The 72089-nt window shown below is 39.1% G+C and overlaps 1 pseudogene; it reads left to right on the forward strand.

The window, feature by feature from the left end:
- The first annotated feature begins 4923 nt into the window (after positions 1-4923).
- LOC122690542 lies at positions 4924-59394 on the forward strand (annotated as a pseudogene).
- Positions 59395-72089: the final 12695 nt, after the last annotated feature.

The raw sequence follows: 72089 nt of genomic DNA on the forward strand, positions 1-72089 counted from the left end.
AATGCCACAAAAGGGAGTGCTAGGCTTTTTTTCCCCTATCAAATTTAAGATTTAAGATTTGAATGCTTAAAAGTGTGCATATAGAAAATAAGGGGGAAAAAAGCAAATAAGGGGGACATTTTTAGAAATAATCCTTGGGTAAAGATCTTTTTAAGCATGACCCACAGGCAGAAAACATAGACGAAATGATTGATAGCTTTAAATATATACAAGTTTATGACTTTGTATAAAAAGTACACATATGACATTACACTCATAAAAATAACAAGTACTTACTAAGAACCAAGTACTATTCGAAGAACTTTGTGTATCTTAATTCATTTGATCCTTACACTAGCCCTATGAGGTAGATACTATTATTTTCCCCATTTTTAGGTGAGCAAACATAGGCACAGAATGGTTACTAAGACACCAAACTCAGGTAGTACGTAGCAGAGCCAGTATTTAAATCAAGCAGTTCAACCTCTAACTCACTACATTCTACAGAAAACCTAGAAAACAGAGAAAAATAACTATAACAAAGGCTTAATATCACTGATACATTAAGAACTCTTGCAAACAAAAAAATAAACAGAAAAATATACCATTTTCAGTGGACAAGGGCTATGGACAAACAATTCACAAAAGGAAAATGTAAATGCCCCATAAAATAGGAAAAATGTTCATCCTCACTAGGAATTATAAGAGCTCTAACGAGATACCATTTCTCTCTTGGCCAGTTTAGCAAAAACAAAAAACAGATAATACCCATGGATATTATCTCCTTGCTGGTAGGAAGGTAAACTGATAAAATATTCTGGGAGGATAATTTAGACATATATATATACACCATTCAACCATTCAAACACACATATGGTTGAGCCAGCTATTTAACTCCTAGTAACTTTTGCAAAGAAATAATCAGACAAGTATATGAGATGTAGGCTAGAGAAATTTACTGTAGCTTTTTTATAATATTTACTTAAATACTGGAAAAACAGAAAACATTAAATATGCTGATTCCTCCACAAATAGAAGGGTATTTAGCTGTTAAAAACAATGATGCATATTTCCATTTCCTGACATGAAAAGAGTAGGTTTACAAAACTGTTTAAAGAATACAGTTTCATCTTTTAAAATCTGTGTATGTATAGATTATATACTCTCTCTGGGTCATGGAGGGGTTTTTTTAAATATCTTTACAATATTATACTTTACTTCTTAAATAACTCATGTATTTCATGTCTCACTTCTGTAATCATAAAAAAAAAGAGTCAATCACCTTCTCTGTATTAGTTTAGAGTACTGAAACTCTCCCCAGGCCCTAATATGACTCCCTTCAGAAAAACCTACCAGCAAGAAAACTATTCTATTCTCCATCTCAGAGAACAGCTATGTGACTGATTTTGTTAGAAACATGAAGAGAACATTTACTGTAACACACTAAGGGCTATTTGATACTCAGAACTACCCAAGGTCATTGCCTCATGGCCTCCAACACCATATTCCCCAACTCATTCAGCTTTTTAATCACCTGTCATCTGAGAGCTGAAAATAATGACAGAGATGACAAATCACAGCTCCCCAAAGCTTATCAGCCAATCCAACAAAGGGGTAAAAAATCGACTTAGATACTTTTGTATGGGTTTGAGGAAACAGGATGAGAGCTCAGGAAAACTCACTTTATAAGCTCAGGTAATTAACAGTCACTGAGTTGTGGGCCTTCTTAAGTAAAGATGTCACATGCTCGGAGTCAGGGACAGTCAGAAGCTGCAGAATGTCCTCACCTGCTGACTGATGAAAATGACTGACGCTGGGGTGCCAGCTGAAAAATCAATTATTCCCATCTACTAGGCAACTGCCCCCTACACAGTCAGCAACAGCAGGTGACAGGCAGGGGAGATTGCTAGTTTGTTGTTAACATGCATTATCCATTTCTCTGGCCTTGGTGCTTTACAACAGCAAAACCAATAGGCTGCTCCAAACTAAGAAAGGGAGAAAGTGGGCACCAACTCCATGCCAAGTGCCAGAACCATCCTAAAACTCAGCCACAGACAAATGACAAGTGAGAAGATTCCTTGTCCCACCATCTTTTTCCATATTCTGTGTCTTTCCTATTCCTCACAGTAATAAGAAAGAGAAACCAAAGTTTTGTGTATTCCTAATAATTAAGGCCATTTTTGTTAAAAGGGGGAAAGTAGGGATTCATTTTCAAAGGCTCCTCAGCTGTTTTTCAGCCTACTCACCACTTGCCTTATGTCCTGGTGGCCCCAGAAGTCCTCTTTCAGTATGTGGAGTTACCTTTCCAAAGGGCAGAACCGAATAAGTAAAGTTAAGAAGTTCAGAAAATTCATTTCAGTACTTGCCAAGCACTGTAAATAAAGAAAATATAGAGCCTCTTCTGTCAAATCATTTATGTTTAAACTGTATTTTGAGAAAACATTTGTCTGGTTCTAATGTCTGCTGCTGTTTATAAATAAAAGTTACAGAATTGTGGGGATGCAAAATGGTACAGCCATTTTAGAAAAGAGTTTGGCAGTTTCTTATAAGGTTAGATATACATTTACCATATGACCTAGTAATTTCACTCCTAGATGAAATGAAAATTTATGTTCTCATAAAAACCTGTTCATGACTGTTTATGATAGTTTTGTTCACAATATCCTAACTTGGAAACAATCAAAATTTTCCTCCACTGGGAGATGTGGAATGGGTAAACACACTGTGGTACATACATAGAATGGAACATTGGTCCATATAAAACAGGGACAATAATAAAATTACACTAATATATTAAGGAAGACACATAGAAGGATACATATACCTATTCAAGATAGAGTCAAGTGTAACTCCATCAGAATTTCAACAGTTTTTCATGTAGGTTGATGAGCTAGTCATAAAATTTTATGGAAAAATTAAATTCCAAGATTAGCCAAGAAATTCTGAAAAACACCAGCAGATTTGCTCTGCCAGTTACCTGGAATTATTATGAATAGAACAGAGTTGAGAAAGGGTCCCAATTTTTTAATTTTTAATTAATTTTTATTGGAGTATATTTACTTCACAAATCTAGGTAGAAAAAAGAACTCAAGGAATTCCTCTTCATTGGTAAACTACTCAGTCTCTCATCCTGATTACTGATACATTTTCCTGTCTCAACATTTGCTTATGCCACATTCTCTCCTTTTACTTCCATGCTAGAATTAAAATGCAATCTAGAGAAGCAACAGACAGGACTCTGAAGAGTACATCACTCTTTGCAGGACCCTAGTACCATGGACAGAAGCACTAGCCCTGCCTGTCCAAATAAAAATGCATTCATGTCTGCTCAATTGGCAAAACCTTTCCTCCAAAAGCTTCCTGAAAGAGATCAAACAGGCATAGATGCTGCACTGAGCACTAGACAGCAAAATCAGGAGACCTAGATAGAGATTGACAAAATCTGCCACTAATTCATGACATGATCTTAAATGAGTTACTTCACATCTGTCAAAGTCTCAGCAGGAAAAAAGTCAAATCAGGTAGCTCAAGAGACTTCCAAAGTGTTGGGAGGCTGAAGAGAATCAATAAGGAGTGTTGAAATACCCAGACATTAGCAATAATGGAAAGCTATTTCCTCCTTTAGTCCTGAAGATGTAAGAGGAGAAGGTGAGGGTGTTACAGGGACCCAGTGAGATAGGAAACTGTAAAGGAGGGGAAGAATGAGCCAAAGCCAAAAACCACATCACAAAACGTGGGAACATCAATTCTCTCCTCCCCTCCTCAATTTCCTTTTGGTATCTTCCATTAGCTAAACTCAACAGGCTAATTGGAAAGAGAGTATAAGTGATGGTGGCCAGCCTCTACAACTCAGGTCAGGGCATAGAGGGACCACGAATTGATCCTAGAAAGAGTGGAATGAAGAGAGCAAACTAAGCATTGCAAGGACCATGCTATTTACTAAAGGTATGTAGACTGACAACTTCGAAAATCCCCGATACGTAAGAGAGTCTAGCAATCTACCTAACTTTTGAAACCTCCCTCCATGTTCTCTAGAAACCAGACTTTCACAAAGAATAATTCTTATTTCCTCAAGAATGGCATTCTCTTCAGTCTTTGGGCTAAAACCTGTTTCTCATTCAGCTAAATTGAACTTTACCCAGTGGGAGACATTCAATATCCTTAGTCAGGCACGAGCACCTCAGTTGCCTATAAAAACTTTGACCAAAGTTTTTGGTCAAAGGAATAAGTATATGACTAAATTTTGATTTCTGATTTCTTCAGTTAAAGAGCTAAAGATTTTAGAGATTTGTTCTAAAAAGAAAAAAAGAGTACAGCCTTCAGGTAGGGCTTCCTTCTTCACTCTGCCATCTTAGTGCATAGAATTATGAATAAATATCTGAATATAATACAGACAAGAAGAAAAAATAGTCTGAGATTCTCCAGTTTTTAAAAACTTATCTTTCACTCTGTGTGTAACATATTTCTCTCCTGACTTCATAACTATGCAAGGGGTTATAGGTATGTATGTATATGCATTTACATACAGTTCCAGAACTGAAGCACAATTACATGGAAAACTGGGTCACTTGAAGATAAACACAGTTTAATTTCAGTTCTTAGGACACTGATTAGGACATATGACACCTGTTTTACTTTGATTTTTTTTTTCCACAATCCCCCAAAGGACAGACTTTATCCTTCGCTTAAACTCAGAAAATGTTTAATCTCTGTGTATGTTTCCAGCTGCAATGGGAGTAAAAACAACTCCGCCAACATGAGAAAGAGCTACAAAGTGGGAGCAAGCCAAGCATGGCTTTCAGCAGTTGTGCTTAAGTTGTGCTTATAAGTTCACCAGCTATATATTCGACATGGCACTGGTGTTGCCACCCAACAAGTCCTAAGTCCTGTAGCTGCCCCACTCAACTCTCAGTGGTAGCTGTGTCCAGGGTGCTTCTCGGGAGGATGCAGATGGCATCGAGGGCTTCCGAGGTGGTTCAGTGGTAAAGAATCTGGCTGCTGATGCAGGAGATGCAGGACATGCAGGTTTGATCCCTGGGTCAGGAAGACCCCCTGGAAAAGGGAATGGCTGCCCACTCCAGTATCACTGCCTGGAGATTCCCACGGACAGAGGCGCCTGGCAGGCGACAGTCCACAGGGTCACAAAGAGTTGGACTTGACTTAGCAACTAAACAGCAGCAGCAGCATGTGGCATTGAGGTTGCTTTTCTCTGTCAAAACCCTCCTGTTCTTCATCCGTCAGGCGTTGAGCTGTTAGACTGACGCTTCAGTGTGACAGTTCACTAAGCTGCTCATCTGGGGCTCCCAAACTGAAAGGAAGGGGCTAAGCCACACGTGGGTTGCTGACACCCTTACAATTTACGGTGTTCTTCCCATTTAAAGACTGCCAGAAGCTATTCCCTGGATATACCGTTGGATAGGTGGCTGAGTCTGAGCCACTTTTCTGAGCTGTTCCATGTAGCGACCACATAGCTAATTTGCCTTGTGGCCTGAATATACGGGCTCTCTGGCAGTATTCAAAGGGCTGTACTGAGCAGATCCTCAATATCACACAAGAATAGCTGCAGCTCTGACCCACCTCCAAGGCCTGAGGCAAAGTACAAAGTAAATAGACTCTTCTTGGAGCCTTTCCTTCCTTCTTCCTAAATCGCCTTTCCTTCTACCTCTGACCCCCATCATGCCCTCATAAAAAGCCATCCTTTTTCATCTGCTTCCCATTCTGCCCTCATAATGATCTATGACTCTCTAAAGCCCCAGTCTGTAGGACCCATCAGTGGCTATCTTTCCCCCAAAGAGTCTCTCAATCCAAAATCATTTCTCCCTCCCTAACACCTCACAAGAAGTGGATGATGGAGAAACTTAACATTCTCTAGAAATACCTTAATTTTGAGGGGAAAACTGTTAAGTCAAAATAATATAGCACTCAAAGAAAATAACTAGGAAATGTGCTTTTCCATTTTCAATTAACTTTGCCTCCCTAAACTGTCCAGAGGGAAGACAGTGGAGAAAGTGGGGAACTCTACCATTTTAAACTTCCTTTAGCAAAGGGAGAAGTAACTGCCTGTCTGACTCCCTCCAGGGAGAAGAAATGAATGAGAGCACGACTCTTCCTCCTTCTAGAAGCCATCAGCCACTTTAGGACAGCCTATGTCTACCTTACAAAAAAGGTTTTAATATGGTCATTAAATCTATTCTAACAATTTCTATTAAAATATCCTTTTTGAAAATGAGTTTATGAAATGTTTGACACAGACTCCTCACCTCCAAATTTATGCCACTAACTACATAATTTGAAATTACTCTTTTTTAACTAAATTTAATTACTCTAACTACTCTTTAGCTTTGGGGATATCATCTTGCTCTTGTAATTATCCTAGCTTTCAGTTTTACCCCATGTTATCTATCCTAATACTTTTTTGAAAATAAATGTACTGTAAGTAAATGTCAATAAAGATATAGTTGAAAGAACTCCACAGATGACGAATATAATTATTCTGATTCTTGAAACCAGCACTGAGTTAAATATTCATGTGGGGCTAAGATATTAATCTCTAAGCTATAAGAGGACCCAGGACTGAAAAAGTTAACATGTCACTTAGATGTTAGCAACTTACTCCATAGAATTGGCCTCATCAGCGATTACAATAACTCACACACATTCAACAGAATGACCTTTGCAAAGCTTATGGCTCAGACCAAACTGTCAACTCTCTTCCTTGAAAGATGGCTCCATCTAAAATGTCTCAACTTTCCAACTGACTCCACCCTATTCCTACTGACATACTAGGATGCAGGAATACCATCATAGATCATTTCTTATTGCATTGGGTGCTTTCTGAAAGAAGGAGCAAGACTGGCAAACAGCAACTGAAAAATCCATTAAATAAATCTATCAACAAAATGCAGAATAAGCTTGAAAAATAATGAGACCATTGCTGAATGAGGCAGATGGCTTGGCAACCCCAAAAGACTAACATCAAACAAACATTCATTTCAGTTTTTATCTAGCTTCACTAAATTAGTATGTGAATTCAAACATTTGTCTTTTGATATTTCTTTCCTGGTCATGGGAACTATGTGAGTGAGGACCACTAGCAAGAGAGGAGGAAATGCTAACCAAAGAAAATGGCACTTGTAAGTCATGCTGACACTAAGCCTTATAGGGGTATAATAAAATCTATTGGAGACCTTCCATCTATACCTCAAAGGCCTAAGGACATATCTGAGTTCTTCTCTCATATGTAATTATCCATAATTATTGCCCTAAGTTTTTCAAACTTTACCACCACATTCTTTGTGCACTGAAGTAGAATCCTTGCCATGCTATTGGTGAGTTGATCTTCAAAGATACTCACAAACAGGAGAAATAGACTTACTCTATGAAAGTTCAAAAAGGGGTGTTAATTGAGAGGAGAAAAATCTCTTGCTAATCACATATGTAAAATGAGAGATACAGCCATATTAAAAGATACAGCCCTCAAAAGTTTACTATTCAAGAATATCAGAACTTGGTCACCAGACCATACAAAGACTATACTAAAGATAGGTATGCACATCCCACAAGATTCACTTAGATTTTCTACTCAAAAAATGAAAACTTCAACACACTGAATATTTATAGGAGACCATAAAAGAAAATTAGCAGTTAAAAAAGGAAGCCACTACAAAGGAAAGGATTTGCCATTCACTCTGGAAAAGTCAATGCTAATCTCTCTTTTAAATGACTCATTATGAAAATAAAAGATGTTCAAAATGCATCAAAAGAATATGTGAGCAGGATTAAAGACAAATTTAAGACTGGCTTTATTCTCTTTTCAGGGCTGTCAGTCAAAAGTATTCCTGTTCCTGGGGAACTAGGGAAAAATTACCTCTCTCGTCATCCCACAGAACTCATAACCCTAATGAGAAGAAAAATGATGATTCGTAAGCATAAAATACTGACACATGATGTGAGGCTGTCTTCAGTGAAGAAGTATTTCCAGTTAGACAAGAACTGAACCACTTGTATAAGGGATTTATAAGCTTTTATTCTCGGTATCCAAGCTGAATCTGTGTGCTAAAATCTAGGCCACAAAACCTGAAACTCACCCAAGTGTGTACAGTATAGCCAAGGAGGAAAACTTACCTGAAAGGAAATACACTAAAGTGTTCTTTTAGAGACTTCCCAGGCAGTTTAGTGGTTAAGACACCAAGCTCCCACTGCAAGGGGCATGGATTCAGTCCTGGTCAGGGAACAAAGATCCCACATGCCACATGAAATGACCAAAAAATAAAGAAACGATTCTTTATAGGAAAGTCCCTCCAGTGGGTCATGCATTAATCTTGAACAACCTTCTGCAGTTTCCATACTTGTTATAATAGCATATGCTAACTTTATAATCAGAAACAACACTCTGCATGTTTTCCAAATGTTAAGATAAATTATAGAGATAAAATCTTTCAATTGTTTTCCCTATTTTCTAGTTAGGTAAATAAGGCCAGCTTCATCCAGGAGGTTCTCACATGAAACATTCTCCCAGTATCACTTAAAACTGCCATTTCTCTTCCTTTTAAACCCTCAAGACCTGTCAAACCAAGAAACTGTTTCCCCATTTTAACTTTAAAAATGTATAAAATATCTTTGCATATAGAGTTATTAGTCAAAGCCTAAAATTACAAAGTGTTTCTTGCTTTAGCTCTATTTCTCAGGGAACATAGAACCAATAAAGGAGGAGTTAATAGATAAAAGGTTTTTCCTCTAGATACGAATTGTGTTACATCGATTATAATGTAAAATTCAAGTGTATAGAAATTCACTTGACAGCTACTAAACAAGACAGCATGAACAAGAGTAATCTAATATATACTAATTTCAGTGGAGAAAATAAATGTTTGTGGGAGGGGGGAGTTTAAAGTGGCATTTAAATATAAGTACTATTGTAAGTACTATTTCACTGTAAGTTCCCACTGTGCCTCATACAATGCTCAGCACACAGTAAATAGTCAAGTGGTTTAGTGGAAAGAACAGTGGATTAGAAGTCAAGAGGACTGGATTCTCGCTCCAGCTTCACCACTATGTAATTAGCTAACTTTGAATCTATCATTTTATCCATTTCCTCATCAGTAAAACAGGAATTGAATCTACCTCGCCTGCCTCAGAGGCCTGGGTGAAGATCAGAGAATGAATGAGAAGGAACATTTTATTTAAACTATAAAGCATTTTTCAGCTCACTAATTTACCCCTTTATATAATCCTGCTATGGAAATAAAAACTTTATTATAAAATTACATCTTATCATCACTAAAATTCCCCAAGATCAATAATAATCAACTCTACTTGCTTCTGTAAGTACATTTTGGGACATGAAATGGTTGGGTGTTAAAGCATCAAGGATATTTGAAAGGCTGTTTTCTAAGTTATTTGAAATTCTTAATACAATTTTAAAAGTTCCCTCTTCTGAGAATCAAGCCATAGTTGCTTAGAGTTTTGACAATTGACACACCTCATGGGACCAAGCAAGAATTTTGTTTCTTCTGTCAGCCACGCACTGTTGAAAGAAGAATGGTGCAGGAAAATTCAAAATAATTCATTTTTATTCCTCCTTGGAGTGACAAAAAGATACTGAGCAAAATTTAAGGACACTGAAACAACTTTTAGACTGATGGGCAAGTAGAGCAGTGGTGTCAAAGCTTTGAAAATGCTCAGAACATAACCACACAGAGTTGGTTCACTTTATATACCAGCAGTCAACAAACTTTTCCTGTAAAGGGTCAGGAAGTAAATAATGAAGGCCTTGCAGACCATGTAGCAACTGTCACAGCCACTGAACTCTGTTCTTGTCATGTGAAAGCAGTCATAGGCAATACACAAAAATAAACTCTAATAACACTCATTTATGAATGTTGAGTTTCATATAATTTTCAAATGCTAGGAAACTTTATATATAATTATAAAAATTATTTTCCCTTCGATTTTTTTTCAGTAATGTAAAAGCATAAAAACTATCCTTATTAATAGCTTGCAAGCTGTAAAAAACAAGTCATAAGCTGGACTTGGCACAGAGAACGATCCTTGTTTTAGTCAAAGAGATCACATGAATTTAGGCCAGGCTCCCCAGAAGCCGATCTGAAGAAAAGAATCAGTGTACAAGTAATTTATTAAGGAAGTCCTGCCATAAGAAACCAGTCAAGGAGAAGAGGGAGCAAAGAACAGAGAAGAAAGAGAAACTATAAGAGTCACATCTCAAGATGGCCCTCAATGGGGCCTTCCCTGGTGGTCCAGTGGCTAAGACTCCACACTCCCAATGCAGGGGGCCTGGCTTCAATCCCTGGTCAAGGAACTAGGTCCCACATGCCACAGCTAACAATTCCACATGCCACAACTAAAGAGCCTGCATGCTGCAATGAAGACCTAAAAATCCTGCGTACTGTAACTAAGACCTGGCGCAGTCAAGTAAATAGATAAATGTTAAAAAAGAAAAGATGGCCCCCAATGGTTCCCACCTACTGCTATTCACACCATTGTGTAGTTCTCTCCCACAATGTACCGGAGTTGGCCTCTGCAATGGAACACAACAGAGATTATGGTATGTCATTTCCACAATTAAGTTATAAAAGACTGCTGATTTTGGTCTTGGGCACATTCTCTCTCTGTGTGTCTCGCTAGCACTGGAAAAATGCAGCTGTCATGTCCTGAAGACATTCAGGCAGCCCTGTATAAAGGTCTACATGGCCAGAAATTGACTTCTCCAGCCAATAGCATATGAGTGAGCAGGAAAGCAGATCCCCCAGCTACAGATGACCATTAACTCCAATTTAATGAGAGATCCTGAGCTAGAACGACCTAGTTAAGCCATCCCAGATCTCTGACCCTCAGAAACTTCGTGTTAAAATATTTTTCTTGTTTTGAGATGCTAAGTCCTATGCTAATCCTTCACACGGTAATCAGAATTTCAAAGCCATGCAAGGAGGTGGACTCTGAAACCTCAGGGGGCCTCCGGCCCCCGGAATTTAAGTTCCTCCTCAGAGTTGCCCAAACAGGAGAGACAAGGGGGCTGGAAATTTACATGTCTATCACCCATGAGGCAAGAGCCACTCCAGGGGAACATAAATTCCCAGGCTCCTCTATCTCTCAGCATGTGAGGGGCAAAAGTGGGGGCATACCACAGAGAATGAGTCTCAGGTGATGTTTTGGTAGTTAAATGTTTAAAAGGTTTTTGGTGGGAGGGATCTGGATACGTGCTGACATTATCGACTATAGGCCATTTCTTTTTGGAGATACAATTTACTTACAACACTGGGTGAGTTTAAGGTGTACAATGTGTTGATTACCACCATAGCATTAGCTCACACCTCTCTCACATCACATAATTAGCATTTCTTTTCTTATGGTTAGAATGATTAAGATCTAGTCTCTTAGCAACTTTGAAGTTTATAATATAGTATTGTCTCTAATCACTATGTTGTGCATTAGATCTCCAGGACTTATCTATAGTTGCAAGTTTTTACCCTTAAACAACATGTGCCCAACTCCCCTACCCACCCTCTCCCCAGCCCCTCAGCCCCTGGTAACCACCATTCTACTCTCTGTTGTTACAAGTTTGGCTTTTCTAAATTCTACATATAAGTGAGATCATATAGTATTTGTCTTTTTCTGTCTGACTTAGCTCACTTAGCACAACACACAATGCGCTATTGGCCGTTTTTATGAGTTTGTCATCTTTAACGCAAGTTTACAACATGTTGTAAATGAAATTTACTTACCAACAAGGCTCAGAATTCCAATTCACATTCCATCCATGTCCCAAAGACAAGCTGAACATAAAGAATTCTCACCAGGACAATCAGATATTGATGCTTTAGATAACCTAGCATGAAGACAATCAATAAAATCACTTTGCCAGTTACAGATGTTAAATGATGAAAAACATCAAAAAGTTCTTTGCATGGCCACAGATAGCAATTTTCCTGGGTATGGAGAGCTAGCCTCTAAATTCCTACATATTGTTGTTCAGTCGCTAAGCTGTGTCCGACTCTTTGCGACACTATGGACTGCAGCACACCAGGTTTCCCTGTTCTCCACTACCTCCTGGAGTTTGCTCAAATTTATGTCCATTGAGTCGGTGATGCCATTCAACCATCTCATCCTCTGGCGCCCCCTTCTGCCTCTGCCCTCAATCTTTCCCAGAATCAGGGTCTTTTCCAATGAGTCGGCCCTTTGCATCAGGTGGCCAAAGTATTAATACTTAGGACAATAAAAGTTTATAATAAATTCTTTAGTAAATCAAATAACAAACTAAGTATCCATTCCCTAACCAATATTAAAATTTTTAAATCAATCCTGGTATTTTTTAAAGGAAAGTTAAAATAGTGACCATCTCTAAATCTTAAATATCCCTCCTCATCTCTATAAATTAACCCACTTTTCTTCTAGTTTATAAGGAATTCAAACTGGACCACAAAACTTGGCACAACTGTAATCCTGCTGAGCACTGACTATATCTGAGCCTGACTGTTTTAAGCTGCCACAAGGGCAAAATGAAAATAGCATGGACGGCTGGACAGCAGAGCCACAGAGCTGTCAGGACATGGCTCAAAGCTTAGGTCCCCAGGATTCTGCAAAATATAAAGGGATACTGAAGCACCAGGGAGGGTGCCAGTTCAGAGACCCCTTTGAGATGTTTCTCCATCCTCAAGCAACACACACACACTCTATGCCAGCGATTTTTATTTACCCCCAGATTCATGTCTTATTCTTGCCCAGCTGTGCGCCATATTACAGACTGGCTGACCCCTGCAGGCCAATCTCTGCAGCCAACTGGTTCTTGGCTTGTTCCCACCAACAGGAGGGACAGTCAGAAGACCAGAGGGTAGGAGAAGGGGAGAAATCAGGAATCTTCTCCCTAACTCTTTCTTTGCTGCAAGGCAGTAACTCTGTCTCTACGGCTCCAGCTCCAGTGGAAAGTCCCTACCCACTAGCTCCTGCCAGAGCTCCTCAGCTTCCGTGCTCTCCTAACACTCCTGATTCCTGCTGCTCTTTAGCCAAGGGGTAGGAGTAGCTCCCTCATATGGTTAATTTCCGTGTTGCCTCACAATCCCCTATTTGACTTCTCAGCTCTTCCACCTCCTATGTAGCCAACTCCTCATACTGATTTTCCTCTATTTGAAGTAACTGAGGTGGTTTCTCTTTTGCCAACTGAACCCCCATCCACCTACTGGGCATGTCTGGACTCAAATGGGGATCTCAACACTGGTACACAGGTTTCAACAGTCAAACTATTCCTATTAATTTAATATATATCAAGCAAGGAAGCAAGTAGCTGTTTTTGAGCCCCAGCTTTGGGTGTGCCTGCCGTTGTACAGGACACAACAGGTGGGGGGGCCTCAGAGTCTCTGAGGATCACATCCGTTACCTAAAAAGCTTTTGAGAATAGCTCACTTGGTGCTTCCAGTTGAGGTCTCCAAGGTCTGCTTCCTTGGCTTTCCTGGAGGCTGCAGCTTTGTTCTCACAGTTTCTCAATATTCACTTCAGCTCTTATTTCTATGTTAAACCACTTTAATTCTTAATTATCTAGAAAGACTCTGTTTTATTGACCAACTCCAGAGTAATACACCATATAAGTGTACTTTAAGTATATTGTGTCAAAACCTAACCAAATAGTGAGATGTGAAATTGGAGTTGTTTTTATTTGACATTCCTTTGTCTCTCAAAGTAACTAACATGACTGAAGCAGATACTGTAAAGTTGTCCAATTTGACATCATTCCAACCCTCTCTTGTCTCAGGAGTGCTGAAAGCTCACCTTTTCAGACTCCCTCATGTCTAGGGGTGGCCACGTGACTCAGTTCTGTCCAATCAAACACAAGTACAAGTCAACTGGCGCTCCTTTCCCTCTTTCTCTTGTCTGGATCTCCCTCAGTGCGCAAAGTGAAACAGCCACTGGTTATGATGGTACAGCACAAAGAGAAGAAGAACTTTATTCCTTCATGGCATCCTCAAGCTGCTTTCTCCCAGACTTCCGAAGCAGTAGACAAATAATCCCACTAATTTTTTAAAACACTATTTGTCAGTTTTTCTGGGATTTTTCTGCCAAAATGCAATCCCTAACTGATACAATTATGTGTAAAGAAGAAACTGTGCTATTTTTTAAAAATAAGATTAGCTTAAATTTATTGAGTCTCAAAATACACTCCCTGCTGGGTAAAAGCCATGTGTGTCTTGTAATTTTCCACTGCAATCATTATTTAGAACAATGCATCTTTATCGAGCATGAAAATAACTTTCTTTGCAGTTGAAATTTACTTTACAAAATAGACATGTTGCTAGTAAAGCCTACTGAAAAGTTAATTATATTTTAATGTACATCAGAAAAAGTTACTATTTAAACTGTTGGTAAATATTTTTATAATGGAAACAATATTTTAATTTATCTTAAATCCAAATGTTCAAATATCAGATTAGTTTTACACAGGACCTAAGTATATAACTCTTTTTTGAATTTATTTATTTTTAATTGAAGGATAATTGCTTTACAACACAGTGTTGGCTTTTGCCATACATCAACATGAATCAGCCATAGGTACAATATGTCCCCTCCCTCTTGATCCTCCTTCCCACCTCCCACTCCATCCCATCCCATCCCACCCATCTAGGTTGTCACAGAGCCCCCTGGGTTGAGTTTCCTGAATCATATAGCAAATTCCCCCTGGCTATCTATTTCACACGTGGTAGTGTAAACATTTCAATGCTACTCTCTCAATTTGTCCCACCCTCTCCTTCCTCCACCCCTGTGTCCATAAGTCCATTCTCTATGTATGACTCTCTTTTACAGGTTTTCATACTGCGCTAAGAATTAAATAGAAACAAATTTTCTTCATAGAGGAATATCACACAGGTAAGGACATGTGAAGGGGTCTAAACTCTACAGCAGGAGAGATTTTCCCACCTGAGAGGCTTCTCAAGCTCAGAGGCAGATGTCAGGTGCTGCTGGATGTCCCCACCTGTCATCGTGGGGCAGCAGTTTCTCCTTTGGTTTTTCCACTGCAGTGAGTTGAAGCCCATGGAAAAGGAAGGGAGAATGCAGGCAGGGATGGTGCTGTTCATATCTCATTCTTAGCTCTTCCATCTCCTACTCCCCCGGGCATTTGTCTCTCTTCTTGATAAGCCAGCAACCTGCTCCTTGACAGCATCTTTTGTATGGAAAACTTTGCCCAAATGATGTACGTCCTGTCACACTAATAGGAAGCTCTCCTCCAGCAAGCCTTACAGGAGACAAGAGAAAAGAAAGAAAAATTACACCAAAAGTACACAGTGATTTCCACTAATAAAACTCTGGTCCAGTGTCTATTGTTTCATGCCCAGACCACTGCCAAATTTTTTAGCTGGTCTTCTTAAATTCAGACTCTTTCATTCATTACTTTAGCCATCATATTCTCAAATGATTCTTATCTAAAACACTACATTCATCAAGATCTGTTTCTTCAAACATTTTCTGTAGCTCCCTGTAATCTACCACACCAAGCTCCAACTCTTCATTCTGGTTTTCAAAGCTCTTAATGGCATTCCTCCTTCTAACTGAACCACATTTGCTTCCCAGTCCACTCAAACATACATTTGTCTCTCCTGGATCATTTTGCATGCTCTGGGTTGTGAATTTTTAAAAAAGAAAATCCACACAGTTCCACTGGCTTTATTAATTAAAGAAGTCTAATGCAGCAGAATTCGTAGGGTTGATTAACTCAGTGTCTTCACAACATCATCAAGTACCCTGGTTTCTTCCTTTCCTCTCTAACCTCCCAGGTCCATCAGCCCATCATTAGCAAGGAGCTCATTCTCAGGATCACACTCCTGTGCTCAAGCCATTCTATGCAACACTGTCCAGTGCAAGAAGAGAAGGCAATTCTGCCTCTTGTTCTCTTCTCAACAATTAGAAGGTCTTTCCCAGAAGTCCCCACAGGGTCCCCTCGTGACTCCTTGGCACTGTATCATGTGTGCATGCCCAAACTTGGCAGGAGGAGAGGGACCACCACGTATAAGGGAGGGTAGAAAAAACTGGACTCTTCCAGCCAGGAAGAAGAAGGGATGACTGTAGGATAGGCAACCAAAACATGGACAACACTCCACTTTGTTTTTATCCCTATAGGTTGGCCTCTTTCCAATGTTTGTGCTTTGTTTTCAACATTCTAAGCCTTCCCTCCTCCTTTCCACCATACAAATACTTTCTATTCCTAAAGAGCATGGAGATGTAAGAATGAGAGTTTGACACTGAGAGGTCAAATAGTCAAGGTTACACAGCCAGGAAGAGGCCTACCTGCGGTTTAATCCCAGAACTTTCTAACCCAAGATCACATGTGCCCCTTCTGCCCTCTAATGCCCATCTTCCCTGTAAAAGTTTCCAGCTGCCATATCATTTCCCCAATTTTGACTTGACCCCAAGCAATTAACTTCCTCTCTCCCAAATTTCCACTATAATAAGCAAAGAAATAGATAATATGGAAACATTCTTAGCAATCCTAGGAAACATAGAAGGGTGGTATATTGTGTAGATGGATTCAGTTAAAGAAATGATTATCTAATGGATCAACTCATGAGAAATAATGGGTGGAATTTCACAGAAGCTCTCATGGCTAGAGTAGCTCTGAGTAGAAACAGATAGGCAGTGGGCCAAATGGGAAAGAAAAAACTCAAACATTTTATAGAAGTATATAAGCAAATATATAAGGGGCAGGGAGAGACCAGTGGACATCACTGCCAGTTATGCTCAACTTGGGAGACAAAGGGGTTAAGAAAAGCAAGGGCATTGCCCTTGAAGACTATTAACAAGCATGGCTTGGAGACTTGTCCTTGAAGACAAGGACAAGCATGGCTTTGGAAGAAGTGGGGCAGGACTCACCATCAGCCATAATAAACATGAAGGAGAAAACACCGAGCCCAGCAGTTCGTTTTCCTGCCCCGTGTCTGTCTCCTGTACAAAACACTCTTTCCATTCCTTCCAGTCAAGAGAGTCTAAACCTTCCCGTCTAAACCCCTATTTATCAGAGCAAAACAACAAACATATATAAACTTTTCCTTGTATCTTGTATTAAGCTATTTAAACTGAGATCCGCACAGTCTCTGACATATCAACCCCAGTAATGGTTAAGCATAAATATCAGGAAGAATAAACAGAAAAAACTTACTGAATGGAGAGAGTGAGTTAGAAGTTCAACTTATAAAGACCTTCTAAGGATTCAGGAAAAAAAAGTTGTAAGGGACTTCTTTTAAAACATAAAGGAGAACAATATAAAAATCTGTCATTTGGATTTAGAATAAAATTCAAAATGACAATTTATTTCTAAAAGCAGAACCACCCTCAGGTCGGGAAACATTGTTTTCAGATGAAAAATATACTGGAACTAGATAGTCTACTGCAGAAAACTAAACTAGAGAATTAGAATGAGTTTGATAAAATTTCCCCAAACTGAGAAGAAATTGATAAAAAGTTCAATGCCATGGGCAATGTGGGGGACACGGGAGATGAATCTAGGAAACTACATATCTGGACTATAAACTACATGTCATTTGCCCTCTTGCTCTTGGGAATCTGGGTGCAAGCAACTTGGGCCCTATTATTTCCATGACCCATGAAAGGCCAATGCAATCACCTCAATTTCAACTCATTGGGAGTTTAAGCTAGCAGTGCTCTTCTGGTCCAATTTCCATATCTGGTCCCTATTTCTTGCCACATCAAACTGGACAGGATTCAGCCCCTTTACCAGCTCCATCAGAAGTCTACTCAGGATATTTGAAACTCATTATCATATGTCTTTTTCAATGCCTTCCTTCCCTTTCTCCTTCTCCCACCACTGTTCCTCATCCCCACCCTTCAAAACTGCCCTCATCCATTCATTCATTCATTCATTAAGTATCCATTATGCTGGCAAAACAACAGTGACCAAGAGAAGCAAGTCCCTGCCCTCATGGAACTTACATTCTAGTGGAGGATACAGAAGACAATTAACAAACAGATAATGTCAGATGATGTATTATTGACACAAATTGAGTAGCTTAAAATAACAGAAACTTATTCTCTCACTGTTCTGGAGGCTAGATGTCTGAAATTCAGATGTCAGCAAGGCCAAGTTTCCTCTAAAGCGTCTAAAGAAGAATCCCTCCTTGTTTCTTCTTTCAGTAGTGGCCAGCAGTCCTTGGCGTTCTTTGCATTGTGGCAGCATAACTACAGGCTCTGCCTCCATCTTCACATGGTCTCCTTTCCCTGTGTATTTCCTCTGTGTCTCTGTATCTCTCTCTCTTCTAATAAGGACACCAGGCATTTGATTTAGGACCTCCCCTAATCCGGTGCAATCTCAATTTGATTATATTCGCAAAGCTCTTAATTTCAAATAGGTCATATTCACAGGTACCAGAGATGAGGACTTTGTTATGGGGCGATCTGTCTTGCCCCCAAAATTCATACATTGAACTCTTAACCCCCAGTACCTCAGAATGTGACTATCTTTGGAGACAGGGCCTTCAGTTCAGTTCAGTCTCTCAGTCGTGTCCGACTCTTTGCGACCCCATGGACTGCAGCACACCAGGCCTCCCTGTCCATCACCAGCTCCCAGAGTTTGCTCAAACTCATCCTATCCATCGAGTCGATAATACCATCCAACCATCTCATCCTCTGTCGTCCCCTTCTCCTCCTGCCTTCAATCTTTCCCAGCATCAGGGACTTTTCCAATGAGTCAGTCCTTCACATCAGGTGGCCAAAGTATTGGAGTTTCAGCTTCAGCATCAGTCCTTCCAATGAATATTCAGGACTGATTTCCTTTAGGTTGGACTGGTTGGATCTCCTTGCCGTCCAAGGGACTCTCAAGAGTCTTCTCCAATACCACAGTTCAAAAACATCAATTCTTCAGTGCTCAGCTTTCTTTATAGTCCAACTCTCACATCCATACATGACTACTGGAAAAACCGTAGCTTTGACTAGATGGACCTCTGTCAGCAAAGTAATGTCTCTGCTTTTTAATATGCTGTCTAGGTTGGTCATAGTTTTTCTTCCAAGGAGCAAGCATCTTTTAATTTCATGGCTGCAGTCAGTCATCATCTGCAGTGATTTTGGAGCCCCCAAAAATAAAGTATCTCACTGTTTTGTTTCCCCATCTATTTGCCATGAAGTGATGGGACTGGATGCCATGATGTTAGTATTCTGAATGTTGAGTTTCAAGCCAACTTTTTCACTCTCCTCTTTCACTTTCATCAAGGGGCTCTTTAGTTCTTCTTCACTTTCTGCCACAAGGGTGGCGTCATCTGCATATCTGAGGTTATTGATATTTCTCCCAGCAATCTTGATTCCAGCTTGTGCTTCATCCAGCCAGGCATTTCGCATGATGTACTCTGCATACAAGTTAAATAAGTAGGGTAACAATATACAGCCCTGGTGTACTCCTTTCCCTATTTGGAACCAGTCTGCTATTCCCAATGTTCATCGCAGCACTGTTTATAATAGCCAGGACATGGAAGCAACCTAGATGCCCATCAGCAGATGAATGGATAAGGAAGCTGTGGTACATATACACCATGGAATATTACTCAGCTGTTCCATGTCCAGTTCTAACTGTTGCTTCTTGACCTGCATGCAGATTTCTCAAGAGGTAGATAAGGTGGTCTGGTATTCCCATCTCTTTCAGAATTTTCCACAGTTTGTTGTGATCCACAGTCAAAGGCTTTGGCATATTCAATAAAGCAGAATTAGATGTTTTTCTGGAACTCTCTTGCTTTTTCAATGATCCAACGGATGTTGGCAATTTGATCTCTCACAGAGGTAATTAAGGTTAAATGAGGAAGCTGGGGTGGACCCTGACCCAATAGGACTGGTATCCTCGTAAGAAAAGGTGATGAGGACACAGGCACACGCAGAGGGAAGACCATGTGAAGACAGAGGGGAGACAGTGGCCATCTACAAGCCAAGGAGAGAGTCATCAGAAGAAATCAACCCTGCCCGCACCTTGATCTTTGATTTCTAGCCTCCAGAACTGTGAAGAAATAAATTTCTATTGCTTAATCCACCCCATCTGAGGTATTTGTTACGGTAGCCCTAGCAAACTAATACAGATTTCAACATATCCTTTCAGGGGATACAATTCAACCCACAATAGTATGTGATAAGTGGTATAAAAACCAGCAAAATAAAGGAGGAGGCTAGTGAGAGGGGCGGAGTGGGTAAAGGAATTCAGTTCTCCCCACCTCTAATCCCAAACTGGCTCACCCCAAAACTACCAGGGTACAGCAGAACAAAGAGCTCTTTCTATAACTGGATCTACTTTTCTTAGAAGGTAATTGGGAGAAAAACAGCAAAAAGTTCTGTTAAATGATATGAACAATTGTTAAGCACTTATTGTCAGCCAGCGTGCCAAACTTTAACTGCATCATCTCAATGAATCCTTATCACAACCATATGCATTGAGTGCTACTATTCTCTCCATTTTATAGATGAGAAAACAGAGACTCAAGAGGGTCAGGTGACTTACCCAAGTCCAAATACCTAGAACATAGACCTTCTAATCCCAAAGTCTCCATTTGCAAGCACTATGACATACCACCTCCTCTTTATGTATAGGTTTTAAGTGAGCACTTGTTATATGTAACTGCTCTTTAGGATTAAGAATTTCTTTCAACTGTTAAGAGTACTGCATAACTGCATATCAGATATGTGTATGACTCGCCACAGCTCTCCCTGTTTTCTGTTTTCAAATAAGAAAGGAAAGGGGCCTGTTGTTTTGGCTTCCTTACCACTAAGCCATTGATATTTTAGGGGAATAATTGAACTCAGTACTAGCTTGTTTTCTCTGTGAACTAGTATCCCCCCAAAATAGGTGACTTTTCAGGGCAAACGTGAAAGTGACTGTAAATTCAGTGCCTAAATGACACTTGGAGTTCCTTAGCCATCAAGGGAGAAGGAGGCTGCTTAGCAATAAAGCAGTGGTCTAAATCTCATCTTATACACAGGCATGCACATCTTGCAATTGGCATTTTTTAAGAATGACAGAAAGGAGGGGTGGTATTTTTGTAAATAACAAGTGATATTTCTCCAAGAGAACTGCCATGATCAGTTTGCCTGCAGTGAAAAGTCACTTCCATCCCACACAGTCCAGCTATTATTCTCAGATTGCTGAAATAATGAGAAACATTCAAAAACAGAGTCAACCAATCAAAAAATGGGCCAAAGATCTAAACAGACATTTCTCCAAAGAAGACATACAGATGGCTAACAAACACATGAAAAGATGCTCAACATCACTCATTATCAGAGAAATGCAAATCAAAAACTCAATGAGGTACCATTACACGCCAGTCAGAATGGCTGCTATCCAAAAGTCTACAAGCAATAAATGCTGGAGAGGGTGTGGAGAAAAGGGAACCCTCTTACACTGTTGGTGGGAATGCAAACTAGTACAGCCACTATGGAGAACAGTGTGGAGATACCTTAAAAAACTGGAATTAGGATTGCCATATGACCCAGCAATCCCACTCCTGAGGAAACCAGGAAACCAGATCTGAAAGAGACACGTGCACCCCGATGTTCATCACAGCACTGTTTATAATAGCCAGGACATGGAAGCAACCTAGATGCCCATCAGCAGACGAATGGATAAGAAAGCTGTGGTACATATACACAATGGAATATTACTCAGCCATTAAAAAGAATACATTTGAATCAGTTCTAATGAGGTGGATGAAACTGGAGCCCATTATACAGAGTGAAGTAAGCCAGAAAGATAAAGACCAATACAGTATACTAACGTATATATATGGAATTTAAAAAGATGGTAACGATAACCCTATATGCAAGACAGAAAAAGAGACACAGATGTATAGAACAGACTTTTGGACTCTATGGGAGAAGGCGAGGGTGGGATGATCTGAGAGAACAGCATCGAAACATGTATATTATCAAGTGTGAAACAGATCACCCGTCCAGGTTGGATGCATGAGACAAGTGCTCAGGGCTGGTGCACTGGGATGACCCAGAGGGATGGAATGGGGAGGGAGGTGGGAGGGGGGTTCAGGATGGGGAACACATGTAAATCCATGGCTGATTCATGTCAGTGTATGGCAAAAACCACTACAATATTGTAAAGTAATTAGCCTCCAACTAATAAAAATAATTGGGAAGAAAAATAATTAAATAAATACATTTTAAAAAAAATAAAAAACAGAGTCAAAATCAACCACCGAGATACATGACCACGTTCAGTCCCATGCAAATTTAGAGCCTCCAGCAGAACTGCGGTGTTCCCCTCAGCCAGCACCCCCATGCCTAGCACTCACAGTATCCTCGTCTAAGCACTATCATGTTATTAGGACAGAGGGGCAAAGCATGGGTCAGTGTTCCCTCTGCAGCTCCTGCTAGTAGAGAAGAATCAATCTCAGTCTTACCTCTGTCTGATGTCTTCCCTCATGCCTCAGCAGCAAAGTGGCCAGTATCTGAGTTCATGAAAGAGCACTTCTTACAGACTGCACTTTTCATCCAGAAGGACCACAGTTGGGACCCCACCCTCCGCCTAGCCACATGACCAGTCCTCTGGTCACAGGGAGTGCAGTAGCATCAGTCAGCCACTGCATCCTAAGTGCCCATGACACAGCAGGCCCTGTGCTACAGGCCAGGCCTGAGCATGTTCCCAACGTCCCTAACCATATGGTCCCTGATCCCCAGAAAGCTGACCTTTCAGAAGGAGACAGGGCCAGTCAGACAAGCAATTACAACAACATGGACTGTGTGGTCAACAAAATGAGGGTGGCCATGGAAACATACCTTGGGCAACTTACGTCTTCAACCTAAGCTGAGACCTGAAGGGTGAGTAGGAATCATCAGAGGAGTGTTCCAGGGGTAACAACATAGGTGAAAGTTCAAAGGAGAAGGAGTATCAGTAGGTTGCAGTCATTAAAAGAAGTTCAATGTGTCTGAAGCAAGGAGTTCAGGAAGCCATAGCTCACTGTGTTTCCCTGGACAGTCCCTTCTCCTGCTCTTTACAGAATCTGCTTCCTCCAGCTTCACAGTGCCCCTTAATCCAACATTCATCACCTCCCCTTAACTCTCACAACATGAAACCATGTACTATTTTATAGACAAAATAGAGGCCACCCTACAGGAACTCCCTCAGCTTCCTGCTACCAAACATCAAAAACTCCATCTATCTGTGTCCATCCTGAATACTTTCCCCAACCTCATCCGTTACAGTACATTGAGGCCTGCCTCTCATTCAAGGCCAATCTCTTGACGCTTTGGAGCCCATTTTCCTTTAGCCATCTCTAGAAATTTCCTTTTTCATCATTTCTGCTTTATCTTGTATATTCAACTTCCTTCCTCAAATAGACCAGGTCCATAAATTTCTTAAACATGATCATAGTTCTTCCTTTAAAAAAAATTCTTTCTATGCCATAATAAATAATGACCTATCTCCATCTTCTCCTTCTTAGTACAAGTTCCCCCAAGAGTTGTCTATACTTGTGATCTCCATCTCTGCACCTCCGAGTTATTCTCCAATTCATTCTAAGGTCACCACATCTCCATACCACCATGTGGCTCATATTAAAGTCACTAATGACATCCACGTTGCTAAACCCAAAAAGGGCATTTTTCAGACTTCATCTTCTTTGAATCTCAAGAACATTTGACACTGTGATCCAATCAATTTTATAAATACTCACCATCCTTGGCTTCCAGACACACTCCTTTTTCTTATTTTCCTCTTACATTTCTCTTCATTCCTTCTAAGTCTCGTTTTCATAGTCTATCCTCTACCAAGCTATTCAACGTCTCAGTTTTCCAAGACATAATTTGGGGCCCTCTTTTCTTCCCAATACTCTGTATGTAAAATCATAATCATGACTGTGATCACCATCTTTATGCAGTTAACTCAAAATTCATTCAATTATATTTCTAGCAGGTTCCAAAACTATATATACACATATCTGTTTACTTGACATTTCACTTCTTAATAGTTGTCTCAAATGCACCCCAAACTCTACATGTCCAAACTCAAACCCTTCCGTGCCTTTCCTTCTACACAAAAACACATTCAAATAGTCCTTTTCAAGCATTTCCTACCTCAGCAAATGGTACCATCATCCATTTTCTCGAACCAGAATTACATGCATCATCTCTTACATTTCCCCTTAACTCCCTGCTTCCAAATTATTACTGAACCCAATTAATTTTGTCTCTGCCATGTCTCTTGAAACCACACTTTTCTCATCATTTCAGCTGTTACCTTCCTAATCCACTCTATCACCATCTGTTAACTAGACTATTACAGTGAGCTACACATTAACCTCACTGCATCCCCTCTCCCCTCTCTGCTTAGACTCATCTTTTCAAAACTCAAATCAGGACACACAGTGCCAGCCAAGTAAAAGTAAGTCCACTATGGTCTCTCTCTCTCCCAGTGATTATAACTAAATTATAACTAAACACTTGCAATACAGTGATTACAACTAAATACTCTGGACACAGAAGGCAACTTTCTGAGGACTGTGCGAAATGAACAACAGCATGAAAATTGGGGAGAGAAAAAAAAAAGAAAATTGGGGAGAGAACTTAAAATTTGAAAAAGCCATCCATACGGTAGTGAATTGCACACATTCCCCCTGTCACTATCCCCAGCTTTGATACTAATTACAAAACTGTACATGCATCCAGGCAGTGAAATGTCTGGGAGGAACTCTATATTCCTGACCACAGGACCAGGAAAAGAGGTGCTTGCAAGTGAAAGAGTATAGGAAAATTCCTACATATTTTTCCGTTTTCTCTCCTTGCCTTCCTTTATGGAGTATCTCAGTCATGGGACTAGACATTGGCATCATAGGCAAAACTCCAAGAGAAACTCTTGTCTTTCTAGATAGAGGAATTTTAAAAGAAGCCTATGGTGTAAATACTGTGAAAAATCCTTGGTTTCTCTCTCTTCTCACCACTTTGTCCTAAAGGCAGTTGTAATCACACAGAAATGCATGGCAGCAGCACAGGAAATTAAAACTTTCAAAGAAATACTGCCTTTCTAGCTAAATGACCAGAAAGAAGGGCATCTGAGGTCCACAGGTGTGAGAAGAATACTGCAAAGGAAAGAGCTGGAAAAAGAATCCCTTAAGTTTGTGTATAAATGCCTCAGCTGTGCATGTATGGGACATATCCATAGCAACTAGGATCAAAAGATGTGAACAACATTATCAATCAACTTGACCTAACTGACATTTATAAGATACTCAAAGCCAAAACCAAAACCCCAAACTAGCAGATACTGCTGTATACCTATCATAATGGTTAAAACAAAAAGCTCCTTGACACTGGTCTTGGCAATGATTTTTTGGACATGACACTCAAAGCACAAGCCACAAAAGCAAAAATAAACAAGTAGGACTACATCAAACTAAAAAGCTTCTACAAAGCTAAAGAAACAATCAACACAAAAAAGAGGCAACCTATGGAATGGGACAAGGTATTTCCAAGCCTGGTATAATCAGGTAACAGTTTAATATCCAAAATATATAAGGAACTCATACAACTCAGTAGCAAAGGACATAATCCAATTAAAAAATGGGCAGAGGACCTGAATAGACATCTTTTCCCAACACATACAAATGGCCAATAGAAACATGGAAAAGATGCTCAGTATCACTAATTATCAGGGGAGGGGAATGCAATTCAAAAATCACAATGAGATACTGGCTCACACCTATTTGGACAGCTATTATCAGGGGAAAAAAGGAGTAACACATGTTGGTGAGGATGTACAGAAAAGGGAACTCTTGTGCACTGTTGATAGGGATGTAAATTGGTACAGCCACTCTGGAAAACAGTATGGAGATTCCTCAAAATATTAAAAAGAGAACTATCATGTGATCCAGCAATCCCACTTTTGGGTGTATATCTGATGGAAATGAAATTACTATCTGAAAAGATAGCTGCACCCCAATGTTCACTGCCGCATTAGTCACAGTAGGTCAAGACACAGGAACAACCTAAGTGTCCATGGACAGATGAGTGAATAAAGAAAATGTGATACACACACACATAATGGAGTATTATTCAGTCATAAAAAGAAGGAAACTCTGCTATGTGCAACACCATGGATGGACCTTGAGTGCATTACGCTAAGTGAAATGACTCAGAGAAAGACAAAAACTGAGAGAAAGACAAATACTGTATGATTTCACTTCTATGTAGAATCTAAAACAAAACAAAACTCATAAAAGTAGGGAGTAGAATGGTGGTAGCCAGGGGTTAGAGGGTGGGGGAGACAGGCAGAAGCTGTTAAAGGTCACAAACTTGCAACCAGTAGATGAATAAGTCCTGGAGATCTAGTGCACAGCATGGTGGTTACAGACAACAATATTGTATTATAAACTTCAAAGCTGCTGAGAAACTAGATCTTAACTGGTCCCGCCACAAAAAGAGAAATGGTAATTTTGTGATGTGATAGAGGTATTAGCCATTGTTACAGTGGTAATCACAGTGCAATATACAAATGTGTCAAATCAACACAGCAGGGAGACATCAGTCAAAGGGGAACAAACTTCCAGTTATAAGATGATTAAGTTCCAGAGATCTAATAAACAGCATGGTGACTACTGTCAACAATGCTGTATTGTATACTTGAAAGTTACTAGTGTATCTTAGATATTCCTACTACAAAAAAAATTGGGGTCATGTGAGATGATGGATGTGTCAACTAACCTTATTTCAGTAATCATTTTACAAGTTTTATGTGTATCAAGTCATCACATTGCATGTCTTAAACTTATGTAATGTTACATGTTATTTCTATCTCAATAAATCTGGAGGGTAGAATATGAGTAGAGCAAAAAAAAGCTGACAATACCAAGTGCTGGTGAGGACGCAAGGCAACTGGAACTCATATATTGCTGGTAGGAATGCAAAATGGTACCACCACTCTGGAATGACAGCTTCAGGTAAACATACACTTACCATAATTTCTCTAGTTTAAGAGCAGGAGTGGGGATTGAGTGAGTTTAGAAAAATACATGACATGTGCTAGTCAAAGAGGCCAGATGGTTTAATGTGTGTATGGATGTTTTGAAGCAGCTGAGTACAGATGAACAAGAAGACAAGTGTAAACAGAAGAAAATAAGAGACCAGGTTAAGAGCATCTTCCATATATTTAAGGAAAGTGAAGAAATTTATAGTTAAAGAGGTGATGGTTCCAGGATCAAAATCAAGACTGAGTCTTAAGATGGAGATATACAAGGTGTATCTACCTTTGGTCTCAATGCTCCAACAGATAATGTGCTCTGCTATAAGTTGTGAAGGTTCAAAGTTGCCTAGCAAGACATTTGCTTAGCAGAACTGGTGTGACTAGTTCCTGCATATAGTTATAAATTGTCATTTCTTTGGTAGTCTTTCTCCCATTTGTTTCCTACCCTAATTTCCATTTTGTGTATGGAAATGAACTTAAATATTGGTTATAGACTCATCAAATATATAGCATCTTCAATGTATTGTATGTATTTTATTTATAAATAGTATAAATATACAACTTAAAAATATCATACACATCATGACTTTCAAAACATAGAAATTATTTTTTCAAAAGAGATAAAAATTATAAATATTTCAAAGTAATTTTTATGCCATTTATTAATGGTACCAAAATCCTGTTTCTCTCCCAAAAATAATATGCCATAACTGTTCTAAGAAAAGTAATGTGATTGAATATGCTTTATCTTTTAAAAATCTTAGTTTAACATCCTCTAATGTAGCAGTTTTTTGTTTTTTTTTTTTTAATGTAGCAGTTTTAAGTTCTAATTCTAAGTTCAGCTTATTATAATTCTCAGTTGTAATAGCTGCCATGACTAAAGAAGACATATCACAAAAATATGTACTTAGAAATGAAACAAATGCACCATTGCCCATGCTTACCAAAGAATACTTGCTTTCTCTTCCCAGTAACCAATTATACACAATGGGTTTGGGGGCAAATAGGCCAATTAATTTCCACCCACCTTAATACTAATCCATTTTTCTTACAAAATAATCAGAATGTGCCTAATTTGTACATCTTTGACAAAGTGTCTCAAACCCCACAAAAATTCTGTTTTGAAAAAAATTAAAGAAATTAGAAACTTCTGTTTCTGACACGTACATGCATGCATGAGTGTGTGTGTGTTCAAGAGAGAGAGAGAGTTATATGTGACACTGGTTTTCAGTGACAAAAATCTCATAAGGAAGAAAACATTCCCAAACATCTATTTTCAAATGCAGTCTCCATTACACAAGTTTGTTTTGAAAAGCAGTTACTTTTTCACACAGTGTTAAAACATCAACTTTATATAGATTGTGTAGGCATGTGTGTGAATAAATATATGGAAATATTCTACTGTCAGATATAATTAGGCATCATTGCTCATATCTGACAATGAGGCTAAGGAAGAATTCACACAGGAGTAGGACAATCAGCTCTGCCATTTTCTTATGTTTTGCTTGTACTTACATTCTAAATATTTCCTTAATCCTCAGTTTCTTGGCAGAATTCCTTTTAATCTACTGGTCCATTTGGAGAGCAATAGATCAATTAATATATAATATAGGTAGCATCTACCACAAATCCACTAAACAGGGCACAAAATCAATCTAAAAACACAAAAGACTGAAATAAGTGAGTGAGTTACCACCAAGTCTCCTGAATTCCCCTGGGCCAAACAGAACCCATTATCATCTCATATATGAACTGAATAGATACATCTATATCAGCCTATATATTACATAAGAAAGCCAAATTTCTTTCTTATATTTATATAAGAAATAGAAACTAAATTTTTGCTCCACAAACATTACCCCTCTGGTGCACATAGTCCACTATGGAGAGATTCATGAAATATATCATAAGATCCATTTAAGGAAACATTTTACAACCAATAAAATCATATGACAGAATAATAATTAAATATGGGGAAAGACAATATACCATTAGAGTGAAAAGTGGTTTATCAATAGCATTTTTCCTGTATGTGGGACAAAGGAAATATGTTTACATATGAGTGAATACAGTCAATGAAAAGTTACTAGAAGCATACACACCACAATGTTAGCAGCAATTATCTTAGGATGGTAAGACTATGGGTAATTGCTACTTCCCTGTCTGTCTTTCTCTTACATTTTCCAAAATGTCTCTAATCATTTTCTAATTAGAGGAAGACATATTACTGTTTTCCCACTACTTTCACAAGTATGTGCTACCCTGTTATTCCATAACAAGATTGTTATGAAATACAATGACTATACAGTGTCCATTCCATTCATTCATCAAAAGGTTGATAGTTCACTGTGTACCAGACACTGCTCCAGACCCCAGGGGACACAACAATGAGCAGAAACAGACTCAGTTCCTGCCCTCAGGAAGGAGAGGCAGACAATAATCAATAGATTGAAAACACAGCAAGAGTAAGTATTATGAATGGAGAATACACGTTGCCATAAAAATCCAAAAAGGGAGACCTAACCTAGAATGGGGAGAAGGCAATGGCACCCCACTCCAGTACTCTTGCCTGGAAAATCCCATGGATGGAAGAGCCTGGTAGGCTGCAGTCCATGGGTTCACTAAGAGTCGGACACAGCGACTTCCCTTTCACTTTTCACTTTCATGCATTGGAGAAGGAAATGGCAACCACTCCAGTGCTCTTGCCTGGAGAATCCCAGGGATGGGGGAGCCTGGTGGCCTGCCATCTATGGGATTGCACAGAGTCAGACACGGCTGAAGCGACTTAGCAGCAGCAGCAACCTAGAATGGAGGGGAAAAGATACTGAAAGTATTTGGAGGATGCCCAGACTTCTTATTTAAAACATTTTAAGTGAGAATTTCATAATTTTTCTTTTTTTTTTTAATTTTTTTAAAATTTTTTTTTATTAGTTGGAGGCTAATTACTTCACAACATTTCAGTGGGTTTTGTCATACATTGATATGAATCAGCCAACTGTAATCATCTGTGGGTTATTTGTGGCTTTCTATTATTTATGTCTCTATTCTTTTCTATTAGGATGAATAATAAACAGTTGCTTGAACTTTCCAAAGTGTCAGAAAATAAGAAAATTGAGGAAAGAATACTTTGGTAAAATCAAAAGTATTCTAAACAATCGTTAAGTTGTCCGAAGGGTAAGAATCAAAAGTAAACTTTTAATCTAGCATAATAAATAATGAGAAGACAGAAATTCTAACAGAAGTAGAATTTCTGCTGAGCCAGTCCCTAGAGAGATGGGTCCCATTTACTGGGTTTCCTTGGTGGTGGTGGTTTAGTAGCTAAGTCATGTCCAACTCTTGTGACCCCATGGACTGTAGCCTGCCAGGCTCCTCTGTCCACGGGATTCTCCAGGCATGAATACTGGAGTGGGTTGCCATTTCCTTCTCCAGGGTTTCCTTGGTTACCACTAAAAATTGGAAAAAGATATTTGGGAACAGTCAGGTTTAATGGGAAAGATGTGACAAGACTGAATTTATCTCAGATAGAATTAGACATACCCTGTCAATTTCATGGTCCTGCCCTCCCCAATGTGTACATTTCACCAATGGACAAAATGACTCAGAAGAAAGATGCACACAAATCCGGCTTCCATACTGCACTCCCCCAAATGTTAGGAAACTGTAAATTAATACACATGATCACCTCATCTGGTTTTCTAATACTGCTCTCCTAAGGCATTTTAGAGGGTCAGTGATTTTTCAGTTCCTTAAATCATTTCGGCCAACACTGTTGCTTATGATAAATTGCTAAGAAGCCTAAATCTGCCATGTTCCTTTCCTTGATGAAAATGCAAATCTTTCCAAACACATTGATTTTTATCATTGTAAAGTATACTTGTAAAGCATTTTTCAAGGTTCTGAGTCACACTGGATAAAAGAAATTTTAAAGAGAGATGCCACCACTTTGCCCACCATTACCATTTCTTCTGGAGAAATGAAATGATTCTGCACAGTGCACCAGGTCACACCTGGGATACACCAAAGGTACTGGTCATTCTTTTAAGACTTCATGATTAAGAGCCCGTGTGACATACAGCACTGTGACACTATAGACAATTGAGCTGCTGAATTTGGGGGCACAACTGAATGTTGATTAGTGTCAGTTATCTCTTTGGGTGAAGAAAGATGCTGCTAAGGTGTTCTTTTTCCTGCCTTTCCCAGAAAGATGAGCAAAAAGGCAGCGTGTCATAGCTAATGACTTGCTCAGCTCCATTACTCCTGGCCTAGCATCTGAGAGAAGTAAATGATTTCACTGATTAGAAAATGAATCTTGAAAATGCAAGAGCTGCACAGAATGCTGGCCCAGAATTGCACAGGTATTTGAATGAATGTGGAGAATAAATTCATGTAAAATTACTCCCCATGAAAACGCACCATTAAGGATGTGTGTTTTGGTCCAATGATCATCACTGATAATATCATTAAGTACTCTTTCATGGTACTAAATTCAAGAATAATTTGGACATTTAAATATGCACATTTTTAAACGTTAGAAATCTAGCTCAATTCACACCAACCCACAGGGATAAATATGCCTTATTTCTGCAACCAAGCCCCCTTTTTGGCTAAAGAAGTCATATCTTAACAGCATAACAAAGCTGAAGAGAACCTGCAAGAGTGAAATGTTGATAGTGATGGTCACATTGACATTTCTATAAGATACTGAATGTGAGAATATAGGGAATGAGCTGCTCCTCGGGTAAAAGGTAGACATTTTGAGAGGTACATTAACTTGTTCTACTAATGTACTATTTAGTAAACTGTATCTCCAGGCATTAAATAGCATCATAATGCTCAGAAGGGAAGCTAGGATTGGAAATGCATTAACTACTGTGCTGAGAGGAGTTCATTCACCCCAGGAAATCTGGCCCAATGATAATTCAATCCAGTGCATTAACTTGGTACACAAAATTATGCAGTATATTCTTTTGTCCTTGATACAGAGACAAATATTCCCTTTAATAGACATTTCCACGTGTAATACAAAGGAAAGACATTGCGCCACAAATGCTAAACAAGATATGGTTAGAACTAGTGGGCTTTGTTTCCAGCCCATCTCCATCAGTCATCCCTTTTGTCATCTCTCCTTTGTGGAGGGAGCTACAAGAATATTTCCTTAGGATTCTTTCCTCATTCAGGGAAGACCTAGCCCCAAAGGATGAACCAAGTACAAACACCACCCAATAAACATGGCCACAAAAAAAAAAAATCAGTGGTATATCAGTAACAGTTGTGCTACTTGCCTTAAATGAAGTTATTATGTATCCACTGAGATAGATGCCAAATGACAGTTATTTTGTGGATTACCAATGAACATCAAACAATATAAAACAAAGATAAAACACAGCTCAGGTGAATAAAAAAAGAAGATGGAGTGGAGTAAGATTACAAATAAAAATGCATTGGTGAGTCTTGATGCCAAAGTTATATGGACAGCCAAACACAGGGGTTTAGATAAGAAAACAAAGGCTAGCAATGGAGTTGTAGAGTCAGAATTCTTTTTTTTTTTCATTTATTTTTATTAGTTGGAGGCTAATTACTTTACAATATTGTAGTGATTCATGTCAATGTATGTAGAGTCAGAATTCTAATACCAGACAGGGCCTCAGGGAGCGCTATCATTTATCAAAAGAAGAAGCTGAGGCCCAAGGGGACAGAACAACTTGTTCCAAGTCACATGGATTATCAGTTACAGTTAGAGGACTAGAAGCCATACTATTGGTTGGCCAGAAAGTTCATTCAGGTACCTAACATCTTATGGAAAAAGTTGAATGAACTTTATGGCCAACCAGTAGTTCTGTCTTTTCCTCTTTAGCATAAACTGAGAAATGTAGTCCCTAGTTCTAGAGAAGCTAAGCTGTTTTTCTGACAGAGTTGGAAGACCTCAGACTCCGTCAAGACCACTATTCCATATGAGGAAAAGCAAAAAAAAAAAAAAAAAAACCTGCATATCACACCTCTATTTACACATAATCTTTAAAACACAATTCCAATGTATTAATAAATCCCTTGAAATGAACTGAACCACTGTGTGAGACAATGCAGTTTTATGGATTTGTTGCTACACTGCATATTTAGCCCTGGAAAACAAACAAAATAATACTGTTCTGTGAACAGAGCCTCCAGATTGTATTATTTAATACTCCTGATAGATGATAGCCATTTTTGCAAGTGGCATCTGGCCAAGATTGTGGGTCTCAAAGAGTATCTCAACTGTGCTCAATCATTGCATCTCCTTCTATTAAAAACCTGTATTGGGATTTCTAGAACCCACAGCAATCAATCTGCTTGATTAATGAAATTTTTTTCTAAGGCTTTTGTTTTCCTGGCACTGGCTCTCAAAAAAAAATTAGACACTCATTTCCTCCTCCATTTGTGGTTGCTAGGAAAGAGAGATTTTGTGATAAATATTTATTATCTTCCAATTCCTGTCTCCCTTATGGTGGGGTTATTGCTTTATTCAGCTCCAGAGCTAAGGAAAATGTCTGCCATGTCATTAATAATAAACAAAGCTGTAGTGTGTGTGCAATAATGAATTAAGCTCATCCCAGCCCATCTGTGCATCACCATTTACAGACATCCTGTCAAAGGAAGGTTCTGCAGGATCCACAGGTCCTTGGTCCTGGCATTATGTAAGTAATCCATGGGAGGAGTCGAGTTAAGTTGTAAAATATTTTAATACAAAGTGAGCAACCTCTTTTCCCAAATATTTGTCTGGCAATGAAGCAAAATTCTAGTTATTGTTGCCCCAGGGTTGAGGGTGAAAAAAAGGGAAAGTTACCAAGGCTCATTTGATCTTGGAGAATCAACGTAGCAGCCTCCTTATGGAAATTAGGCAGCTGGAGTGGGTAAGAATCAGTCTGGACTTTTTCACATTTTTTATTTCTTAGCCAATTTAGAATGGTCCCCCTCAATGTGCTGGTGAGCCTTTCCCAAATGGCCTCATAAAAATTTCACTAACATTTCTTCTGTTTCTCTACACTAATTCTTCTCTGGTAAACAGCACTGTATGTATTGCTCGGACAATATACTCCTATTCTCTTTCAGATAAAGGATTCCATAACTTATTTCTAACATAATAGATTCTCTAAATTCGTGCTTCTCAAACATTGATGAGCACACAAGCTGCCCAGGAATCTAGTTAAAATGCAGAGTCCAATTCAGCAGGTCTGGGATTGGGACCTGAGATCACATTCCTAGCAAGCCCTCCAGGGATGCCAAGGCTGCTGAGCAGTAAGACCTAAATGATACATCTCTCCCCTTGGAACCTCAAAGAGTCAAGCAAAGACAACAAATTAAGAAGCCCACACAAAGACAAGATTTTTAAACATTTTATATATAATATTTTATATTTTTTATATCAGTGTATTTGATGTTTTCATGCAGAGTTGACTGTCAACATGCTGCTTCTCTAAATTATAGTACCCTGTGACTAGATACCACAATCACAGAAAACTAACCAATGTAATCACATGGACCACAGCCTTGTCTAACTCAATGAGACTATGAGCCAGGCCATGTAGAGCCACCCAAGACGGACGGGTCATGGTGGAGAGTTCTGGCAACTCTGCCATGGTGGAGAGTTCTCCCACTGGAGAAGGGAATGGCAAACCACTTCAGTATTCTTGCCTTGTGAAGCCCATGAACAGGATGAAAAGGCAAAAAGATAGGACACTGAAAGATGAACTCTCCAGGTCAGTAGGTGCCCAATATGCTACTGGAGATCAGTGGAGAAATAACCCCAGAAAGAATGAAGAGATGGAGACAAAGCAAAAACAACACCCAGTTGTGGATGTGACTGGTGATGGAAGCAAGGTCTGATGCTGTAAAGAGCAATATTGCATAGGAACCTGGAATGTTAGGTCCATAAATCAAGGCAAACTGAAAGTGATCAAACAGGGGGTGGCAAGACAGAACATCAACATTTTAGGAATCGGCGAACTAAAATGGACTGGAATGGGTGAATTTAACTCAGATGACCATTATATCTACTACTGTGGGCAAGAATCCCTTAGAAGAAATGGAGTAGCCATCATAGTTAACAAAAGAGTCCAAAATGCAGTACTTGAATGCAGTCTCAAAAACGACAGAAAGATCTCTGTTCATTTCCAAGGCAAACCATTCAATATCACAGTAATCCAACTCTATGCCCTGACCAGTAATGCTGAAGAAGCTGAAGTTGAACAGTTCTATGAAGACCTACAAGACCTTCTAGAACTAACACCCAAAAAAGATGTCCTTTCCATTATAGGGTACTGTAATGCAAAAGTAGAAAATCAAGAAATACCTGGAGCAACAGGCAAATTTGTCCTTGGAGGACAGAATGAAGCAGGGCAAAGGCTAACAGAGTTTTGCCAAGAGAATGCACTGGTCACAGGAAACACCCTCTTCTAACAACACAAGAGAAGACTCTACACATGGACATCACTAGATGGTCAACACCAAAATCAGATTGATTATATTCTTTGCAGCCAAAGATGGAGAAGCTCTATACAAAACAAATATAACAAGACTGGGAGCTGACTGTGGCTCAGATCATGAACTCCTTATTGCCAAATTCAGACTTAAGTTGAAGAAAGTAGGGAAAACCAGTAGACCATTCAGGTATGACCTAAATCAAATCCCTAACAATTATAGAGTGGAAGTGAGAAATAGATTCAAGGGACTAGATCTGATAGACAGTGCCTGATGAACTATGGACAGAGGTTCGTGACATTGCATAGGAGAGAGGAATCAAGACCATCCCCAAGAAAAAGAAATGCAAAAAAAGCAAAAATGTCTCTCTGAGGAGGCCTTACAAATAGCTGTGAAAAGAAGAGAAGCAAAAAGCAAAGGAGAAAAGGAAAGATATACCCATTTGAATGCAGAGTTCCAAAGAATAGCAAGGAGAGATAAGAAAGCCTTCCTCAGTGATCAGTTCAAAGAAATAGAGGAAAACAACAGAATGGGAAAGACTAGAGATATATTCAAGAAAATTAGAGATACCAAGGGAACATTTCATGCAAAGATGGGCTCAATAAAGGACAGAAACGGTATGGACCTAAGAGAAGCAGAAGATATTAGAAGAGGTGGCAAGAATACACAGAAGAACTGTACAAAAAAAGATCTTCATGACCCAGATAATCACAGTGGTGTGATCATTCACCTAGAGCCAGACATCCTGGAGTGTGAAGTCAAGTGGATAGAAAGCATCACTATGAACAAAGCTAGTGGAGGTGATGGAATTCCAGTTGAGCTATTTCAAATCCTAAAAGATGATGCTGTGAAAGTGCTGCACTCAATATGCCAGCAAATTTGGAAAACTCAGCAGTGGCCACAGGACTGGAAAAGGTCAGTTTTCATTTGAATCCCAAAGAAAGGCAACGCCAAAGAATGCTCAAACTACCGCACAATTGCACTCATCTCACACGCTAGCAAAGTAATGATCAAAATTCTCCAAGCCAGGCTTCAGCAATACGTGAACCGTGAACTTCCAGATGTTCAAGCTGGTTTTAGAAAAGGCAGAGGAACCAGAGATCAAATTGCCAACATCCACTGGATCATCGAAAAAGCAAGAGAGTTCCAGAAAACCATCTATTTCTGCTTTATTGACTATGCCAAAGCCTTGGGCTGTGTGGATCACAACAAACTGTGGAAAATCCTGAAAGAGATGGGAATACCAGACCACCTGACCTGCCTCTTGAGAAAGCTGTATGCAGGTCAGGAAGCAACAGTTAGAACTGGACATGGAACAACAGACTGGTTCCAAATAGGAAAAGGAGTACGTCAAGGCCGTATATTGTCATCCTGCTTATTTAACTTATATGCATGGTACATCATGAGAAACACTGGGCTGGATGAAGCACAAGCTGGAATCAAGATTGCCAGGAGAAATATCAATAACCTCAAATATGCAGATGACACCACCCTTATGGCAGAAAGTGAAGAAGAACTAAAGAGCCTCTTGATGAAAGTAAGAAAGAGAGTGAAAAAGTTGGCTTAAAGCTCAACATTCAGAAAACTAAGATCATGGCATATGGTCCCATCACTTCATGACAAATAGATGGGGAAACAGTGGAAACAAGGGATGACTTTATCTTTTTGTGCTCCAAAATCACTGAGGATGGTGACTGCAGCCATGAAATAAAAAGACGCTTACTCCTTGGAAGGAAAGTTATGACCAATCTAGACAGCATATTAAAAAGCAGAGACATTACTTTGCCAACAAAGGTCCGTCTAGTCAAGGCTATGGTTTTTCCAGTAGTCACGTATGGATGTGAGAGTTGGACTATAAAGAAAGCTGAGCATCGAAAAATTAATGCTTTTGAACTGTGCTGTTGGGGAAGACTCTTGAGAGTCCCTTGGACTGCAAGGAGATCCAACCAGTCCATCCTAAAGGAGATCAGTCCTGAATATTCATTGGAAGGACTGAGATTGAAGCTGAAACTCCAACACTTTGGCCACCTGATGCAAAGAACTGACCCATTTGAAAATACCCTGATGCTGGGAAAGATTGAAGGCGGGAGGAGAAGGGGACGACAAAGTATGAGATGGTTGGATGGCATCACCGACTCAATGGATATGAATTTGAGCAAGCTCCAGGAGTTGATGATGGACAGGGAGGCCTGGCGTGATGCAGTCCATGGGGTCACAATGAATCAGACACGACTGAGCAACTGAACTGTACTGAACTGATGACTGGATATGTCCCTTGAGCTAATAAGGCAAATATCAGAATGTTCTTCTAAATGGTACTGCTCTAAAAGGGTTCTTCTATTGTTCATTGTCACTATAGCTTCACCTTCTCCTCATCTAAGCCCTAAGCTACCTAGAGCTACAAGAGACATCTACTATTATATCTTAACAGCCCCTCACTTAGCATGTTGTCAAATCCAGTCCAACCACCATTAATAAATGCCTACTATCTGATTGGCACCAGGTTGAGCTCTAGACATGCTGAAAGGAATAAGGAAACATCACCATGATCTCAAGGAAATTAAAGTCAACACTAAGCAGGTAAGACCAACTTATGATATAAAATGGAATATGTTCATTTCTAACTCTATTAAGTCCAAATCTTCTAGGCAAACTCTATGTAACTTTTTGAATTCTTTGAAAACTGTAAGTAAACTTCAAGGACCATAATTTTTTGTGTGAATCCAATGTTTTGTCTTTTATACACTGCTAAATGACAGCATTTCAACTGACCAGAAGTAAACAAATGAGGAAAATGAAAATAACAACAAAAAATGCATTCTTAATTCCTGAGAATATTTGACAACTCTAATATGGACGAATTCTATACCACTGGAGTGGAAAGCTTTCACAAATAATCAAAAGAAAGATGTTTTCTCCTACTTGTTACTTAGCAGTCCAGTCACACCAAGGTTAAAAATGTAATTTCCATATTCCTTATCTAAGGGGACTCAATCAAGCAAGACTCCTTTCAACCCTCATTGGGACAGGAAGGAACAGATGCAAAAGCATCTGCCCTGCTTCAAAATGATGAAAATGCTACCGTGATATCAAAGACAGCTCTGGGTCACTCCACAAAAGTCTCTAGTCTCAACATGAAAGTGTTCTATTGACTATCATTGTGGTGAAAATAAAGAATGATACAGACTAACATTTTAATTATCAACTTGAAAACCTAGCTATTGGTCTTCCCTGTTCCATCTCACAGCATTATCACTCATATCCCTAATTGACACTTCCTTATGTGCCTTTTGGGGGACTGAAAAAATGCTCGAATATTTGACATCTTTGGTGCAGCAACAGTGACATCCAGTGGGTAGCAAGATTAACCCCAAAATTCTGTATCAACTCAATGAGGGTTAGGATATGCGAATAAAAAAACAGTGTTTTTGGTTACTCATAGCCACTTACTATGAGAACCATACATTTTTAGCCCTCTCAAGATGACAGTCTATTTAGCTGTTAATAGACAAAGCAAAGTGGCCTCCTGTCTAACCAATCAAGACACTGCAAAAGTCTCTTTGCAAGTCTATGCCCCTCATTGCAACAAAAAACAACTATCAGTCAAAAAACCTTATTAATTTTATGAATAATATTCCTTCCACATTTGCTTAGATTCTCAGTAAGTTATTTAAGCTGATTTGCCACCTGAAATGCTTCCAATTACCAAAAACTTTCTAAAATTCAAGTGAAGAAATGTAACTCTTAGGTTTTCTTTATGTATACTTTCAGTATGCATATACTTATAAATACATTCATATAATACATATTTTAAATGCATGTATATAAAATGAAGCTTCCCCTCCTGTGGAGTTTAAGGCTAACAGAATTATACAACACAAATACAGTATTCTTGGATTTCCAGACTTTATTTCAGTACTCTGTTTCTATCACTATTGCCTGCCATTGCCCTCATTTCAGTTTGAAGTCACTAAGTGTACTTCAATTTAACTTCTGGCAAATAGACACCACAGAAGTATAACAGCTTTGGAGAAAATAATTGCCCCAGAGATATGGATCCCTCAGGCTTAGTGGAAAAAAGTTAATTACCTAGACCCCCAGAACCTATCAGAAGAGACATCAACATTGCTAAAATTCCTCTGAAAGCAGAACTAGATTTCCAGGCAAAAGAAAGGAAAGAGACCAAAAAATTTGGTTCATTAGCCCACATTGGCTCCCTTAGCAAGAAAGCAATCAGGGGCTCTAAAATGAAATAAATAGATTACTCGGCAATTAAGGTGATCTATCAAAAAACAAGATCAGACTCACTGTACAGAAAAATAAAAATCTCTACAGTTTCAAAAGTAGCAGAAAGCCCAGAATTCCTGGGCTCTGTTATTAACACAATAGGTTTCATAATACATTGGAATAAGTCCATCAAATCTTTCAGACAAACTAAATGACACTGTATGATGTTCATGCAAAAAAAAAGAAAGGAAGCAAAGAAACTCACAATAATCTCAGAATAATGCATGAAAACCAAAAGTAAGATGGTCGTTCCTAAGACATTTAATCTGCTAAACCAACACTGACCAACAGGGCAGCTACCAGCTAACTCTGGCTGTTGAACACATGACATGTGGCCAGTCCAAGTTAATATGCACTGTAAGTATAAAACATGCATTGGGCTTTGAAGACTTAGCATGAAAAAATAATAAAAAAATAAACTAATAGTTTGTATATTGATGATGTGTTAAAATTATAACATATTGGATGTATTTAGTTAAAATACACTATCAAAATAATTTTATCTGTTCCTTTTTGCTTTTTTAATCTATTAGATTAAAATTACATATGTGGTTTGCATTATATTTCTATTAGACAGTGTTTCTTTAAGCAAATATGCAAGAATGAACATGTTCACAAAAAAACTCCACCATTTTAAATACTACCCTGTCTTAACAGATTTATCCACTCCTCAACTGTTGTAGCCTTCTCTCATACCTTTTCAAATTCACATATATAACTTGAGTATGTCTTAATGATTACAGCTGCTACAACTACCCACTGGACATATAGGCATACTATAAGTAGAGAGGCATAATTCAGGTGTTAAGCTTGCAGATTCTGAAGCCAGATTTGAATGCCAGGTCTGCCCCTTCCTAGCTGTGTAACTATGCTCATGTTATTCAAATGTTTTTGTGTCTCAGTTTCCTCAAATGCAAAATGAGAATAAAAATAGGGTTATGCTCAGTTGCTCAGTCATGCCCAACTCTTTGCAACCCTATGGACTGTAGTCCACCAGCCTCCTCTGTCCATGAGATTTTCCAGGCAAGAATACTGGAATGGGTTGCCATTTCCTACTTCAAAAAATAGGATTATTGAGGGGATAAAACAAGTTAATAAATTAATCCTTTCCTCACAATGCCCAGCAATTAGAAAACATTATTATTAATGATACAGTTGATTTACACTTTATGATTGACAGTTTAAAAGAGAACAATGAACATCTGATACCTTCAACTATTTTTAGAATGTTAAAGAAGCATCTACTATATATGCTTCTAAAATTATATCACACTCTTCAAATAATGATTCATATAGCAATCTTTCTGAACAAGTCACTTACAGTATTAACAACTTCTTCATTTTTTCTTTTTAAGAAAATCCATAATATATCTTCTTCATTTTTTTCTAAGTCCTTCTTGCCCCTTCCTTTGGCTAATCTATTGTAACCATGTTTTCCCTCCCCATTACCAAAGATTCAAAGCTCATTCAGCCTCTTAATTCTTTCATCTAGGTCTAAAAAGCAGTTTCTTCCTATTCTTTCCCTTTCTTTCCTAGAAATCCCTCATTCCTACTCACATTTGCCATTTTTCAGACATGGCCCAAGTTCCAACTTTCCCACAAGGCCATCTCCATCTGCATTAGCCTGCATTATTCCCGTTCTCAGACTCTCACATTGTTGCCTATTCATTCCTTCAAGTAATGTTTACTGCCTACCTACATCAGAGAATTAGGTCCAGGGATACCAAGGAAAATGAAACACATGTGAATTCTCACCCTCATGGAAATCACAGTCTGAGTGGAAAAAGAGACATCAGGTAAGTCCTCCTAAGAGAGATGAATGTCATGATACATGAGCCAGGGAGCTAATGCACTGATATGAGGACACATGACAATGTTTGCTTCCCTACATCTTTCATTTCTTTAATAACCTCTCCAGCATCCTGCACAGTACTAGACACACTGTAGGAATTTAAATGTTGATTGGACGAAGAAATATAAACAATATTTTTTTATTAATTACATCCTGTCTCTTTCACAATACCTACCATTTGACTCCCTAAGTTTCAACTTTTACCCTTTATTATTGCATGGTATAGAGAACAGATCATGCCACTCAGGTGACCTAAGCTAGATCTCAGCACCCAAACCCAACTATACATTTACATCTGTTAACCAAAGTGTTGTGCAAATACAAAGACACTGGCATTTTTGGTCCATTCCTGAAACATCTTCACCTCTTTAAAATTCAGCAAAATTTCACCAAGTTCCTTTCCTTACATAACTTTAAAAAATTTAACTGCAATTCAATAGCCCAAATATAATCACTGTTGATAATTTCATGTAGATCTTTTCAGTTTTTTTTTCCATGCACATATATCCATGTATTTTGCTTTCTAAAATTGGGGTCAAATGGCACACACATTCTTATAACCTAATTTTCATCTAATATACAATGAGTGTTCTCCCATATCACTGTAACTTCATTTACACAATGGTTTTTAATGGTCATATAATATGGATAGAGAGTAATTATTGAGCATTAACATTGCTTTTATTTTCAGTTGTCTATTTTCCATTGAATTGGGCTTCCCTTCAGCGGACAAAGCGAGGAGTAGGTAACAGAAAACAGAGGTATATTTCTTCCTCCTACCCCTCAGTTTAACCCAACAGGTAAACCAGTATTTATTTCTTCCCTAAAATTTGATTCCCCAGCTTATGGTAAACAGGCTATGCACCACTATTTTCTATCTATCATCATTCAAGCTCCTTCATTATCAAATGAGATGATGGCTATGAAGCACTTTATAAAGTACTTAAAGATACAGAATTAGAAGCATAAACACTTTTTTCTGAGTTAAAAAATAATGGCATGTTTACATAGCTAAAGATGTAAAAACCATAACCATATGATTGTTCTGTTGTTACCATGGTTAAGTTTGGAACAACCATATTTCCTAGGGTCCTGTTCCTTATGTGCTTTCAGGTTAGAGTAAGCCAAAAAACTTTACAAAACTAAAAAAAATAATAGCATGTTTAACATGTATTGCTAAAAATAAGAACTGTTCACAAAGCCAGTGTGTATAATATACTCCTATTTGAGAGAAAAGTATCTATTTCACATAGATATATTGGCAGGCTATAACAAAAAATTTGACAATGATTATTCCTGGGTTTAGAACATGTGGTGAGCTCTAATTTCTTTTTTGCTTTACTTACCTGTAGTTCCTCCCATAGCTACATTATTTGTATAAAGAGAAAGATTATTTTGAAGTATTATCTAAATATGATTTTGATGCTGTTATTTTTCTAATTTTATATTCCCTTCTCCAGGGGATCTTCCCGACTCAGGGATTGAACCCAGGTCTCCTGCACTGCAGGCAGATTCTTAACCATCTGAGCCACCAGGGAAGCCCAACTTTATAATTATATCATTTTTAATTTATGTGCTTATACTATGACATGTATCAAAAAGGGTGATTATTGTCAAATTCTAATCACTGATTAGATTAGTTTCTTAGAGCTTCCTTAACAAATTCCACAAAATGAGTGGCTTAAAAAAACAGAAATGCATTGTCTCATAGTTCTGGGAGCTAGAAGTCCAAAACCAAGGTGTCAGCAAGACCATGCTTCCTCTCTGCTGGTGTCAAAAGCAATCCTTGGCATTTCTTGATTTGCAGTTATATAACTCCAATCTCTGCTTCCATCAACAGACAGTAATCTTCCTGTGTGTCCTCACACTCTCTTCTTTAAAGACACCTGTCACACTGGATTAAGGACCCACCTACGCCAGTATGATCTCTAATTATATCTGCAACAACCTTATTTTCAAACAGGGTTACATTTTGAGGTACTGGGGATCAGGCCTCCAATATAACAATACTATTACTACTACTACTAAAGCCCATATTACTAATCAAGGGATTTTGTTTTTAATTTTTATTTTAAAAGCTACACATTTAAATAAATAAATTATTCCCTCAGTTTTTTATGTCTTGCTTTTCAAAAATTGATACAGGAAGTCACTTGACTAGGCCTACTCTTCTCAGAACACCATTCCAGGAGTGTTTCCACAACTGTATAATTCATCATCTCTACATGATACATTGGAAAATCATCATCTATACAGAATGAGTTTGAAAACAAAAAGTCCCATGTATGTGAACCATTTATCAATGCCCTGCCAGGAACAGATACAGCTCTTCTATCACTTGAAAGACTGAACATTTCATAATACAACGCCTTGTGAATTTGAAATAGATTAACAAAACATTTTTTCTTCTTTTACCAAGACTAAAATGTGTTGTTCAAGTCCATATGAAAGTATCACAAGAAATAAAACACATTTCTTCTTTTATTTTACACTGTACTCAGAAACAGTTTCTTGCAAAGAAAAAAATGGAGAACCATAACCCTTAAGTAATCAAGATGAGCTCTTGAAAAGCAAAAAAAAGCTACTGAAGTCTAAAAAGCAGTGGATCCACCACACTGTGAACAACTCCTAAGTGTATTTCAGCAATCTTTTGAAAAAGTACCTTTTCATGTACAGCTGCTGATGATCATTCTCTGAAAAAGTGAAACCTCTATTAAAAAGATACCTTTTGAAAAAGTATTAAAGGCCAGAATAAAAATTTTTGTAGTGTTGTTTCATAAAGTAACAAGTTATCTTCCCCGCCCCCCCCACCCCTAAAAAAATAAGTTTTTCTCACTAAGGGCTTCCCAGGTGGCGCTAGTGGTAAAGAACCTGCCTGCAAATGCAAGAGACACAAGGGACATGGGTTTGATCCCTGGGTTGAGAAAATCCCCTGGAGGAGGGCATGGCAACCCACTCCAGCATTCTTGACTAGAAAATCTCATGGACGAAGAAGCCTGGCGGGCTACAGTCATGGGGTCACAGAGTTGGACGCAACTGAGAACAAGCACATGATGGCCTTGGTGACGAGTAAGTGATAATGCCAAGTGGTTGAGACATTCAATCCTAGTTAGGTACAACTGGTAAGACTTCAGTTTGGATTATTCCAGTGAAAAATAAAATCACTAAGACAAGTAATTCTGCAATAATAACATATCAGTTAGCCATTGCCAATAACAATGGTACATACCAAACATCTACACAAATCTCCATGGCTTTCAACAATAAGCATTTATTTCTTGGTCGTGCATCTATGAGATAGTTGGGTTTTTACTGATAAAGACTGTGTTCAGTTGTGATTAGAAGGTATGAGTTAGGTCTACATCTGTTTCACACAGCTCTCCTCTGTCTTGGACAAGAAGCAATCCAAAGCCTATTCTTCTCATGGTGAAAGGCAAAACTAAATACATAAGCACATTTCAAATCTTTGTCTGTATCATATCCACTAACATCCCACCCACCTACACAAGTCACAAGGAGAAACCAAAGTCAGAGGAGAGGGAAGAAGTCTATTGTCTTCCATGAGGCCATGACAAAGAGATTGAAGGACAGAGACCAGTGATCCAATCCACCACAAACAGCATATGAACTTTATAGTACTAAACAAGATTATTCTTCTTGAAATATACAACGCAAATAAAAACCTATCCCTTGAAAGCATCTTGCCCACCAGGAAGCCACAAGGCCAAGGCAACCTATACCATTCTTATAGATTATTTTGTTTAGTGCTATGAGTGTTAAGCACCTCAATACAAATTATGATGGTATAGTTTGTTGTTGTTGTCTAGTTGCTAAGTCGTGTCCCACTCTTTGAGACCCCATGGATTGTAATTCACTAGGTTCCTCTGTCCATGGGATTTTCCAGGCAAGAATACTGAAATGGGTTGCCACTTCTATCTCCAGGGGATCTTCCCCACCCAGGGATTGAATCCATGTCTGTTGCATTGGCAGGCCAGTTCTTTACCACTGAGCCACCAGGGAAGAATGATGGTATAATTTAGCCTCTATTATTTTGCCTTGTACTTTTATTTACATGATTATAAATTCTGTTGTTCCAAAATGTACTTAATGATCTCTCTAAATTTGGCTGGCATACTCTTACTATTCATATTATCTATCACTATCCCTATTTAACTGTTAGAGAGTTCTTAATAATTGGTCTGCACAAAATTAAAGTTTTTACATTCATCAGTAATTATTATAGCATTTTAGTCTTACAATACCAAATACACATTTACATTTCAACTGATGATATTTAAACATTTCAATATATCTGCTATGGGTTGTATTGTGCCCCATGAAAGATGTTATGGTCCTAAATGTGAGCTTGTTTAGAAAAAGGGTCTTGACAGATGATCAAGTTAAGATAAGGTCATTAGAGTGGGCTATAACACAGTATAACTGGTTTCATTATAAAAAGGGGAACCTGGACACAGAGACAGGCACTTACAGAGGGCACAACATGAAAGCACAGGACAACTACCAGCTACAAACCAGGCACCGCCCGATGTCAGCAGTGTGAGGGGGGGCACAGAACAGATTCTATCTCATAGCTCCCAGAAGGAATCATCCCTGCAGACACCCTGATTTCTGACTTCTCTGAGACAATACATTTCTGTTTATGCCGCCCAATGTGTTACACTGTTTTATGACAGTGCCAAGAAATGAATGTAATCCAATATAAGGAGAGTCTATATTCTAAATTAAACAGAATACTAGATATTACTAATAAATCCAAATGATGTACCTTTTTATCTTACTGATGTATTCATTTATTTAATGGCAATCTATATGATCACATGATCAGCACGCTTGGAGTGTCAGAAATTACACTGAAGTAAGTATTTCACTATTTGCACTTCTAAAGCTCAAAGACAAAGCCATTTTGGGATAAGCAGTGGAGCACAAGCTAAAAGCTGGTGCATCCTTATTTATCACTGTCTAATATGTCACACATCTCTACTTCTTTATTTTGTGTATGGTCTACTTCCCTACTCCTCCTGTTACAGTATAAGCACCATACAGGCAGAGTTTCTTATGCTTTGCTCACCCTGGTATTCCCAGTGCTAGAACAATGCCTGATATATAACAGGTATTTAATAATTATTTGTTCAAAAAATGAAATGAATCTCCAAGCAACAATCTAATAATACTCCTCTTTAATAATTCTATAGCTATTTTCTGTCATGTCTTCACTTCTGCCCTTGGATGACCAATGATATATACAAGCTTGGCTTAATTTTTATCCTTCTCAGAGGAAATAAGGAAACCCTAAAGCAAGAATATATGCTTATTTTCCAATTTCCCAAGTATAAACTGCAAAAGTAAATCCACCATAAGGAAACTCCCGAGAGAGTCAATTATTTCAATACTGCTCTCAGATTGCAATATTCCTTGGAAACAAATTCTTTCAGATGAACAGCAAGAACTGTAAGGTAGGTGGAAATGCATAGGCCTTGAAGTCAGACTAACCTTGGTTAGAAGCTCACTGCTACCATTAAAAAATCTCTCCAATTTCCTGGCTCCTCCCATGAAATGTAAAGAATAGTGCTTCCTTCATAGGGTGTGGTACCATTAAACTGGATGTATATGAAGATCCTAGCATTATGCCTGGTAAGGTGAAAGATTCAGGAACAAATTTAAGGAGTCATAGCATTATAGCCAGTTGAAGAGCAGCCAGTTCTGCCAAGACAAAACACATGCCATCAATAAGTTCCTTAGGGACTTCCCTGGTGGTGCAGTGGTTAAGAATACCTCCTGCCAGTACAGGGGACACAGGTTCAATCCCTGGTCTGGGAAGATTCCACGTGCTGTGGGGCAACTAAGCCTGTGTGTCACAACTACTGAGCCCACTTGCCCTTGTTGCTGCTGCAACAAGAGAAGCCACTGCAATGAGAAGCCCTCACACCGCAACTAGAGAGTAGTCCCCACTCGCCGCAACTAGAGAAAAGCCTGCGCAGCAATGAAGACCCAGCAGAGCCAAAAATAAATAAATAAATATTTTAAAAGAAAATAAGTTTCTAAAAGTTTACTGTGTAATTTCTGGCTTTACTTAAAACTGGTATAAGCAAAATCACTGTGAGAGCTATTTGCCTCAAAGGTCAAAGGAGAGTTGTTGTTTTCCTCCAGTTTCTAGAGACTGTGTAGATTGCTCTGTGTTGAATGGTGGCATTAGCTGAAGCAGCATTTAGCAGTTCAGCACATGGTTGAGTAAAGCCTGGGGGAGAATTAGATGATAACATTTCAAGGGGAAACTGCCAATGGACAAAAATAGCAAGGAGGCAGGGTAGTCTAGGGTTTAGCAATAGAATTTTTAAAGAGGCAAAGCCACACAGCCCTATTCGTTTCAGTGAGTATGTTCCTGAGAGCCAGCTCTTTACCTCCAATCAGTTCTGTAACAGCTGAAGACTGTGGCCTTTAAAAGCTACAACAATTGCTGAGACACAAGCTGAACTAACATTTAATTCTGCATTTGCCGTTTCTCCCACTCAGACTGTAAGGCGCAAACCCTGTCTGCCACCAGAACCAAGGATTTCACAAAGCTACATATGTAGATCTAGTATTTCCCATCACAGAGGTTTCAGGGAGTAAAAACTCTGTAGACTACAGCTCACACTGTTACCATCTTAGAAATGAACGCTACAAACCAACAACAGCTTGGAAGATGATTATCCAATGTGAGGATGATCCTAGTCTTCCCACTGCTCATTTCTGGCACTTTAATAATTTTGCCAAGTCCTCACAGAGGTTATGCATTGGCCCCCAAACAGGAACTTCAAATAACACATTCTGCTATTTATTAGCAGTTCCAGTATGTGTCTTTAATACAGGTCATTCCTTGAGTTCTTATTCACTCCACTTATGAATAGAGACATGATTATTATCACCAAGAGTCAAAAGTGGTCATTTTACATTTGACTTCCCCTTGCCCTTTAGTTGTTGGATATGGTTTAGGACCAAGCATGTAAGCAGCTGAGCTAACACCTACAAGACATAATTATTACGTAGTTTAAGATTGATGGCCTCAGTATGCTTTCCCTCTAGCACTTCATTAGAAGAAATACTCTATCTAAAGCCTCTAGCACTGGCATGGCACATAATTGAACATTGGTTCACATTCACCCCCTCCCCAAATCAATCATCTAATCTCCCCAAACATTATTCTCCACATCTACCCTTTCATCAAATGTCATTATTGCTAAAACTGCTAAAAGAGCCTAATACCAGGGCCACTGCTTTCTCATCTCCAGTCCTTCAGACATTCACCTGGCTTATACACCATCTCTTGAGAGCAGGATCGCTGCTTCCTGAAGTACCACCATGCAATAGAATAAATTAATTTGCATTAAGGTAAAAATAGTAAAATCCTAGAAGCAGGCGGAGGGGTTGTTCATACCTCTCAGTGGCAGTTAACATGCCAGGTGGGCAAGAGTTTCTTTGAACAAGGAGAACAAGGAGAACTACAACGAACTTAATCAAATCCACTGAGGCTTGAAGAATTGTGTATAACAACGTCCTAGAAATTAAATATATATTTTCTTAGTAAATTCACCAATACTCTGTACTCAAAGAGACTGTAAATACAAAGTAGGACTTCTTATTTCTAGCCATGGTTTGCAAGTTTATTCAGATAAAACTACTTTTTGAAAACAGGTGGGGAAGGAGCTGGATAAATTTATTTTTAATCTTCTTAAATCATCATCAAATTGCTCAAAGACTAAATTCTGGGTGAAAGCCATTGTTGCCCAGAGTGCATTTCCCCATGTAAAACTACACATTTATTTCAGAGTGGACAGAAAACAGGGCCAGGGGCATCCAAACATGAGAAATCTTACAGGAGAGGCTCCACATACTAGGTTGTAAAAGAAAGAGTTACACACTCTGATCCAATATCAATCCCTGGTTCCCAAGACCAGTAGAGTAAAGAGAAGTCTTCCATGGCAGAGAAAAGAATAAGTAGGAAAATAATCCATGAGACATTTTGCCACAGACAAGTGCTCAAATGGATTTGCACCATTTGAGCAAAGAACTTGGTTTTATATCAGCCCTGATTGATAGTGTCTGAGCACCTGGCAGAATTAAAGCCAAGGTACCCCTGGAGGATGGCACACCATCCTAGGCTTCAAAGAATCTCACACATAATTTTGTGAGGTCAGAGACCCATTAGCAATCAGCGATGACATGGGACATAGGAGGCAATCAACACTAACTTAAAAAGCATAAAAAGAGATAGCAGAAACAGATATGCACAGACTTCAGATGCTGTAATTATCAGAAACAGATATTAAAACAGCAACGTTCAAAGAAATAAAGAATGAACTTGAAAATATCTGCAAGGATTTACATGTGTTCCCCATGGCTGATTCATGTCAATGTACAGCAAAAACCACTACAATATTTTAAAGTAATTAACCTCCAACTAATAAAAATAAATGAAAAAATAAAATAAAATATCTGCAAGGAACAGGATGTTTAAAAGTGATAGAGTAGGTTAAAAAAGAACTTTTAAAAACAAAAAATATGATTCTGAAATTAAAAATTCAATGGATGTACTGGGTAGCAGATTAGACAGAAGAAAAAATGTGAACTGAAAGATATGCCAAAAAAGAGAGTGAAAGAGAGAATGAACAACAATTACAACCCACTCCAGTATTCTTGCCTGCAGAATCCCATGGACAGAGGAGCCTGATGGGCTACAGTCCATGGGGTCAGAAAGAGTTAGACACGACTGAGCGACTGAACTGAACTGGTAAGTCCCAGAAGAGATTAACTTCTATGGTTTTGAGGTGGGGGTGCAAAAGACGGGGAATGAGGGTAAAAGGCAGAGCAGCTATGAGGTATAAAGCACTGAGAACAGACATTCTTCTAGGTTTTTGTCTAAATTACTGTATGGAATTGTCACAATAACCCTACATATAGGAAGATATCATTCCCTATCAAGATAAAAGGAAGTTGAGAATCAGAGAGGTTAAGTGACTTGTCCACAATCACAAAGCTGGGAAGTGACACAGCCAACATTCAAATTCAGATGTATATGCCTTTACATCCTGCTTTTAACCTAGCCCTCAGGAATACGACCCCACCTGACCTCCTCCACATCTTTGTGCAATGGCTTATTAGGATCCACATCACTCACTAAGTCCTGTAACTTCTTGGTAAAAGCTTTAAGCTAACTGGGGGAAGATTTTTCAGCAAAGTATTAAGGGAACGAAACAACTCATTAGCTTATAATGAAAAGAAAAAGCTGTCAAATTGTTGGGTTTCATTTGTACTTTCCAAAGATTTCCATCTGCCTGGCCTGGTGGTATTGTTACAAGGCTACACTATCAAGACAGAAGTGACTGGCGGAAAGCAAAAGAAACAGCAGTTTAGGGAGAGGCCAACATGCAACTGCCAGGATCTCTTTTCTCTCCTGTCTCACCTTCCTTCCCTCCCCGCAACTCACATTCTAGCTGTGTGTGTGTGTGTTAGCTGCTTAGTCGTGCTGACTCTTTGCAACCCCATTGACTGTAGCCCACCAGGCCCTTCTGTCCATGGGATTCTCCAGACCAGAACACTGGAGTGGGTTGCCATTTCCTTCTCCAAAACGAACTATAGAAAGAAACAAAGTGAAGTCACTCAGTTGTGTCCGACGCTTTGCGACCCCATGGACAGGCTCCCCCATCCATGGAATTTTCCAGGCAAGAGTGCTAGAGTGGATTGCCATTTCCTTCTCCCACATTCTAGCCACATTTAACAATTTGCAATTTTCCAACCAGCACAAATCATAGCATGCCTCTGTTGCCTTTCTTCCCTTTTTGTTGCCAGAAAGCTCATGGCATCTGCTTTCTCATGCCTCTTCTAGTCCACTCAGGGAAAAGTAACCACTCATTCCTTGGCTTCTATCATACCTTGTGTACCCTTCTAGCTTTACAACACTTTAATGCACATATTCATAAATGTGCATATTTTTGACTCAATAAGTTACAAGCTCCCTGGAAGCAGAGAATGTGTGTTCATCTCTGTGTCACTAAATATTTGTATAAATATGTATAACTGTGATCTCTCTTTCACAAAGGAAATGTCATGCTGCATATATATATATATATATATATGCCATTAAAATGACCAAAAGATATGCTAACCTTATTTACAATAGCCAAGATATGAAAATAACCTAAGTGTCCATCAACAGATGAGTGGATAAAGAAAACGCAATATTATATATGAAAGTGTGAGTTGCTCCGTCATGTCTGACTCTCTGCGACCTCATGGACAGTAGCCTGCCAGGCTCCTCCATCCATACAATTCTCCAGCAAGAATACTGGAATAGGTTGCCATTTCCTTCTCCAGGGGATTGTCCTGACCCAAGGATCGAACCCAGGTCTCCCACATTGCAGGCAGACTCTTTATGGTCTGATCCACCAGGGAAGAACCCTAAAAAGATGGAAATCCTGCCATTTGAAACACCATGGATGAACCCAGAGGGCATTATGCTAAGTGAAATAAGCCAGACATAAAAAGACAAATACTGCAGGATCTCACTCCCATGTGAAATCTAAAAAGAAAGAGTCAAACTCATCGAAACAGAGTAGAACAGTGGTTGCCAGGGACTGGGCTGTGTACAGACTTTCAGTTACAAGATGAATAAGTTCTGGAAATCTAGTATACAGCATGGTGACTACAGTTAATAATACTGTATGCGACACCTGAAATTTGTTAAGAGAGTAGATCTTAGGCATTCTCACCAAAAAAAAAAAAGGTAACTATGTGAGGTGACGGCAGGGTTAATTAACTTGATTGTATAATCATTTCACAACATACACACATATCAAATCATCACATTGTACCCTTTAAGTATATACAATTTTATTTGTCAATTAAACCTCAATAAAGCTGGGGAGAAAAAAGACATGCTAACAATGGCCATCTTTGGGTGGTAGAATTATGAGCTATTTTTTCTTTATTTTTAAAATTTCTGTAATTAAGAACTTGTTCATCAAAGATATAATTAAAACAGTAAAAAGGCAAGCTACAAAATGGGAGAAAATATTTTTGCAACACACATAAAAGGAACTCTCACAAATCAATGAGGAAAAGAAAAACAAACCAATAGTAAAATGGGCTTAAACTTTTAAAAAGAAGAACTAAAATGGCCAAAGAATGCATTTGTATGTGTATACATTTTTACATGTACACATACATACATTCTTTAATATGTATAGATGAAAATATGATTAAAGTCATTAGTAATTCAAGAAAATGCAAATTACAGCCATCATAACATATCACATGAGTTCAGCAAAAAACATTAAGCCCTATAATACCAAGTGTTTCAAGGATGTTCAGTAACAAAAACTCTTGCACACTGCTGGTATCGGTATAACCTGGTTCGACTGCATTGGAAAATAGTTTGATGTTATCTAGTGACATGGAAAAATGTGTGCTCCTTTACATCAAAATATATACAGAAGAATAAACATTATTCATAATTTCTCCAAACTGTAAATAACTGTCCATCAAGAGTAAAATGGATAAATAAATTGTGGTATAGTCATACAATGGAATGTTACACAGCAGTGAAAAGCCACAAATCAGAGCTACATACAAGAACATGAATGAATCTAACAAACACAACGTTGAGTAGTAAAAGTAAGACACAGAAAAATGCATACAGTATGATTTCATCAAAATAAAGTTCCAAACTGGGTAAAACTATATTGTTCAGGAGTAGCATACACAGATGATCAAAACCACAAAGGAAATCAAGAAAGTCACTCCCCTGAAAAAGCAGTGTGACAGTTACATCTGATGGAGGGAGGTACTAGTGGGAATGGATGTTTGAGGGGTTTCTAGGATGTTTCAAATGTTTTCTTTGTGAAGGTGGTGATTAACATGGCTGTTCAGTTCAGTTCAGTCACTCAGTCATGTCCGACTCTTCGCGACCCCATAAATCACAGCACGCCAGGCCTCCCTGTCCATCACAAACTCCTGGAGTCCACCCAAACCCATGTCCATCGAGTTGGTGAGGCCATCCAGCCATCTCATCCTCTGTCGTCCCCTTCTCCTCCTGCACCCAATCCCTCCCAGCATCAGGGTCTTTTCCAATGAGTCAACTCTTCACATGAGGTGGCCAAAGTATTGGAGTGTCAGCTTCAGCATCAGTCCTTCCAATGAACACCCACAACTGATCTCCTTTAGGATGGACTGGTTGGATCTCCTTGCAGTCCAAGGGACTCTCAAGAGTCTTCTCCAACACCACAGTTCAAAAGCATCAATTCTTTGGCTGTTAGCTTTATTTAAAAAGCATGAAAAGTAGAAAAGGATAGATTGTACATAACTTCTTTAAAATGCATTTTAAATAAAACTACAAAAGTTCCTGCATGCATGTATGCTAAGTTGCTTCAGTTGTGTCCGACTCTTTGTGACCCCATGGACTGTAGCCCTCCAGGCTACTGTATCCATGATTCTCCAGGCAAGAATACTGGAGTGGGTTGCCATTCCCTTCTCCAGGGGATCCTCCTGACCCAGGGATCGAACACACATCTCCTGCATTGCTGGCGGATTCTTTACCACTGAGCCACCTGGAAAGCCCATTCATTTCCCAGGGCTGCTCTAATAAATGACACAAACTTGGTCACTTAAAATAACAGAAATCTGCTCACTCATATTTCAGGAGGCCAGAAGTCTGAAATTAGCACCATGATGCTAAAATCATGGTATCAGCAGGACCACACTGTCCCCTACCCTGTCCCCCAGGGACTCTAGGAGAGAGTCAGTCCCTTGCATCTTTCAAGTTCTGGTGGTTGTCAGCATTCCTTCGCTTATGGCTTCATAACTCCAGTCTCTGAGTCTGTATGTGTCAAATCTCCCTCTACCTCTCTCATCTAAGGACACTTGTGAAGCAAGTAGGGACCACCTAGATAATCCAGAATTATCTCCCATCCTAAAATGGGAGATAATCACATCTGCAAAGACTCTTTTTCCAAATAAGGTAATATTTATAAGTTCCAGGGATTAAGACCTGATATCTTTGTAGTGGGCTGAATGGCAGCCCCAAAGTCCAAATGTAAAATTCTATCCCACTCCTGATGACACCATTTTGTTGCTCATTCTGCCAAAAACAACTTAGCCAGTTTTCTTATGCTTGGTCCACAACTCATCAAAACTGTGCCCATGAACCATCTTCTGTGAATTTTGTTGTTGTTGTTGTTTATAAATATGTTTGTTCCATGAATTCTTAATGAGCAGCCTCCAAATATTCTTGATGGTGTATCTCTATTGGAAAAATAGGCATGCTCCTCTAAGATATGATGCTCATTTATAAATTATGAGTGCCAATGTATCAGTGTATTATATTATCATACATAGAAAAACAAAAATTTGAAAGATATAGGGAAAATAAATGTAAGTAGAACTACTACCATCTCCTTCCAACAACCAAATGAATCATCCTGTCAGTTCTCTGGGTTACTCATCCCACTACTCAGAACACTCTTATTGTGCATCCTTGCTCCCCAAAACTCCAAGGAGGCCTTTAAGGACTGCTGCTTAAGATGGGAAAGATGAATGAGTACTGGGCCTCCCACTCTAACTTCATCCACTCAGTCAGCCCGGATCTCTGATACACTGGGGGTTTTTGCTCATGACTTCAATAGGAAGATTATCCTCCACCAAAAAAAATTGCAAAAAAAAAAATAATAATAGGTCTGAAACCCACTTCTCTGGAGCACTTTCTTTTGGTGTGAGTCTCTGGGCGGCCTTCCATGCAGGTGGCACATGACATCACTCGGCCCCAGCTGTTCCTTATTAACTCAGCCTCTCAGCGAAAGATACAGCCTTTTTACAACTTGACATTTTTTAAGGAGACAGCCCATTCTGCGAATCAACCAAACACATTAAATGCAGTTAAGACTGCCGCATTCCACAAATACAAATTTGACAAGGAAACCTTATGTCTTCACAGGCTCCTCTGAAATATGGATTGATGTGAAGTTCTGAAGGACACCAGGCTTGGCAGCAAAGCATCCCTGTTTTATCACCCTTAAGGAAATGCCTGCCAAGCCAACTGCACCTCCAGTGGGTCAAAGCTCAAAAACCCCGAAGCCTATAACCCTCACTGAGGCCTCGACACCATCTCCAACATGAGCTGACTTTGTAAATGTGTTCTTTGCCTGCTCATAATGCCTAATTAGGCCCTGACCATGAGGCTAAGAGGTGGCAAAGAAAAGCCAGGACGCCTGCAGGCTGCCACTTGAGTTCACAGCAAAATGACAGGCAGTGAGCGTGATCCAAGTAGAAGAATCTGACAGTCACACTTCAGTCTTTCAGCCGCATTTTTTTTTAACATGGGGAGGTTGTAGCATCAATAGTGTCATCCTCTAATAGAAAGGACAACTACATATAATGCATAATTGCCAGTCTAAATGACTTGTTATTTTGACTGCCTATTTTAAAATGTCTGTAATTGCCTCCAATGAGACTTAGAATAAATGATAAGTCAGCACAGGCAATCACTGGTGGAATCATAGCATGGCTTTGGAAAACTTAGTGCAAATTATTTTGTCATGTGTCAATTACCACCAATCTCTGATTATGATCACAGGGCGTTTGTCCTGCTTTACTGGGTGTTTCTTCCAACTGCGTCCCACTTAAGCAACAGAAGGAGTATCATACGCAGGTGTGTAAAATACAAGGCAGTCTATTTTCAAGGGCAATGAGCAGAAGCTGCCTGAGCCTGATAAATTAGTTTTACAGAATTTTAGCTCGTGCCAAATCCTGCTCCTTTCTGTAAAACAAAAGTAAAGCAGAAGCACACCTCGCCGGGAATTATTGCCATCTCTCCAAATGAACTTTCTCCCCCCTCGTATGCTTGTTTGCCAAGACTTAAAATAACAAATCACTTTTTTATAACAAAATTGTCTCCCTGGAATAATAGGCTTCAGTGTGAGTACTGATAGAGCAATAGCTCCTCTAAATGACAGCAAAGGCTTGCAGCAGGGATGTGAGGCACATCTATTTCAGGGCTTCCCATTAAAGAGAAAAGTGGTTCGGTAAGAAATGAAGTCATTTCCTGACTCATTGGGATGCCATGTTTAAACCACAGTTTTTTGCCTGAGGATACAGAGGTTAGAAAAACGTGACTGAGCCTAAGAAATTAATCATCCCTTGAACATTCAGGAAAGCAACTCGTTAAGGTCCTTCACACACCACTAAAACATATAAGATAGGGAAAGAGGCTTAGGGAGAGCCTTCTCCCATTCTTACCACAGGAAAAAGAAGGTTCTCCTGCCTACATACTTGAGGGCTCAATCACTAAGTTGTCCAACTCCTTGCTACTCCATGGACTGTAGCCCGCCAGGCTCCTCTGTCTATGGGATTTCCCAGGCAAGGATATCAGAGTGGGTTGTCATTGGCAGGTGGATTCTTTACCACTGAGCCACATGGGAAGCCCCTCTCCCTCCTATACACTTCGTTAAAGCCAGATCCTGAAATAATTTAAGTATGATTACATTTTTAAGTAGAAACATCAATATTTAGGCATTAAAAACATCAGGAAATAGGGGAGAAGATGGATTCAAAGTCTGTTAATTTTGCATATTTCTAAAATAAGTGAGTCAAACTACTCCAAAAATCCATTTTTGAAGGATGATATACAACAATTAAGGATTCCAAGAATTTATTTTACTAGAAAAAATTTTAATGCTCAGTTTCACTAGTAATCAAAGACAAATTCTATAATTTTAAAATAATAGTGAGATATCATTTTCAACTCTCAAACAGTTGATGAAATAAAGGAGGGGTGGATATTACTCAGAGCAGATGAGGGACTGCAGATTGGCTCAATTTTCTGAAAGATGGTTGGGCAAGACTTATTAAAACCCTTTAAATGTTCACACTCCTTAACCCAGTAATTCCGCTTCTAGGAAACTTTTTTTTTCTTTTACTTTGAGATATAATTTAAGGTGTACAACGGGTTGATTTTAAACACTATTGCAAAATGATTACCAAAATGATGGAGGTGTTAGTGTTAGTTAACACCTCCAGCAGGTCACACAATTACCATTTCCTCTCTGTAGTGAGAACATTTAAAATCTACTTCCTTGGCAACTTTCAATTATATAATAGAGTATTGTGAACTATAATCATCACGCTGAACATTAGCTTCCCAAAACTTATTCAGCTTACAACTGGAAGCTTGTACCCTTTGACCAGCACCTGTCCATTTCTTCCACCCCTCAGCTCCTCATAACCAGGGTAGAATATTCCATCAGTTTGCTTTTTTAGACTCCACAAATAAGTTATATCACACACACAGTATCTGTCTTTCTCTGACTTATTTCACTTAGCATAATACACTCAAGATCCACCCATCTTGTTGCAAATGGCAGGACTTCCTTCTTTCTCATGGCTGAGTAGTATTGGTGTGTGTGTGTGACATCTTCACTCATTCATCTAGGAGTTTACCTTAAAGCAATAATATGATATTTGGACAAAGATACACTCACAAAACTATCCTTATAGCATTGTTTAGAGTGGAAAACTCAAATGTGACTTTAAAAACCAGCAATAAGAGAATAATTATATTATTATAGAACACTAATATGATGCAGTAGTATACAATCAACTTGAACTATATTTAGGGATTATCTTTAATGAGTCATACCAATGAAAAAAGCAGTGTGGAGAACTATACATAGAGGAAGAAAAAACATGCAAAGGATTTCTTAATTGGGTATCACTCTGGAGACTGGACTAGAAAGATCTTCTCCATTTTTAATACACCAGGACATTACTGATGCCATATTGGTGTCGTCACACACAGCGAAACTTTGAAATCCTGGTGATGTTTCTTGATGAACTTGAATCAATAAGTATCTGCATAAATTTCTCAAAGAACAATAGAGTTGAGCTGTCTACTGGTTGACCCTGCCTCCTGGGCTCTGGAAGCTCATAGTCAATAAGAAGAGGGCAGTGTTGGAAGAAGCCAGTCTGAAGACTGGCCAACAGATTATAGTATATAAAGTATGTATATACCCTTTTGGAAATACTTTTACAGTATCCCAGTATTGCCATAGATGCCAAAACCTCACTTAATGGATGTTTGGTGAGTCTTGGCTGAATTCTTATGAAATATTAAATATTTAATGGACATGGGAGGAGGGATATCAGAGAAAGATATATAGGAATCAGAGACCAAATCTGGAAAAAGAAGCAAACTGAGTGAAAAAGATCTAGGAAATGTAGTAGAAAAGAAAGAACAGGAAAAAAACCATAAAATAATGAATTATGACTTCCTCAAAACTATCCAATTAGAGCAAATTATTTTACTGTTTTTTATCTAGGGTGAAACAGATCACCAGCCCAGGCTGGATGCATGAGACAAGTGCTCGGGCCTGGTGCACTGGGAAGACCCAGAGGGATCGGGTGGAGAGGGAGGTGGAAGGCGGGATCGGGATGGGGAATACATGTAAATCCATGGCTGATTCATGTCAGTGTATGACAAAAACCACTACAATATTGTAAAGTAATTAGCCTCCAACTAATAAAAATAAATGAAAAAAAAGGATAGAATTTTTTAAAAATTTGCTTTTTGCACTCAAGCTCCCTCAACATCCAGAACAACAATTTCATGGACCTGTACATGCCACAGAAATTCTCCTCCAGGAACCCCATCATCAGCACCAAGGACCATGCACCTATCCAGATGAATGTAACTGAGGTTGACAAAGTGACAGTCAGGTTCAATGGCCATTGAGTACTATTCTATCTGCTGGGCCATTCACAGCATGGGTGAGTCAGAAGATCCATTCTCCAACTGGCAAAGGCCAAAGCCATCATCTCAAAGAACTTCTGACTGGAAAGGATCACAGATGTGGAATATTTGTAATAAATAAATAGTGAACTCTCCTTAAATTAAGTTAATATATCAAAATATAACTCTAGAAAGTTGTATTCCCTAACAGTGACTAAAATGTATAGGAGATTGGTTCAAGATGGCAGAGTAGCAGGATGTGTGCTCATCTCCTCCTGCAAGAACACCAAAATTACAACTAGCTACTGAACAACCATTGACAGAAGGATGCTGGAACACACCAAAAAAAAAGATATCCCATGTCCAAATACAAAGGCAAAGCCACAAAGAGACACTGGAGGGGCACAAACACAATAAAATCAAATCCCATAACTGCTGAGTGGGCGACCCACAAACTGGATAGCAATAATACCAAAGAAGCTCTCCTACTTTGTGAAGGTTCTGAGCCCCTCATCAGATTTTCCGGCCTAGGGATCTGGCAAAGGGACTGGGACTCCCCAGGAAATCTGATTTTAAGCCAGCAGGATTTGATTATAGGACTTCCACAGGACTGGGGAAACAGACTCCACTATTGGAGGGCACAAAGAAAATGTGATTGCTTTCCATATATATATGGCTTTCCATGTATCAGACACTGGTAAATGAGGACAATACACATAGTGAGATATTTACATTAATTCATTTAATCCATATCATTGCTTCATAGGATAGGTATTTCTGTTGTTCTCTTTTATAGAAGAAGAAATAGTGAGGCCCCAAGAGGTTAAATAACTTCTATAAGCACTCACAGCTCTTAGGTAGAAGGTAGAGATTCAGTCCCAGGGGTTCTAGCTCCAGGTCTTCCTCACTGTAGTATAGCCCCCACCTACTCAAGTCACCATGGTGCCTCCTTTTTAAGTCCTATAGTTCTTACCTTCAATCATGCATACTTAATATTGAACACTTATAGTTTTGCATGTTTGTTGCATTTTCATCTTAGTACAACATGTCTTCCCAACTAGACTCTAAAACACTGAACGCAGGAACTGTAAATAATACTTCTCTATAATCCTCACAGCACTTAGCACAATTCTCCACTCATTAAATAAGATTTAATTGGACCTTCGGCAAAGAGATAACTTTCAAAACATCTATTCCGATAATTTTGCAATCAAATAAACTCTGCCAACATTCTTTTGCTAAGAAGCAGTCATCTTTTGAGATTGCTGGAAATTTAAGTTTAGAAAAAAAAAGAAGTTAATGCTTTTTTATCTCATTCTATTCCCTTTGATGGATGAAACCAAAAATAATCACTTTGCATCTCCAAAGTGCTCCACCCCCATGAAAGCAGGGGGAGAGTGAGCCATCACTGGGACACAAATGTGTTCTGTTCAAGGCAAGGCAATCAAATAAATCAAGCAACCCCCAAAATATAGTTAAAGCAAAGTGACTCAGACACAGTTCATGTTTTTAGTCACTTAGAATCCAAAGTTACTCTGAAATACAAATAGTTTTTCAAGCATTACTCATTTTGCTTTCTCTGATAAAACTAAAATAATCCAATACAATTATCTAGATGGTTATAATTTAAAGATTGAAAATACACGCTCAAAACCTAACATTTCAAATTAGTTCCACTCTTTAGGACAAACTCTAACTAATAATAATGATCTGGTATAAAAGTATCCTGGAGAAACTAATTTCCTACCATTTTCTTTTTATTAAGCTAATCTGAAAGGGAAAAAAAAAAAAACACATTCTTCTGTGGGGCTGTCCTAGAGAAAGCAGAGCACTGGAGAAACCACATACCTAAAAAGTCACTATTCAAAATTGGAAGCTGTTTTCCTATCTTATCTAAGGAAGCATTTATTCTCACATTGGAAAGTTAAATAGAGTTCAGAACATTCATTTAGAAACAATTGAGTTTCACCAAATCAATAAACTAAAATAATTTCTAAGTGACCTTATCTGTAGCTCCAATAGGTTTAATCATATATGCCAACTCCTGCTGATTGGTCGTGGAGACCTAGATACTGTGTTGAGAAGGATTCTCAGGTCACATCCAAGAGAAAACATGTTTGCATCAATCAGCAATAAGCAGTGTGTATGTACCAGTACCAAAAACTTGGGCTAACTGCCATAATTTATGGAAAGTAAAATACAGACCCTCAATCTGAAATGAGAGATGTGGGCCAAAGATGCTACTGGATTATTTGGTAGTTTAAGAGAGAAAATTTACTGCTTAGTAGTGCCCAGATTTATGGTGCTTTAATCAAATAAGCAGTAAAGAAATAGGAGAAGGACTAAACATTTACTCACAGTCTACTACATGTCACACACTGAGCTTCACCTCAACTTCCATGGCCACCTCCAAGATTTTTGTCATTATTAATAACAACACCTTTCCGTTATCTTAATTTTAATCATTCAATCCCTCAAACACCATTTCCTATCTTTTTGGCTTACTCCCTGAGGTATCCAGTCTCCCCATCATCCCTCCACCCCACTGATATATCCAATCATTGGTCGTACCACTCTTTCACTGTCACCTCCCTACAGGGTCCTCATCTTTCCTACTTAGCCATCATACACTCCATGATCAATTTTCACTCCTTTGCTTTCACCATCAACTTCATTGCTCTTTTCTTTTTTCAACAAAATTGCAAAGCAGAACCCTCACGTTGTTAAATCCAGATCTCTGCCGACTCCAGATCTGTATCCATGGAACCTAAATGTTGCTGGGGCCGAGAGGGAAACTGTAGTGACTGGTCTCATTCTAAATTCGTGATTACTTGAAGAGGGTCCTTGGTAAGACTGGCCATCTACTATATTTCCTTCATCCATTCACCCTCCACTAGCCATCCATTTCACAGCTTCTCCTCTCTCTTCAAATCTCAATGCCTCTTCCTCCTTACACTCCTTGATGGCCCAGTTTTCAGCTACATACAGAAACAAAAGAGAATCCCTACAGGTTGTCACCACACCTTCTGCCCACCTACCTACATCTGTCCGCATGTGCGCTCCCCTCTCTTCTGATACAGTGGGTGGGCAGTCCTGACTCCAATTGAAAGCCAAACCCTCCACTTGCACATTAGATCCCATCCCTCTTCCTTAATCAAGAACATCTCTCCAGCAATTCTCCCCTCCCTCAGCATCATCAATGCTTCCTTTTCTACTGAATCATTCCCACTAGTATTCAAATATTCTAGAAATAAACCCATCTAAAACAAAAAAAAATTGTTTAACCTTTTCTTGAGCCCACATACCCCTCTCCAGGTATTGTCCCATTTTGCTGCTCCATTTTTTATGGGGATAGAAATACCTACTCAGCAGGATTAGAAATGATGTATATGCTGCCCCAGCACAGTGTCTAGCAGCGAATAGAAACTCGAGAGATAAGTGTTTATTTATAGTAATGTTAAGATCCTACAATAGGTTCTAAGAAACAAGCTGGATTAAGAAATATACTCCAGACATTTTTATTACTTTTTACTTTGATAGAACTTCAAACTTATTGGAGAGTTGCAAGGAATTCCCACATATCCTTTGCCAAGATTCTTTCATTCTACGTTTGGTCTATCATCATCACCATCTCTTTCTCTCTTACCGTCTCTTATCTCTGTTTTCCCAAGAATAAGGACACTCCTTTTACATAACCACAGTTCATATCAGAATTAGGAAATTTAACAAATTCCCTAAGTAATTTTCAAATTCAAATTCCAGAAGTATTTTTATTCAATTTATGATATTTAAACTAAAAACCAAAATCAACATTTAAAACAGTTCACCCATTTCTGCTCCATTTTATAACCAAAATCTTCAGGGAAACTCTTACTGTTTTCATTTCTCTTCTTGAATCTACTCCAAACAGGCTTTGCTCCTAACTCCTGTCCTGCCCCACATTCACCACTGAAAGAATTCTTGTCAAGATCACAAATAGCCCTTTCATTGCTAAATTCAATAATGGTTTCTCAGAACTCATCTCTCTTGACCTACCACAAGCATTCGATATGTTTGATTACTCCCTCCTTAAAAAACAATCTTTGCTGGCCTCCAGAACACCAAAGACTCCTGCTTTTCTTTCTATCCCACAAATGACAATTTCTCAATACCTTTTGCTGGTTCCTTCTCATCTCTCCAACCTCTAAATATTGGAATGTTTCAGGACCTCATCTCTTCTCTGTCCAAATCCAATCCTTTTGGTAATCTCATTTTGATATCTTCATGTTAATAACTTCCAAATATGACCTCCATCCCAGACTTCTCTCCTGAACTTCAAACTAGCATGTGCAACTGCCAATTCAGTAACTCCACTGAAATATCTAATCTGCATCTCAAACTTTTCATGTCCAAAATTAAACTCCTGTTATTCCCTACCAAAAACCCACTCATCCCATGATCTTCCCCAACTTAGTAAATAACAGCTCTATCAATCCAATTGCTCATACCAAAATACTTGGAGTCATTCTTGAATCCTCTCCTCTCAAAACCAATACATCAATAAATTCTGCTGGCTCTACCTCTAAATTTGACCATTCTGCATCTGACCACTTTTCACTACTAACACAAGCCACCATTATCTCTTGCCTGGTTTCACTGATAGCAGCTTTGCCACTAGGGTCTATTCTTAGTACAGCAGCTAGAAGGACCTTTTTTTTTTTTTTAAAGTATAGAATCAGTAGTTTTTTAATATATTAAAAAAAAAAACAATTGTACAACCATCACTGCTAATTCCAGAACGTTTGCATCACTCACAAAAGAAATTCCATACCTATTGACAGTCACTTTCTATTCTTTCCTGGTTCCTGGTAACCGTAATCTGCTTTCTGTCACTGTGGATTTGCCTATTCTGGACATTTCATATAAATTGAATTGTACAACATGAGACTTTCTCTATATTCTTTTACTCAGCATAAAGTTTTCAAGGTTCATCTGTGTATGTCTCAGTACTTCCTTTCTTTCCTTTTTTTTTTTTTTTTTGAAGGACCCTTTTTAAAGAGTAAGTCAAGTCATGTCATTCTTCTGTTTAGGCCCCTTCAATGACTTCCTACTTCACTCAGAGCAAAAGCCAAAGTCCTCTCAGAAGCCAACACCCTCCAACAACCTCCCTATGGATATGTCTCTTACTTCAGCCCCCACTGTTTTTCCCTACTGACTCCACTTGAATTGCACTAGCCTCCTTATTGTTCTCTGAGCACAGTATTCATCCTCCCACCTCAGGGCCTTTGCACTTGCTATTTCTTCTTCCTGTAATGCTCTTTATCTAGATGTCCACTGTTTGCTGCTTTACTCTTTTACTCAGGTCTTTACTCAAATGTCATCTTCTCAATGAAAATTCCTTCAGATGTCAACACTTGTCTATGTAGCAAAAGCTAAAGATAATGTTGCACACATGAAACTTAGATAATGTTATAAATCAATGTTACCTCAATAAAAAACTTTAAAACAGTTTCAAGATAAAAGTAAATTTTTTTTAATTAAAAGCTCCTAAATCTCAATCATGTGGTATAGAATAAACAGGTATTCTGAGAAGACAGTAGTGGTGATGGTACATTTTATTTGACTCTGCTCAAATCTCCCCCATAAAATCAGATAAACTTAGCAAAACCCCAAGTCTATGAACAACATTTATAAGAAACAGGTGGCAAGATGTTCCCAAGAAACAATACAAGGTGAGGATAATGCATCAACATTCACAGGACCTACATGGTATCAGCATCTGCACAGTATGCACAGGTAATATATTAATAATATTAATATAATTGTGTTGCCTTTAGAGGCAACAATTCATTATCTTGAAAACTATTAAATAAAAGGAAAGAATCAAGTATGTATGCTGCCCTTCTTTTATGAAATGTACCACTGGTTAACCAATGAGAAGAGGAAAGGGTTTTATATTAAAATATTCCAACTAACAAATGAAGGAGAAATTAGAGACACACAACATCAGTATCTTGCAACCACTAACCCAGGCAGTGAGCATCAAAAGTTGCTAATATCATAAAAATAGAGGTATAGAGATGTTATGTGCCTGCTGATGAAAGATCATGACACCTAGAGTCTTACCACACACGCAAAAAAACGGAACCTGAATCTGAACAAATTTCTAAATTGGGATTTCTCAACCTTAGCACTGATGGTATTTGGAGCCAGATAAATTCTTGCTGTGGGGCTCTGTCCTGTGCATTGTAGGATGTGGCAATAGCAACTTCCACCCTGTTGTACAAGTGAAAAAAAAATTAAAAAATAAAAGTGTCTCTAAACACTGCCAAAAGTCCCCAAGCAGGGAGAGCAAAAGCACTCTCCATTGAAAACCACTACTCTAGATGAAACTACTATTCCACAGGTTACAACAAGAGGACAGAGGAACATGTCAAATTAAACCATGTGGATGCAACCAGCAAATTACAGACTATGGGAAACGTCACAGATCAAATGACCCAGATTATTCAATGAATAAATTTCCAGGAGAAAAGACAGCAGTGGAAGGGGGAACCTTTCAATCAAAATAGACTTAAAAGACTTTATTTTCTAAAAACAGGCAAAACTAAACCACAGGGTTTAAGGATAAACTTTGGGGTTATAAAACTATAGAGAAATGGCAGAAAGTAATTACCATAAAAAACCAACAGGGAGAAAAGCAGGTGGGTGAGGTTGGGATGGTACATTTGATTAGCCTTGGGACTTCTTGGGTGGCTAGTGATGTTCTGTTTCTTGACTTTGGTGTCATTTAAAAAGGTGGGGACCTTATAATAATCCACTGAGTTTTGAATTTATTGTATCCAGTTTTCTATGTCTGTGTTTTCCCAGTAAAATGCATAAATAAATGAGTAAGAATCTGCTTCCTTTCTACTTCACTTAAGTTGAAGTTCTGTGGGAACTGTCCTTGAGCCAAGAACTTTGAATTTATTAAGTTCAGGTCGATGTTTATGTTTCCTTAAGCCCAGAGGTGTAAATCCTGATCATTGCTTCAAAAACAACTTTGGAAATCACAGCAGGACTTATCACAACCCTCCACAAACCATATGTGTGATGTCCATATCTTGGCCTACTGTTGAAAGAATGTTTTGCATCAAGTCACCAAATACCTACAAAGGAGCCTGTGGTGATCCAGGCCATCTGCCAGGCAGAGCAAGGAAAGCAAAATGCAAAGCAGTGAAGTGTTTGCAAATGCAAACATGGCTCATGAGCACTACGTGGGCTGAGTCGAGATTTGTGGGACAATGACTTTTAGAAAGATTTACAGACCTGCTAGGCAGAGACACTCCACAGGTGTTATCTCCTTTCTTGCAAAAGATGTGTTCCTGAAGAGTTCCATGGTGATTAAATTTTATAAATTTAATTATATTTTCTCATTGACTTACATTATAATCAGAGAGCGGCTTTATCTACATTTTGGATTAATCTTCAACTGGCAGTGGCTCCCAACAGTTCAAGTTTCCCTGTTTCCCTGTCAAGTAGTTGATAGTTTATAAACAAACATTTAAAGGCTCTATTTAAAGGAACCCTTGAGTGAATCCTTCTGAACAACAAAGGATTCTTTCATAATATTAATAAATAATCATTAGACTGAAGGTTCATCAAGATTTCTTAAATTATTCCCAAGACTCAGATGTCCTTTGATGAAACTTCATTGAAATTATACCACTTTACCAAAGACCAGAATCTATTTTATGTGTTTTAGGACAGTATCTTGCATTACTGATGTTCTTTTTCCAATAGCATTCAGAAGAACATTTTGTCCAGTTACTCACAAGAAACATTACTAACTGTAGTCTGTGTTATTGAGTTATGTGATGTAATAGGACTTTGGCTGGCATGACTCAGTTTAAATTACACAATAAATGCAAAATGCAACTAAGTCCAGGACAGAGTTAGTATGAAATGACTGGCCTTCGGGTTGGATTCTTTGGGACAGAAGATGCTTAAGCTGCTCACTCCAGAAATGTCTCTTGAAGACTGGGCTGCCTGGAAATCTCAAGCAGATCACTGGAAGGCTTGAATTGAGGATGGAGCTCATTGGCCCCACCATTCCCAATCATGTCACCACCATGCTCCCCTGCTGCCTGAACACCACAATTCCTTCTTAACACTCTGTTATTCCTCTCAACACTTGATTCTCACTAGGCTCCCCTGATAACTTCTCTCGGACAAGTCAAAGAAAGACACCATCCTTGGTGCCAACAGCATGAAAGCCCATCACACTTGACAGTGGTCGATCACAGTTGGTTCTAGAACATGGTGAGTGATCCCCCCTGGCTCCTAGAGAATGGCGAAACTCTAGACACTAAGGCTTCTCCAGTTGGCTTAAAGATGCTCCTCTTGATTGGGATCTGTGGACTGGTTTTTAATATAATAGCTCACCCTGCTGGTTACGTATACCCAAAACAATGTGATTTATGATCAGTTTCAGTCTGACGAACTTTGCTATTTCTGATTAAAGACCTCATTTATTTGGAGTAAATGGGTAAGGGTTGGTTTACTTTCTTTGTCTTTGGTGACAAGAATATAACTTATAATTAGCTTATTTAGAAAATGTACTATAAGTAAAAAATAGAATGCAGCATACAAGAATAAATGAAGAGTCTGTTTTACCAAAGGAGGGAAAAATGATGCTCTTGCCAGATCAATTACTTTCTGTGGCTTATAGAATTGCTTCACAAGGATGAGACACTGCCTCCACATGATGCTCAAAAAGCTTTATCCATAAGGCATTTATCTGAATGCAGAAATATGGCCTCATAGTTACAGTTCTGGAGTACGTTTGGAATTCTGCAGCTTTTGACATGTATTTTGCTATAGTCTTTGTGGTAGGTAAAATTCTAAGATGTGCTCAAATGATCCATTACCTCTTAAGATCTCCTGTACTTAAATGTAAGCAGGACCTGACGTGCATATAACCAACAGAATGTGGTGAGGTAGAGGATTTTACATAAGTAATCAAAGTCCCTAAGCAGCTAACTTTACACTAATTAAAAGGGAGATCTTCCTGGGTAGGTAGGATCTAACCAGGCGAGCTGTCTAAAAGAGAGTCTAAAAGAGGTCAGAGACTTGAAGCAGCTCTCTCTCTCTCGTCTCTCTGATTTTGAAGAAGCAAATGTCCATAAATTCTACAGTCTCCAAAGTATGAATTTTGCCAACACCCACTCTTACAAATGGATCCTACCCTGGTGGAGCCTGTGGATAAGAACTCAGTCTGGCTTACACCTTGATTTCAGGCCTTGGAGACCCAGAGCAAAAACTTCTGCCAATCTGTGCCTAGACTTCTCTTCTACAGAAACTTGAAGATAAGCAAAGACATTTGTTTTAAGCCTCTGAGTTTGTGACTCTTGTTAGGCAAAATAGAAGATGAATACAGTCATGAAAAAAATCAACAATGGAATAAGAAGTCTTCCCCTAAATGGATCCCTAACCCCCAACAGTCAGTGAACAGAGAAATCAGAGGATCATAAATTAGAACAAGTGCTTCCAATCTCAATCTATTTTCCCACATCTAAAAGCAAAGGCTCTAGAAGGGAGACCTAACGTGCATTTCAAGAAGGTTTTCCCTCCCCCAGCATTGTTGGCTGACTACAGACCATCATTCTGGGTCTACCTTTTCCCACATGTACAGCCCCTAAGTGCAAAGACCTATATGAACCAAATATGCCTCAAAAGAAATAAGAAAATGCTAAACACAGTAGGTAACTATGAGTGCCAAGCTAAAATGCATGCCAATGTCAAAATCAACCTCCACAGGCAAAGACTAAGCCAGGAATAGTAATGAAGGGAGAAAGCAGCTATTACCAATGGTGTTCGGATTGAAAGAAAGATTTAATGGAAGAAAGACACAGGAACACTGCCCCCAGCATGTATCAGGTGCCTTGGAATTGTCTACAAATAAATGGATGGATGGATGAGTTAGAATCAAAAGGAAAGGGTATATCATTACAAGAGAGTAAGAAATGAGAGGGAAATGTAGTGGCAAGGACAGGGACAGTGTCAGAGAAATTCTGAATGCAGCAAGTCATCAGAGTTCATGTAGCCTATAGAGCAGTGGTTCTCAAAATGTGGCCCCATGACCAGCATCATCAGCATTACCCGGGAGCTTGTTAGATACGCAAATCCTCCAGCCTCACCTCAGTCCTAGTGAATTATAATAGAAACTCTGTGGATGGTGCCCAGCAACCTCTCTTCAGAAGCCCTCCAGGGGACTCTGTTGCACTCCCAAGTACAAGAACCACTGACCGAGAGAAAGGAAGGAACCTTCTTAGGGTGTTTTTAAAAAAAAAGTCTAAAGGTCTGAGCCCTGGCCACACCCTAAAAGAGCTTTGCAACTACTGATGCCCAAGCTGCCCCATCGTCAGAAATGGATTTAATTGGTGTCCAAATTATTTCCCAGCTCTCCAGGAGATTTAAATGTGCAGCCGGGGCTGGGAAGCTCCGATGTAAAAGGTGAAGCAATGTGGGAGGACATGATTCCAGAATGCTACATCAATGACCTCGAAGAGAAGGTTGGACTCCTTCTGACGTGGTGGTCTGCTGCCTTCAAAGGATTTACACAGATACTCTCAGCTGTTAACACTGCTGTGCTTTTTGCACCCACAGGGAAATAGCTTTTATTTCGGCAGTACAGAAAAACAAATCCTCAGCGGCCAGCCCTCTTTACCCATCCCTTGTTCACCCTGGGAACTGGCTTTGTACAAGCAAGGCTTCCCTGCCCTGCCCTCACTATATGGGAGCCAGGGAGGAGGAGAGGCTGCAGTTTCTTCTACTGCAGAGGCAGCAGCCGTCACAGGGTCGTTGGCGTATTTGTCCCCCAGATTTCACTCAGGCCCCAGCATACGTGTAATGTATGGGCAGAGGCCCCAAGAGATCGAGATATCTCACCACCAACTTTAAGCCATGCAACCCCTCAGCTAGTCTCCGGAGACCATCTTCTCCCAAACCCAGCCGGTGAATAAGGGTCTCCAGTGGAGTAGAAAGGAAGCTCTAAGTCCACTCCAGCTGCCCAGGACAACAAAAAGGCTTTCAATTGTGTGGGAGCACACACCCCTCTCCTCCTCAGGAGCAGCTGTTTACATAACCTAAGTCCACTTGGGTCCATGGGTGAGAGGGGACACTCAGGAAAGGACAAGCCTCCACACAGAAGGTTTAACTTGTCCCAAAGCACCATAGAACCTGTGTACCTTCATGCAATGACAGCCAGATGTTTCCCCAGTTCTATGCCTGTGCATGTGACCTCTGAGGCTACACCTAGCAGAGATGGCTTCACCATTAAAGAACACAGTGGTGACCTGACTGGCAGGTTCACATTACATGGATGTAGTAGGAACAAGCAGTAATGCCTGGTCACAGAGCCTCACAATGTAAAGCATAACAGATGACAAAGACAATGATCATAGTAAACAAATCCCCCACTGGAAATTTAAGTTCTCCATAAAGTTCAATTTAGCATTCCTTGAGAAGGACCAACAGACTGGTTCCAAATAGGAAAAGGAGTATGCCAAGGTTGTATATTGTCACCCTGCTTATTTAACTTATATGCACAGTACATCATGAGAAACACTGGGCTGGATGAAGCACAAGCTGGAATCAAGATTGCCAGGAGAAATATCAATAATCTCAGATATGCAGATGATACCACCCTTATGGCAGAAAGTGAAGAGGAACTAAAAAGCCTCTTGATGAAAGTGAAAGAGGAAAGTGAAAAAGTTGGCTTAAAGCTCAACATTCAGAAAACTAAGATCATGGCATCTGGTCCCATCACTTCATGACAAATAGATGGGGAAACAGCGGAAGCAGTGTCAGAGTTTATTTTTTGGGGCTCCAAAATCACTACAGATGGTGATTGCAGCCATGAAATTAAAAGACACTTAATCCTTGGAAGGAAAGTTATGACCAACCTAGATAGCCTATTAAAAAGCAGAGACATTACTTTGCCAGCAAAGGTCCGTCTAGTCAAGGCTATGGTTTTTCCAGTGGTCATGTATGGATGTGCGAGTTGGACTGTGAAGAAAGGTGAGCACCAAAGAATTGATGCTTTTGAACTGTGATGTTGGAGAAGACTCTTGAGAGTCCCTTGGACTGCAAGGAGATCCAACCAGTCCATCCTAAAGGAGATCAGTCCTGGGTGTTCATTGGAAGGACTAATGCTGAAGCTGAAACTCCAATACTTTGGCCACCTCATGCGAAGAGTTGACTCATTGGAAAAGACCCTGATGCTGGGAGGGACTGGGGGCAGGAGGAGAAGGGGATGACAGAGGATGAGATGGCTGGATGGCATCACCAACTCAATGGACATGAGTTTGAGTAAACTCCAGGAGTTTGTGATGGACAGGGAGGCCTGGTGTGCTACGATTCATGGGGTCGCAAAGAGTCGGACACGACTGAGTGACTGGACTGAACTGAATTGAAGAAGGCTAAAGGAACCTCTAAGCATTTCTGAATCTGTATGCATGTCACCTCCATGAAAAAGTGCAGGAGCATCCAAGGGTGGATGTCAGGGCAGGAAAAGGAGATAGAGCAGGTAGAGTGTCAGGCCTTACATTTGTCAGGATCTGAGTGGACAAGCTGTCAGGTGGGGATGGCTATCCAGAGTAGAGTCCTCAACTAGAGGCATTTTGCATCCCAGAGGACATTCAGCAATACTTGAAGACATCTCTGGTTTTCATAACGGAGTGGGGGTGGGGTGCTACTGGCATCTAGTGAGTCAAGGCCAGGGATGCACTGAACATCACACAATGCACAGGCAGGCTTCCACAGCAAACAAGTGCCTC

The sequence above is a fragment of the Cervus elaphus genome, chromosome X (genome assembly GCF_910594005.1).
Source record: "Cervus elaphus chromosome X, mCerEla1.1, whole genome shotgun sequence".
NCBI lineage: Eukaryota > Metazoa > Chordata > Mammalia > Artiodactyla > Cervidae > Cervus > Cervus elaphus.